This window comes from Sardina pilchardus, chromosome 5 (genome assembly GCF_963854185.1).
Source record: "Sardina pilchardus chromosome 5, fSarPil1.1, whole genome shotgun sequence".
NCBI classification, from domain to species: domain Eukaryota; kingdom Metazoa; phylum Chordata; class Actinopteri; order Clupeiformes; family Clupeidae; genus Sardina; species Sardina pilchardus.
Genome location: NC_084998.1, coordinates 28,856,074 through 28,927,679, shown reverse-complemented (window position 1 = coordinate 28,927,679; position 71,606 = coordinate 28,856,074). Strand labels below are relative to the sequence as shown.

The window sequence follows — 71,606 nt, the reverse complement described above, 5'->3', positions numbered from 1 at the left end:
TGGGTAGGCTAGTGCTAGCCTTTCCATCTACTGGCGCTACCTGGCATACTGTCCACCATCAACGGCTACGTGAGTAGGGCAACCTTTCGTTCGTTACGAGCTCTAACACGCGCGCTAACGAATGGGTACCCCAGACTGTCTGTGAATGTGTTTACACCCGGGTGTTTTTCTTTTTACCTTTATGTCATGTGTGGGATTACAGTGACAGTTATATAAGTGTTTAGTCAAATAAATGTCATCATTGGCATTTAATATAATATCTGTCTGTGGCTGTTCTCTTGACTGTGCTCATTTAGCTTTTAGGGCAGTATGCTAGCATTTACAGGTAAAACTATTAATGTGTTGTTTTGGAGTGAAACCATGATACAGTTTTTACATAAAGGTATAATCTACAATTCAGTTAATAAACTAATGGTAATTATGTAATGTTTGCCTTTCAGTATTCAGAGATAATTCTTTGAGGTTAACTCAAAGTGGGGGCTCACACTGTTTATAAATATTCAAGGGAGGTTTAATAATACAACATTTTATAATAGCCATTTCTGTAAGCTATCCCAGGCCTTTTTGACACCCTATGTGAGAAAAACCCTAGACATATCCTGCCTGGTGCATCCCATGTAATCCCATAAATGGGTTGCCACACATTAAATAGTATGCTTAGTGGGAGTGTTACACATGCAACAGATTTTATGTCATGGTTTGTTTGTGCAGTTATGAGGCCTATTAACATGATACTGTATATGGCAGTGGATTCCAAGCTTTCGTCCACGAGCTAGAGCCAAGATTCAAGATCCCCGGCTACAGGACCAGTGGACTACGAATAGTAAAATTGTACGACAGAACAAGGTGGCATAGGGGAAATGCTGCGTGGAGAAAAACTTGCACTGACCACTGATGGATGGAGTTCTTTGGCTACTGAGTCCTATGTTATGGTCAACATCAATTTCATCGACGAGGACCGGGAAATGCGCAATGTTGTTCTGGACACTTCTGAGCTTCAAACGGCTCACACAGCAGAAAATGTTTCCACGTGCGTCAGCAGTATTTTATGATAGTACCACGTAGAGCAAGAGTCAATGCTGTAAACAGGCACTTGGGGCATCACAGACATCCCTTGCATAGCTCACACAATTAACCTGGCAGTGTGAAAAAGGCTTGCAGAGCCCAGATAGTCGCCTGAAGACTGCCGCTCAGCATTTCAAGCACTCTCCTACAGCTTCCTCCTGGAGGACAAACAGAAGCTCCATGGTCTCAAATCAGTCCAGCTCATCAACAACTGCCCCATCCGCTGGAACAGTACCTACGACATGATCTGTCGGGCAGCTGATCAAGCCTGAAGTGGCATTTCCAAAAACGACTTGCCACGTGACGTTAATGGCACACAATCCAGAAGAAGCACACATGGAGAGTTGAAGTAAATCAAATGTTGTATATTTAGTCAAACAATCCGGTTGACTTTCTGGTAGGCTATGGACAAATTATGAAAATAAAGGGAAACTTAAGGGATTGCTTGTGGTTAGTTGCGGTAGTTTGTGATTGTTTGTGATCTTAAAACTACAGTATACCATTTTGCTATCTTATCCATTGAACACTTTGTGAATGGACTTATTACATTACATTTAGCAGATACCCAAAGTGACTTACATATTATACAAGGGACTGTATTGTCCCCAGAGCAACTTGGGGTTAAGTGCCTTCACAGCTAGTATGCACATGTTGTTTCAACGTTGACAGCATTGAAGGTTGAATTGCAACGTTGAAACAATTATTACAACGTAAACCCATGACTGTTTTTTTGCAACTAGAAGCGTTTTTCAATAACGGAACAATTGGGGTTTCATTAAAGGAGCCGTATGTAGGAAATTTATTTCAATCAATCATAAAATGGCCCCGATATGTCACTAGACATTTAGAAATCATGCTAATTTCAAATACTTATATCACTGACAACAGTAGTACGGCCAAGATATTGTCATTTAAAAGTGAAGTTGCAGCCCTCAACTGATGTTGATGTTGTTATGTTGTTTTTTGGTTTGATGCGCCACCCTACACTTATCTACGAATCACGAACTCAGTAGTATTTTGCCATCCGGGTTGCCAGCTATGCTAGTTACCACCATAGACAGTTGCAGCTACAAACGTGTTGGATAAAAAATGTCTAACGTTATGGAACCTAAAAGACCTTTGTTATGAATCCGAAATACGTCTAAATAAAACAAGGACTTAGGAGATTGAGACGGCTGAAAACGGAGAAGAATTTGAAGAGAGACGTCAGTGTTGTTAATTTGCTCCTGGACAGGTAAAGATTCATCAGTTTGGCTAACTTACTTGTAGGCTACTGTAAATGGACATTTTAAATAGCCTATTCATGACAGTTGAACAAATTATGCATGTTCGTGCAAACGTTATGTTGGCCATATGGAGGAGGTGGGTCATTGAATTGAAAAGGTAGGCTAAGGAATTGTTTGGGAAATAAAAGCAGCTAGTAGTCATTGCTAACATTAGCAATGCATTATCAGAGTTCGTTTCTCTGTCATTATGCTGAGGAAAACGGCACTTGCCATTGAAAGCTAGCAGCCTACGTTCCTGCTGCAGCTAGCTGGCAACCGTGACACAGAGGGGAGGGGGAGGCGATTCACCGCTCTACAGTATTTTGAAAGTAATTGCAGTACTCGTTTTGGCCAAAATCCTACATACGGTTCCTTTAAGTGTAACCCTACCCTACTGTACACCTGCATATTTTTTGTAAGACAAGGATTCCCCAAGAAGAATTTCAACGTTGAAACACCTTAGGTTAGAACAATGCTAGCCCACAACTGGTTGTTGTTTTTCAATAACATAACAATTGGGGTTCCATTAAGTGTAACCCTACTATACACCTGCATTTGTTCGTAAGACAAGGATTACCCCTTAAGACAAGAGGAATTTCAATATTGAAACACCTGTTGCAACAACGTTAGCCTACGACATGGCACAGTGTTCCTAGCCTGGCATGGTCTTGTATTTTGAAAAATGCCCAGGGGCCGGTTTCCCGATAACGTTCACTCTTAGCGAGCTACGAAGACTCCAAAGGTATAACTTACCAAAGTTGTTTACCTTTCTAGTCGTGGTTCCCGAATTATCACTTAGGAGTCTTCTTACGAAAAGCTCCTTACGTCCGACGTATAAGGCACTGTCCACCATGAAGGTGCTGAATTAGGTGACATCGATTGCTCAGAAATCGATTTTTTATTTCACGCGGAGGCTTGACAGACTTATGAAAGCGTTCTTTGCACCAAAACCATTGCTTATAATAGCCTATCGCCCCCACAACATTCACGCAACTTCAACGTGGATGAACTTATTAGCACACAATGATAAAAAACGTAGTCTAGAAATTAAATGATCTACGTAGGTAAGTAGGTTATGTTTTCATCTGGGTTTGTTTGTTGGTGTGTTAGTTTGTTTCCCGCATGGATAAAAAGATTCGAACGCTTCATATTTGAAAGCAGAGGTCCGCTCTCTGAGTGCTTTTCTAGTGTTTGTTTGTTTGTTTGTCCGTTTGTTTGCAAGATAGGCTAACTCTAAAAGTTAAAGATGGATTTCGATTAAATTTCCAGGGAAGATTTGAAATGACCCAAGGAAGAAACTATTTAATTTTGTGAGTGATTCGTATCACCGTCTGGATGCAGGAGGCGTAGGCTACATGTGTTTGCTTGGGGGAGGTTTGTGCTTTTCTAGTTGAAATAGGCTATGTAGACTTTTTTTTAATCACAGCTGATTGACCAACATCCTCATCCAGTATTGTGTGCCTTTGGTTAACATTAAACATGACAGCAAGCCCGCACATTAGGCCTAAACATTGTAGGACGGTGGGGGGGAAGCAAAGAAAAAAGCGCTTTTAACTATTTTCAAATGCGTGCACGTTTCATATTTGCATGAAAACATTTCCAGAAACTATTTTCTAAATTAGCATACTTACATAAAATCACTGGCGAACCAAAATAGTGATTTTGTATCATATGAGTTGCATGCGTAACGGAAATTGCTGTAGGGTACAGTGGCGGCGACTAGCGTCGCGAGTCGAAACATTGCTTAGTTGCAGCTAAGAGAGGTCTGAGAGTGCTCCAGACCACTCTTACCAACGAACGACGTGCGAAAGACATTCGTAGCAAAGAAGGTTTCGGGAAATGCGTGAGGTACTTAAGGTAGAGCTTAAGATAGAGGTTACGAACTACGTAGCGTTAAGAGGGCTTCGGGAAACCGGCCCCAGATCTGCTCATTGGGCGCCACAGATGTCTATCAAATGCATCTGTGCATAGCTCACCATCGTCTTGCTCCCCCTTCTGTTCTGTGGTTGGTCCCCTATCTGAGGCAAAAATTAGGGCGGTAGTTTCCAGACTGCCTTAGCAGCGTGAATGAAATTGCGTGCAAGGAAGCATGGGAAGACCCAGGCTACAGTGTTCCAACAACTGACAGTGAAACCTGTAGGCTACTCACCCATTACAAACTCACTCCTCTGGGTATTTAGCCTAGCTCAGCAAAGTTATTCAAGATAGAATTGAAATCCAGCTTCCCAGCAAACGATTAGATGAACCCAAGCACTACCCAAAGTAAACATACCTTTTCAGTGAGTCTAATCACGAATGACAGGAAATAGATTAACAGGCTACACTTCCCAACTCAAATACAAATAAACAACAATAATAATAAGTTGCAGTTTTTTTTAATCTCCCTATTACTTCTGTTTCACCATTTTTTCTTGGGAATGAAAGTACACTACAAAAAAACGATTAAGTCATCATGACCGATATGTACACATTCTTGTTAGAAACCTTCTTGTGTATAAGCCGCAGGAGAGTGTTAATGCAAGCTAAAAGAAACAAAACCATATTAACTGCCCCCCTGTATTAACCTCATAGCTGAAGAAATTTAGCAAAATCAATGAATGAGCCGCGGCTAATAGTCAGGAAATTACGGTATCCTTACCATGAAGTGTTGCCAAATAACTTCATCATTCGATATTAAGTTCACATTCTATCATTCCATACAAAACTCTACATAGACCTCCACTGGTATTTTGTCATGATTGAGTTTTTATTATTCATTTAGCTGACCCTCTCATCCACAGTAACTTAAATACATCAGTTATTACAGGGGTAGTCATAATAGGCAAGACATTCATAACATTTATCATAATATAAGTAAGTATGTTATTTATATAAGGTACAAGTGTCACCTCTATTTCGGCATTCTAAAGAACGTGTCAAAATAGTAAATCTAACCGGACAATGCTATAATTTATGATTTGAGCGTATGAAACAATATCAATTTTTAAACATTTAATATAGGTCATTACTATGGGGCGAATATAAATGCCAATAAGATAACGCTCACATACATTCATACACACGCCAGCTGAAGCAGTGCACGCAACCAACAGAGCTACAGACCTTGATGCAGAGAAATCAATGTAGTGAGTGAACTCTGGGCTTGGCTCTAGACCGGCCACATTTGAAGAAGTGCATAAAGAAGTGGCGAAGCGTCTCATCTCTGAGGCCGTAGATGAGGGGACTCAGACATCTGGGAAAGAGGACAAACAGAAGGAAGGTGCTGTAGCGCACGTCAACAAAAACGTCGTAGCTCAGAGCCTGTGCCAGGAAGCCAATGATGTTGCCAAAGAGCAGTGTGTTCAGGCTGAGCAGCAGCTGAATCAGGTGCAGCAGAAGAGTCCTGTGCGCCTTCCTAGCAGAATTCTCATCACTGGAGACAGACCGAGCCACAATCATGACACAAACATAGCTGTAGATGATGGCAAGTATTGCAGCCACATAGTACAGGCCATTGAGACACTGGTAGAGCAACTTCTGCCATGGTGCAGCAGTGAACATGAAATCAGCACCACATAACACCTGCCCAGTGAAGAATATAGGGTCAGTCACAGAAGTGTAAAGTGAGTCAATGACAGGGTTCAGCAGCCCAAAGACCCAAAGAGCAGCAATGGCCACGTAGGTTTTCTTAACGGTGGCAAATTCACCGTGACGCAGAGGAAAGCAAATGGCAACGTAGCGCTCCAGTGACATCACGGCCAGGTTAAGTGGTGCGATTCTAGAGGTAGAGTCGGTGACTAAGATTAAAACGGAGCAAACGGCTTTAACAGGCCTGCAACAGAATGAGATTAATACGATTATTGTTGAGAGGAGCAGCTGAATGGAGTCATTAAAGAGCATGTGAGCAAAGAGGATGTAGCGAGAGGTCTCTCTCAAAACAGGCTTGCTCAACAGCGTGACAAACATAACAGTGTTGATGTAGATAAAAACTAAAGACATCAGCACCGCCACAGTATATTTAGATAGTAATCGAGCGATCGACACTTGCTGAAACACCTCCTTTGTTGAGTTGTTTGTGAGAGCCATAACCTACAGTAGTCACACAGATAACAAAAACAAATATGCACAGGCACTGTTGTTCAGCATCTGAGTGAAAGCGATACGCTATCCAAATACGAAGAGCTTGATCCTCCACAGAGGTTTGTCTTCTCAACAGTGGTACTCTTTACAAATACAGAAAGCTTATTCTTCCACAGAGGATTTCACCTCAATGAACATCACAATAATACAACAACATCAAAACCTATGAAATGGAATACATGTGCAGTTATATCTCATATACTGTATGCCCCAAAACACCATGACATTGAAGTTCCATATATCTACAGGTTTCCCATGTGATCTAGAGAGGTGTGTGGAACTGTCTGCTGTGCAAAGATAGACAGACAATTCACAGCAGTGTTACCTCTGCCCTTTTTTATAGAGGATTCACACTGATTTCACCCTCAACACGCCCATTATCCCACCTCCCACCCACCAAGTTTAATTTTCAGATTTTATATAACACATTGTATTGCATGGATTTCACTTCACAAAAAAACGTCAGAAATTAATGACATAGCCATTATAGTTTTGTAATGTGCAAATAGTTTTCAATAGGAATTCCATCAAGATACTAAAAACAATAAAGCACATTTTTGAATCACAAAGTGCAAATCCAAAGCAATGCACAAGCAGACATCAAGACAAACAGACATAAATACAGTAATTGATTAACAAAATCCTAAATGCCATACGGAGCAGCATGATTCACCAGCGTAAGACAGGAAACAAACAGATGAACAAACGCTTCACATAGACAAACAAAAACACTCAATAAGTCCCAAAAGGGTATGTTATCGCTTTGCCTGACATGAACGCAACATTGCTATTTAACTATTTATCCTCTTATCTCATTCAGCCTGGGCCCAGTTTTCCTATTTAGTTTCACTCCAACTCTTTTTACAAAAGCAATTTTTTTGATTGGATGATCAACAGACTCCATGTTTAACATTTTTGATAACATTTACAACTATGTGTGGGGCAAACACAAGCAGGTCTCTTTGATTAGTATTGCTTGCCGTGTAGGATTACTGGAGTTGGCACCACTTTTAACATTCTAATGTGCCAATTCCACTCTCCAAACAATCTGGACACAAACAGATCTTTAAAAAAGTGTCCATGTTGAAGCACCATGGAGTTCTCTCTTTTTGTATTTTTAGGTCTTAACTTTCTTCATACTGTATATAAGTATTTGGTATCCAGCATGCCTGTGGTATACAGGTAGGCTACTGGTTATATAATTAGAATATCATCAAAAAGTTGATTTATGTAATTCTATTCAAAAAGTGAAACTTGTACATTACCGTAATTTCCCATGGATTAGCTGCGGCTTATGCATTGATTTTGCTAAATTTCTTCAGCTGTGAGCTTTATACACAGGGGCAGTTAATATGGTAGGCTACAGTAATAATGTGGTTTTGTTTCCTTTAACACTAGAAGCGCCGCGCCCCTCTGACCCACTTATACCTAGAAGCGCCGCGCCCCGGTCATTTGACCGCTTTGACGACCTACTAGAAGCGCCGTGCTGTTGTGAACTACTTAAAGCGCGGCGAGGCGGTCAAAAGACCGCTGAGTCCTTAGACTGGGAGGCTGTTACTTACACATAATGACAGCTAGATGGCGCTTCGTGCACGAATCAAATCGTTTGAATACATTTGTCAGACTGTGTTGTCTGTGGTTGTTTCATTATGACATAGGTCTACAGCACGTTTGAGTTATCTGTCCATTTATTTGTGTTGATTTGTGTTGTTTGAGGTAAAAACTCTGGAGGAGTTCTTGAACAAAGATTGAGCAAACTTGACTTTCAACTTTCATAGTATTTCATTTTTTATATTTCGTTTTTACATTTTGTATGCTAGCCTACTTAGAAATGTTGGCTATTTTAAAACGGAGGCATACGCGTTCTGTGATTAGGAGCCTGACCCGACGGGAGGGGAAGGATGAAAAATGTCGACCCAACACCGGTGTTGTTGGATCTCGAGATCCGTAACCCGCAGTTCGGGTTTGGGCAGATAATCTAAGCTCTAAAATGAATGGATGGCTAGTTCTAATTCACTCCCCAAATTCACTTCTATTCATTTAATAGGTCTATGTTCGCGCCGCGGAAAATGATCGGACCGAACAAAGAGCCTAACCTAGTCTGGTTTCAATTACACAGTAGCCAGGATTTCATGCCGCATTTTACAGGCTACCGCGGCTACTTTCTAAGACCATGTTCATTCATTTAGGGAGAAGCATCTAGGGTCTAGCTACCTCGGAGGGAGGGAGATAGAGAGAGCAGAAATGCTGAGCAGGCATATGCGCGAGAAGTAGGCCTAGGCTAATTAAAAATGATGAGTGAAAAAGATATTCTCCGTTTTGCGAATGTGTAGGCTATGTTTCGATGTCTGCTGAAAAACAGCTATATGCCTATTGTGAATTCGTGATTTTGAATTGAGACACACATCCACGATGCTAAGGGCCAGAGACGTAGCCCACTGGTTAGAGCTTCAGCCTCGGAGCCCAAGAGTTGCTGGTTCGATTCCCGACCTATGTAGGTTATGGCAGAAGTACTTTTGAGCAAGGCATCAATAAAGTATTCTATTCTTTTCTATTCACACAACTAGCCTACACGCATGCTGGCGAATTCGAACATTCTAAAACGCGCATATACGATGAAACATGATTGCGCATTCTTCCACCAGTTGCATGTAAACAACAAACAGCCAGCTTACAGCCATGCAGGAGGCAGAGTGGGGGTGGGGAGGCATTTGTCAATGCCACAGTGATGTCTGTAGCCTAAGATCTTATCCACACGTAGCGAAACGACCCCCACCCCCCCCAGTGAACTGGTTAGACGTGTATGGGGGAGGGGGAATGATCGGTTTCAAATAGGCTGTTTGCAATGGACACTGTGTTATGTAGCCTAGCCTAAAGACCCCGAAGCCATTTGCTTTGAGAATAACGGCTGGCTTCATGGCTGATAATGGCTTTAGTTGCCACTTCATGTCTACAGAACATGCAACTGAGTCCTGTGTAGCCTATCGTAGCAACGAGCACAATACTGATATGGTGTATCCAGTGGGAATCGTTTATAGGCTCGCGTTTATTTTTCGCGTGTGTCTCTGATATAATTATTTTTAGATGCAAAGTCTAACTGGCTTAGCCAAAGTTTGTCAGATGGCGACTTTGGCTTAGAAAATTATTGGCTGGCGAAATTATTTTTCGTTAATGGTAAACAAATTTCAGAGAGCTTGTTATTAAAAAACATTAACAAAAAATAATTGTACGTCGACGTTCAAAAACGGTCAATGAATTCAGTCACTGAGCTATAATATTAGACTATTGTCAGGAGGCGAACCCGGGCCTTCAGCGTCGTAGGCGGGGAAGATAACGCTGCGCCACTTGCTGATTCCTTGTACCTGCGACGAAACTCAGTCAGTCCAGCAAACAAGTAATGTCTCAGTCATGCTCTCAGCAAAATCTGGAGTATAAAAAAGGGCCGTGTTGGTGTTGCTCTTTACATCCACCAACGACAATGGGAGTGGTTGTGTGGCGATGTATTTTGACAGTTCAGTCACTTGTGCGAAGTCGTAGCCTACTCAGAAATGAAAGCCTACCTGTAAAGTTTGATTTCGTAGGCCTACTTGTAATTTTTGAATTCGTATTTTTTTCCCATCCGTATTCTGATGGATAAAATACACACAATATATTTTATGCACGACTGGACTCATTTGAGAACTCACACATATTTATTGTATGCACGACTACAGACAAATACGAACGTGCATCAAATCTATGACACGAATATATTGACAGCTATCTCACTCCATACAAATAGAAGATAAGATATACAACTATGAATGTACGTAGGCATACGCGCCCTACGTACATAAATAGGCTACGATGGACGAATTTCAGCTGAAAATATTGTTTACACATGTAGGCCTGCCTAATAGAACGTCGCAACGTTTTCAAAACAAACTCGCATTTTACCACTGTAAATCGCCTCCATAGACTATGCCATGTCAATGAAAAATAGTTATTAAAATAAATCACATGTATAATACATATCGCACATATATAAACTATATGTTTTATGGTAAAATATTATTCTCATGCCCGACTGTCAGGAAACCCTTGCGACATCTGCTGTGAGAAAAGAGAATAGCAGCCTGGACAAACATGGCCGAACGCGAGACAACATAGTGTTGTCACATAATGAGCGCAAAATAGCTCTAAACTAGCTTGTACCGGTGTGCTTTCGATCATGTAAAAATTCTGGGTGACTAAACAGGCGTATTTAGGAAAAGTCGTGAACGTAGGGTCCTGGAATTTAATCGAGTGAAAAGATTTTTTTTTTTTTGTAATCGCTGCGGTCAAATGACCGCAGCCCGGCAGTTCTAGGTATATCTAGGTCAAACCCACACGGCGCTTCTAGGAATACGCGTCAGCGGTCAAATGACCGGCGCTTGGCGCTTCTAGTGTTAACTTGCATAAAACGCTGTCCAGCGGCTTACACATTGTGGCTAATACACAGGAAATTATTCATTCATTACACTCAGACTGTTATATTTTTTTAGATTTCTTTTCATTTTGATGATTATCACTGACAACTGATGAAAATCCCTAATTCAGTATCTGCAACATTTTTTTGAATTAAATGAACCTCTGAGTGGAGCAGTTTGCCCTGAGGCCTAAGACGAGCTGGGTGACATAATGGACCTTCATTGATTACGTTTCCATTGATTCCACGTTTCCATATTCTGATAGCGCATGAGTCATGTAATCCCTTATTCCAGCTGCCATAACCCGATTAAACTCATATTCTGAATACTAAAAACCAAAACCCCTTAGCATATGCTACTTTTAACCGGAATATTGTGGCATGAACACACATTAGTAGGAAAATGCCCATTTTGGAATATTAAATTCCATCTGCACATGTTCATGCAAGGAATTTTGGTAGCTTGTTTTGACACTTGTTAAACATAGTGAAAAGTATGGCAGAAAATGAGCACTTCTAAAGTGAAAACGGGATCAATTTATGTAATAAACCTGAAAAATGAAATGTCAAGAAGGATTTTATCGATGGGTGAAAGCATCATCTGCTCAAAGACTGCAGGTTTTGCATGCACTGCTCACAAATGAAGAATTGATGAAAACCCCTCAAAGCGGCCCATTTTAAGGATGAAATGCAAAACAATAGCAGCTCCCACTATCTCCCATATACAGAGGTCTGATTGTCAGCCTTGAGCACTTTGAGCATCAGGTGTGTGGGGTCATGTTCGATGCATAGTTAGGCTAGGCATGTTAAACTCATGTTGCTGATACTGTATGTGTTTGTCTTCTCACTCAATATTGACCAGATATTTCATCATTCTCCAAATGCAAATCCCCAGGACACCAGACATTTGCCTGGACAAGTCAAACAGTGAACTACAGTATGTACATGTGTGTATGTGCCCAAAAGACCGAATCAGTTGACGAGACAGACAGTGATGATCATTAATGATTCATGAGCTGCAAGTACCAGGAGATCCTCTTGCTGCAAAACACTCCCTCACGCCAAAACCCAGTTGAGTGTGGTGTGTTTGTCCTGGGTCTATTCTGGTCACTGTTGTCAGATGGTTGGGCTCCTGTGAGGAGGAGAGGCCCAAAGGGCGGTGACTGCTGCGTGTAAATGAGACTCTAATGGTGACCTAAGGGAGCTGTAAGATGGTATGAGATATGCTACTTGAGTCTAGAGTCATTTGAGCTGTCCATCATGGCCTTACCCCATGCTAGAACCTGCTTTGAGTTTACAGCGCAGTCTATCATGGCCTTACCCCATGCTAGAACCTGCTTAGAACCTGCTTTGAGTGGACAACACAGTCCATCATGGTCTTAAGGAGCATTCACACCAAGAACGATAACGATAACTATAACCATAACGATAAAAGCGTCCACACTGGCCAACGATAAGAAAAGTCTCTCCTCATGTTAATGAATGTGATGGCTAGAATATTATGGGTTCTGATTGGCTGATAGCTTTTTATCGTTCTCAAAATCGCTCTGAAAGTGATCAGCAACGATATCGTTCTTCATGTCGTTATCGTTATAGTTTATGTCTGAACGTTGTCATTCATATTAACGTGAGCGATATTTGTTTATAGTTATCGTTATCGTTATCGTTCTTGGTGTGAACGGCCCTTTACCCCATGCTAGAACCTGCTTTGAGTGGACAGCACAGTCCATTCATGGCCTTACCCCATGCTAGAACCTGTTTTGAGTGGACAACACAGTTTGGAAGTGGCCTCAGAACCTCAGATGTGAGAAGTGGCCGTGCCAACAAGAAGGCTAAAACCCATGAGAGGTGCCCTCAAAGAGGTGCCACAAAGCCCTGTAATCATTATTGGATTAAAGGAGAATTTGGACCTTTCTTTGGAAGAATTCTGGCCCTATTAGTTTTAAACAAATTGTTCAACGTATCCAGATGTCAACATTTTATCTGGAAATGGCTCAGTTTGAATGTTTAAATCGGTATCCCTGAAAGGACTATGGGCGTATTCACACCAGGAAGGTCCGTTAGTTCACTTATTTGGTCCGGACCAATTTTTTTTTCTTTTTTTCTTTTTTAGTGCGGTTCGCTTTCACACCGTGATTAATTGCAACCGGACCAGAATTTATAAACAAAAGCACATGTGCTAAGGTCGTTCAACCATTGGCTGGTAAACGTGTAGGTGGGGTGAAGAATAGGAAGCCAAAGTCAAAGTTTGCCCACGTAAATACTATGTTTGCGTACTGTACTCGTTATTATCCTAGCAATATAGTTTATACAGTTACAGCTTTGCAGAAGTGCTTGAGCGTCAAGACCGTTTGATGCAAGTTTAACAATATCATGCTCGTAATTTTGCAACAACGAAGACGTGCAACAAAACAGCTGAGAAGAGCTCTCATGTGTGTCCAACATGCTAACAGCAGGCCTACGGAAGACGGAACGGGTAGGAGATGCAAAATCAAATTATTGTTGCCAAAAAAGCGTTAGCCCACTGCTGCTTACAGCTGTTGTGCGTCACGGAGCTGTCCTACATTTCCCATAATGCGCAAAAACTACGGGAGCTCGTCAAATCCAAAAAAGGTAGATTTCTGTAACTGGGTCGGATCGAGGTCGGTCTGCTTTCACACCATAAACGAACCGCACCAGGGTTCGATAGGAACCGCTCCGAGACCACCTCCTCAGCTGGGTCTCGGTCCGCTTGTTTGGTCCGCACTAGAGTTCGAGTTATTGTATTCACACCAGTCAAAAAGGTCCGAACCAAGCAAGAAACGAACTTGAATTCGTTTTAATCGAACTAAACAAGGCAGTTGTGAATACCCCCTAAGAATGCAATGCAATACATTAAGACATGTCATTTGCATGCAGTGTAAAACTTTGCTTCAAGTTTTATGTCGATGATGTGGCATTTTGTTGCCTATAGCGACAATGCAGAGTTTGCTGACCAGCCAGTCAGAATACAAATGCCGAGGGGATAGTGCTGCGTCCACACACTTTTTAAAAAATGTTTTTAGGGAGCCATGGTTGGTCCAGTATTTTCCTTTGCCCTTCCCTAGATCTGGGCCTTCACACAATCCTGTCTCTGAGCTCAGCAGACAGGTCTCTCAACTCTGATACCATGCATTCTGCTTGATATACAGTAGGCTAAGTCACTGTGCCATCACAATGGGTTTGAAGCCGTTCATATAAGTTAATGAATTATGTAGCATCATAAGTGATTAGGTATGAAACCTCTCTGAATATAGCACCAATGGCGTATTCCCTGCCTAGACTAATGCACAGCTTTTCATATGCTGGAAAAGGAAAGGCTAAAGACTACAGCTGTTTTGTAGATACTTGTATTCGCAGCAACTCACAGACTGCGTTTACATGCACTTTAGTAACCCGGTTACGAGGCTTATCCCGATCTTGATCATATTTTATGATATGGTTTTAATGAACACAGAGAAACCCAGTTATTAATATCCCTGTATACATGATGAATAATAGTATTCCAGTTACCAACAATAAAGTTTTATCAGCACTCCTTATCCCAGTTTCTAATGCATCACATAATTGCCTTAGAAACCGGGATAAGATGTGGAACAGTATCCCGGAGTACTCCACATAGCATTACTGGCATACTCATAAGCAGGATAAGGGCTTATCTGGGGTTCTGAAATCGGGATATGATCATATATGCAAATACAAAACTAGGAGACTTTAAAATCCTGAGCATAACCGGGATACAGAAGTGCATGTAAACGCAGTCATAGCAACTTTTCACTTGCAGTCACAACTTCTATTTGAAGGTCTTGACCTGTTTATCCTTTCTGACAGGGAAGACCAGGCACAATACTGGAGGGATATTTGCGAACATTAATCATCATCAATGACAAAAACACAACAACACCTAAAAATGACTGATGTTTTTCGGCATATTCTATAATTTTCTAGTTCTATGTGACTTAAACACATTTAATACAACATGTTTTAATCTTAAAACGTACATTATTTTACATAATATCCCTGTTCTTATATAGATACAAGTTTCTCCTGCAGAATGAGTCATATCTCTCTGCCCTACTACCGATAGCTTCCTCAGCTGATACAGTGCTCAGAACTCTGATGTGTAAATTATACAGGTCTCCTGGCCTTGACTTAAAACAGTGAAACTAATGCAGGGAGTGAATATGCATGGTCACCTTCGTTCTACGCAAACCACATTTTAAATGGTGAAGGAACAAGAAGCGAAGCGTCTCGTCTCTCAGGCCGTATATGAGGGGGCTCAGACACTTAGGCAGCAAGACCACCAGCAGGAAGACGGTGTAGCGCATGCCATGGTATAAGTCATAGCACAGGGTCAGAGTGAGGGAGCTAACTATGTTGCCAAAGAGCAGGGTGTTCAGGCACAGGCCCAGCTGAATCAGGTGCAGCAGAAGCGTCCTGTGCGCCTTCCTAGCAGAATTCTCATCACTGGAGACAGACCGAGCCACAATCATGACGCAAACATAGCTGTAGATGATGGTAAGTGTTGTAGCCACGTAATAGAGGCCATTGAGACACTGGTAGAGCAACTCCTGCCATGGTGCTGTGATGAACAAGCCATCAATACCACATAACACCTGCCCAGTGAAGAATATAGGGTCAGTCACACAGGTGTAAAGTGAATCAATCACAGGGTTCACCAGCCCAAAGACCCAAAGAGCAGCAATGGCCACGTAGGTTTTCTTAACGGTGGCAAATTCACCGTGACGCAGAGGAAAGCAAATGGCAACGTAGCGCTCCAGTGACATCACGGCCAGGTTAAGTGGCGCGATTCTGGAAGTAGAGTCAGTGACTAAGATTAAAACGGAGCAAACGGCTTTAACTAGCCTGTATGGGGTGATGATGGCAATTATTAAAGAGAAGAGCAGCTGGATGGAGTCATTACAGAGAATGTGAGCAAAGAGGATGTAGCGAGAGGTCTCTGTGAACACAGGCTTGCTCCACAGCGTGACAAACATAATGGTGTTAATGCAGATGAAGATGATCGACATGCTCATCAATATCGTGAATTTCATCCATGTTTGAGGGATTGGTGTTTGCTGAAGCATCTCTTTCGTACAGTTGTTTGTGTGAGCCATAATCCAGACACAACGATGACAAATACTCTTACACACACACAGGCACAGTAACGCTGAGCTGTGTGAGCTGATCACTCACAGACACAGAGACACAGAGACATCACAATAATACATCAGTGGAATCACATTCAGAAACAGATAAATAGAAGCATTTCTTGGCATTTCTTCTATCACTTTTACAGTATTCCACAAAATACCTTAATTATCAATTAAAATGCCAGAATCTTGTAGGTTTCTCCTTTCAGTAGGATCTCTCACTGTGCTCTATAGAGATGGGCGCACCATTAAAAGCAGGGTTGACTGCACTGCTGTCTTATAGAGATGATTTCACCCTCATCATGTCACGTCACAACCCAGCGTAGCCACCAGGCCTTATTCAGTTCAGGCCTTATTCAACTACATCACAGCGACCAATGAGGTGTGTGCTCACAACGTAACTGTAGGTCACATGAATAGATCAGACAGACAAAATTGTTTGCACAATGTAGTGAAATGAGACCACAATTCAGTAAAATGAGTGCACAATTTACTAAAATATAGCACACATTTTCTCGACATGCAAACATATCATGCAATGACACTTCCCAAGCTCTGTAACATGCACATTTTTGACATTGAAAATCCCACAGCACACAAGCAACAGCTTATCTCTAAAGTTACAAAATGAAATGAAATGAAATGAAAATCGAAGTGGTTTTTGCAATGTCTGCCAACATCCAAAAACTTTACAGCAAATAGTAGCCTAATGGTTAGTTTTTCATAGTCTTATGGTTGGACTGTTCAGTTTCTCCACTCGAGTGTAAGTTTGACAGTAATATTCTTCTCCTTGGGATAGGTTCTTGTGAGTCAGGGAAAAGACTTTCCCATTACATATTAGTTGATAATGATGTTAACAATGATAATCAAAGTAATTTAGAGTAAGAGCAGAATGTGCATTTGCAATGAAGAACATCTAAGGAAGTCCATTCAAATTGATTATCAAACTGTTCTCCTTTTGTGTTGACAGTAGCTTACAGTACATATTCGACAATCAACTTGTATTGGCGTCTCCTAGCATGAGTTCAGGTAATGCACAGATTGCACTCATTATCATGCAATTTACTCATCATCTAAAAATAAACGGTTGCTGTTCTTACACCAAAGTTCTCCTTGAAGAATCTATTGTTTTGGACCAATTTAATGACTCAACAAGACCAGTGATGTGGCACTTCCAGTATCTCCTTTTGCATATATGGAGGTCTGAATGCCAGCCATGAATAGAATAGAATAGAATAGAATAGAATAGAATATATACTTTTTTGATCCCGTGAGGGAAATTCAGTTCCCTGCATTTTACCCAATTTAACCAAATTAGTGAACACACAGCACACAGGGAACACACAGTGAGGTGAATCACACAACCCAGAGCAGTGAGCTGCCTGCCCAACCAACGGCGCTCGGGGAGCAGTGAGGGGTTAGGTGCCTTGCTCAAGGGCACTTCAGCTTTGGACTGGTCGGGGATCGAACCGGCAACCCTCAGGTTACAAGCCCGAAGCCCTAACCAGTAGGCCACGGCTGCCCCACACAGCACATTGAGTATCAGGTTTGGGGTCATGTTCAGGGCATGGCAAGTAGGCTTAAACCAGTATCAAACTCGTGTTGCTGATATGTTTATCTTGACACTCAATGTTTACCAGATATTTCATTAGTCCCCCATGGCAAATCTCCAGGACACGCGCGCCTGCCTGCATGCGTGCGTGCGTGTAAGAGACAGTGATGATCATTAATGATTCAGGAGCTGCAAATACCAGGAGATCCTCCTGCTGCAAAACACTCCTTCACTCCAGAGCAAGGTTGAGCGTACAGGTGTGTTTGTCCTGGCTCTATTCTGGTCACTGTTGTCAGATGGTTGGGCTGCTCTGCGCAGTAGAGGCCCAGAGGGGGGTGATTATGTGGTGGGGTGATGCATTATTAATGGAACACTAAAGGTGACTACAGGGACCAGCCAGGTGTGATGAACTATGCCACCTGACTCCTGGGGCGTTTCAGCTGTCAGTCACATAGCCTTTCTGGAAAGTACTGGAGTTACTAACACCTTTGATTTGTGAAAATGGGGCATTAAACCATATTTTGTTCTAGGCCTCTGCTACCGATAGCCAATTTGTTCTGAAGCAGAACATTCTTTAGACACAAACATGACACACCATTGTCTAATGCACGTATGATGTAAAATCAATTAGGCCTACTAATTCATGTTGTTGCAAATAACTACAAATCTTATTACAACCTTGCATTGCACATGTTATTTAAGGGATAATGTATGGAACGCCGGTTCCCATTACCAGGAAGTCCTGACAGGACAAACAGGACGATTAACTCTCCACAGGCACCTTAGGGACCATGGGTAGGCTCTGTCCTCAATGTTGGAGATTTAATCATTGCACACAGTGCTGTCTACAAGCTGGCAAACAGTAGGCCTATATGATGAAGTCTGAATAACACTGAATTGCCAATGAAATAACTGAGGTATTCACCAAAAGTAGCATTGACATAATCTCCAGATCATTATGAATTCAATCCAGTAATGTTGAAAACATACTTCATAATGACATTCATAGTGTTTGTTAATGCTTAACTAATACTTAACTAGTGCTAAAATGTGTACCCTTGTTGCCCTGTTTAACGAAGCAGATTGTAGCCTAGCGAGATATTCAAATTTGATAACTGTATCTTCTTCTTTCACTGAACCTCCTATCGACCTTTCCAAGGACGTTGTTAGGCCAATTATTATTATTATTATTTTAAAGTATATTCTTTGGGGCTTTTTGCCTTTATTTGTGTAGGACAGTGGAGAGAGACAAGAAGCAAGTGGGAGAGAAATATGGGGTGGGACGACCGCAGGTCGGACTCGAACCTGGGTCCCCATGGGCACTTGGACCAGTTGCGCCACAGCGCCGCCCTCATTAGGCCTATTTTGAGGGGGCTGAAACCACCTGCGCGTGATGTGCGGGGATGGGAGTAGTAGGCCCCTTGAGGAGGAAATCCTCTCTACTCCTCTATTAAAAGGTTAACCCTGGTCTGTCCACCCTCACAGACCACACAGCTAACAACCACCTCTCCGGTTCACACAGGAAACATGCACATACTGTAGTGTAAGCCTACGGTATTTACTTACTTATTGGTGTATTGATCTTTAGGGCATCTAAATGTTTCATCTTCTCTGAATGTAATGTCACAAGTATAATCTTTCGGTGTTTGTAAAGATCATCACTTTTGAGCTGAAAAACCTCTGTGAAAGATTATCCTGCATCTGTATTTTTACTTACACTCAGCTGAACGAGTAGCAGTGCTTTACCTCACTGTATTTATAGGTAATGGCTCTCACACATAACTCCACGAAGTTGGTGTTTCAGCAAGCATCGCTCGCCCGTTCACTAACCAAATTTACTGTGATGGCACTGATGTCTTTCGTTTTTATCTACATCAACACTGTTATGTTTGTCACGCTGTTGAGCAATCCTATTTTGAGAGAAACGTCTCGCTACATCCTCTTTGCTCACATGCTGTTTAATGACTCCATTCAGCTGCTCTTTTCTTCATTAATCGGCATAATCTCCCGATTCAGGCCTGTTAAAGCCGTTTGCTCCATTTTAATCTTAGTCACTGACTCTACTTCTAGAATCACACCTCTTAACCTGGCTGTGATGTCACTAGAGCGCTACGTTGCCATTTGCTTTCCTTTGCGTCACGGTGAATTTGCCACCATTAAGAAAACCTACGTGGCCATTGCTGCTCTTTGGGTCTTTGGGCTGGTGAATCCTGTGATTGATTCACTTTACACCTCCGTGACTGACCCTGTTTTTTTTACTGAGCAAGTGTTATGTGGCACTCACGGGTTGCTCATTAGTGCACCATGGCAGGAGTTGCTCTACCAGTGTCTCAACGGCCTCTACTACGTGGCTGCAACACTTACCATCATCTACAGCTATGTTTGTGTCATGATTGTGGCTCGGTCTGTCTCCAGTGATGAGAATTCTGCTAGGAAGGCGCACAGGACTCTTCTGCTGCACCTGATTCAGCTGCTGCTCAGCCTGAACGCACTGCTCTTTGGCAACATCATTGACTTCCTGGTCCAGACCCTGAGCTACGAGGTCCGCTATGACGTGCGCTACAGTATCTTCCTTCTGTTCATCCTGGTGCCCAGGTGTCTGAGTCCCCTCATCTATGGCTTCAGAGACAAGGCACTTCGCCACTTCTTTATGCGCTTTTTCAAATGTGGCCTGTCTAGAGCCAAGATGACCGTACATATTCACTCACTGTATTAGCTGCCGTGCTTTAAGTCAAGGCCTGTAGTCGTCTATCAAGTATTCTATCTAGAGAAATATTAAACTATTTAATGTTTAAGTGACATACTAATAAATTATAAAAATATGTCCAATACCTCAGTTGTATTTAAAGGTGTGGTTGTATTGTGTTGGCTATGATTAATGTTGGCAAATTTAACTCAACCATTGTACTTGGTCTACCCTGTCTGTAAGGGTAAACATGATCGGAAATTGGAAGTGGAACATTTAAGAAAAAGTAATTATTCTAAGCATTGTCTCATGTATTTACAGTATGTCATGCTGCAATTACAAACATCTAGAGGCAGAAAGTTGTAGTCCTTTTATTTGTAAACTTGAGAGGGTGCTCTCAATCGGCTTGACTTGCCAACTGTAGCTTCAAAGGATGCTATTTTTCACATAATGATAGGAAGCAAAGACACAGAAAAAAACAGTATACGGTTTAAACAGCATATATACACCGCATGCACTGATGCTGTCTTAAACTGGATTCGATCTTGCCATAAATACTCTACCAGTCCTATTTATTCAGCACATTATCTCCCTGAGCTACTCCAACTCTCCGTACCACATTGTCAAATCACCTATCAATTGAACACGTAAGCAACACCGTGGCAACATTTTGTCTTGCATTAGGTGACACAACGGTTACATTGCCCTTATAACTCCTTGTCCGAGCGACAAGTAGCCTATGCTACTTGGTTTTAAAAGTCAAATGCTCTCTAACACAGACATTCGAAAATAAAGAGCGTTTCTTGACTCGAAAAATCCAAACGTTTCACTGACTGCTGGTCAGGCTGGTCTATCGCATACATTGTGGAAGTATTGCTGGCCTCAAAATATATCAATTTAAAATTTGTTCGATTGGCAAGGATCGAATCCACGTGTAGACTAGTGTAAAATCATAACAAGAAGCATTAACGTGCTGCGCCACAGGGTAAATGCTAAATTGCGTGTTGAGAAATAAAGTATTTTTTTTAAAAATCGATCAAATCCATGTTTACCTGTCAGCAATATTGTAGTCAATGCCCTATACGCCTAGGCTACTTACTATGTTTTGACTCTTAATTGTGCGCAAAGCACGCCAGACCTACTGTACCTGTTGCAGTGCATTTCAATGCCTGTGTTTCATGAACTAAATTCTTAAAAGGATGGCCTAGGCTGTACAAAAGGATACAAAATTAGGCAACACATTTTTATGTCAGCCTATTTATTTGCTGGCGTTCATGGGCCTCTGCTACTAACCGAGGTGGCCACAGCCTAATCACAGCAGTTAGTGAAACTTTTGTAACATTCCAATGATTCCGAAGCTGATTAGTTTAAAAGGCAAACTAAGCTAAAGAATCTTGCATACCGGTAGTTCTGCTTTAATTGAGATTTGGGATGTTCAGAAACAAAATATGTTGGGTAGTGTGGTAATCATTATGTGCAATACAAACAAAACTTGAGGTATTTTGTCATAATTACATTTTTATTATTTATTCATTTAGCTGACCCTATCATCCAGAGTAACTTAAATACATCAGTTTAAACAGGGCCAGTCATAATATGCAAGACATTGATAATGTTTATCATAATATAAGCAAGTATCTGATTGATAGGAATAGAAAGTATTGGTACAAGTGTCACCTTTTTTTGACTATGTCTAAAGAATGAGTCATAATAACTCCAACCGAGCAATGCTGTAATTTATTATTTGAGTGTATAAAACAATCTGATGCCCTGGTTTAGTGAACGTCTAGTGAGTGAACCTTGGGCTTGGCTCTAGACAGGCCACATTTAAAGAAGTGCATAAAGAAGTGGCGAAGTGTCTCATCTCTCAGGCCGTAGATGAGGGGACTCAGACATCTGGGCACCAGGATGAACAGAAGGAAGGTGCTGTAGCGTAGGTCTCTATAAACCTCATAGGTCAGGATCTGTGCCAGGAAGCCAATGATGTTGCCAAAGAGCAGTGTGTTCAGGCTGAGCAGCAGCTGAATCAGGTGCAGCAGAAGAGTCCTGTGCGCCTTCCTAGCAGAATTCTCATCACTGGAGACAGACCGAGCCACAATCATGACGCAAACATAGCTGTAGATGATGGTAAGTGTTGTAGCCACGTAGTAGAGGCCGTTGAGACACTGGTAGAGCAACTCCCGCCATGGTGCAGTAACAAACATAAAATCAGTACCACATAACACCTGCCCAGTGAAGAACATAGGGTCAGTCACAGAAGTGTAAAGTGAATCAATCACAGGGTTCAGCAGCCCAAAGACCCAAAGAGCAGCAATGGCCACGTAGGTTTTCTTAACGGTGGCAAATTCACCGTGACGCAGAGGAAAGCAAATGGCAACGTAGCGCTCCAGTGACATCACGGCCAGGTTAAGTGGTGCGATTCTGGAAGTAGAGTCGGTGACTAAGATTAAAATGGAGCAAACGGCTTTAACAGGCCTGCAACAGAATGAGATTAATACGATTATTGACGAAAAGAGCAGCTGAATGGAATCATTACACAGCATGTGAGCAAAGAGGATGTAGCGAGAGGTCTCTCTCAAAGCAGGCTTGCTCAACAGCGTGACAAACATAACAGTGTTGATGTAGACAAAAACTAAAGACATCAGCACCGTCACAGTAAATTTGGACACTGACCGAGCAATCGACGCTTGCTGAAACACCTTTGTGGAGTTGTTTGTGAGAGCCATAACCTAGTTGCACATAGGCTATAAGAAATGCAATTATACACAGGCAAAGCACTGCTATTCAGCATCTGTGAAAGAGATGCATATGCAAATAGAGAAAGCTTAACCCTCCACAGAAGTTTGTCTTCTCAACAGTGATACTCTTTACATAAAGCTTACACTTCCACAGAGGATTTCACCTCAGCATACAATGGTGTTAAAACATATGAAACAGAAAACATATGCAAATAGATCACTAACAAGCCTAAAAAAAGCCCATCACATTAAAGTTCCATATAGGCATATTATGTCTCCCGAGATCTTGTGACCATGTGCGTAGTAGAGTAGAGATGGACAGACCATCCACAACAGGGTTAGCCTCTGCACTTTTTATAGAGGAGTCGAGCTGATTTCACCCTCAACATGACTTCTTGCAGACGCGGTGGGAGTTACCACCGTGACATCATGTCACATGTCCTTAAAATATCGTGGGCGTCCGCGTCGGCCTTTCCTTGGCGCGGTTGCTTTTTCAGCGACTGCACAAGCTGAAACCCACCCCAATGACGTCAGTTCATAGTCGTGATAGGGCCGTTTGGAAGGAATCTCCCCGTGACGAGTATGACAGGTGTCTCGTTCTGCCTCCTTACCAAAGACTCTAGAGCGGACCAAGATGGATCAGTCCATATATTAGGAACAGCACTGTAGCCAGCGTCTGGGGCGACGCTGGGGCTTATCCCTGTGATCCATCTTGCTCTGTTCTAGAATCTTTGCTCCTTACGTTAGAATGTGCTAAAATGAACAGAAATCGAAGGGATACCTTCTTATTTGTGATTTCTGGAACAGCGGTAGGCTAGCCTACTGAAAACGTGAGGATATTCTGCTATTTTTAGGCTGTTTGTTAAATAAATACACACAGAAAACACTTGATATTTAATTAATGTGCTACAATGCAGGCCTGTTAACTGTATGACAACAGTGGTTTATTTAAACCACATCAATTTATTTCGTCAGTCATCATGCTCATTTTAATGAATAAAAATGAAAGTTATACTATATTTAATACAAAATTAAATATAGTATAACTATTATTCAATTAAACGTTTATGTGTAATGCTGTTTGAGGTTATTTTACTCTCTTTTTTGTATCTGGTTGCCTTAAATGCCCCGACAGTATTCAATTGTATAACTGCTAATTTGATACTGTATGAGTCCACATTATTTTGGTTCCTACTGAAAGTTGACACTTAACTCAAACTCATAACATCTTCAAATAGGTTGAAAAAAAATGAATAACGTAGAAAAACTGAGGACTGTGTTAACAGAGGCCATGATCGTGACTGGGGCATATGAAATCTGGATTGCAACTCTTCACACTTTACATGTTCAAGCAATGGTTGCCATGTTTTAATAAAGCTGATAGCCACAAACGGACAACAAATGGTTTAATGGTCGCATCCCATGCATGTCCCCAAGTTTCACAAAGGTCAGGCTTTCCTAAAAGCACCACATCAAAAACACACGCAGGCCTTGTTGCTGTCTAGCAAGGCCTTAGTGTGTAATCCCAATGCTGTATTGTGTCACCCAGCTCTTCTGTTGTATGATGGACAGCTGAAACGCCCCAGGAGTCAGGTGGCATAGTTCATCACACCTGGCTGGTCCCTGTTGTCACCTTTAGTGTTCCATTAATAATGCATCACCCCACCACATAATCACCCCCCTCTGAGCCTCTACTGCACAGAGCAGCCCAACCATCTGACAACAGTGACCAGAATAGACCCAGGACAAACACACCTGTACGCTCAACCTTGCTCTGGAGTGAAGGAGTGTTTTGCAGCAGGAGGATCTCCTGGTATTTGCAGCTCCTGAATCATTAATGATCATCGCTGTCTGTCTCATTTGCTGACTCAGGCATTTGGGCTTGTGCGCGCGTGCATACACACACACACACACACACACACACACACACACACACACACACACACCAACACACACACACACACACACACACACACACACACACACACACACACACACCAACACACACACATCAATATGCTGTGTGATGTTAGTCTAGTTAAGGAGATTGCCACCAAGGGACTAATGAAATATCTGGCAAGACATCAGCAATATGGGCCTCCAGCATACTCTGAACGTGATATCAGAACTGATACGGTTGCATCTGCAATGGTGGTGGGCCTACTGTACCCAGCCAACTCTGGGCATGTCCTCAGGCCTGATGCAACTACGAGTGCATATGGCTGAATATCCGCAGTGAATGTCATATGACAGGGCATTGCTGCTGAGCTGAACATAGATTAGGGTGACCAGACGTCTTTTTGAAGATAAAACTGATACATATTTCAATCAGTCATACTGATTTTCATGATAGTCAAACTGAAAATGTCCCCATTTCCCCCACATGGTCATTCTTAGTTTCCCATCCAGGTTGTTCTGAGGTCAGGGGAGGTCCATTTGTCTATCCAACTCTTCCTAGGCCACAGGGTAAACAGCTACACTTACAGGTTAATCTAAAAAGACATTACCATACATGTTTATCAAATGTCATACATGATTATCAAATGTTTACAATTTCATTTTTATTTTCTCATAAATAAAAAAATAAAAGTGTAAATTAGACACCATCAGCAAGATGAACACACACAGAGCGAGACACACAGAGCGAGAGTGAGGGAGAGAGAGATACAGTACTCCATACACCATCAAATCCTACATACTGTAGGCTGGAGATCTGTATGCAAGCTGTAAGTTGGCCTAACATGTGTGTAAGTGGCCATGACTTGGCTAATATTGAAGTAGAATTACATTACATAAAACCAGTTGATGCTATGTAAAATCTTGCCATAACATAGACTATGACATGAGTTCAGATAGTGTATTTAGTGAAATCCGATTATTTAGAAGGAATACATATATTTGCACATTAAAAAATAGTGTCTGTCACTGAATATAACATTCATTCTGGTCACGTTCATACTCTAGAGCTTGCTAACTAAGGTCAACAAAGCCTGTGCTTGTTCATTCTCTGATATCTAGAGCTTGCCATTGCAGCCTGCTGGTGTGAACATTTGAAGCCCCAAACATGCTAGTGTACAGCAACATACTGAAGTCAGCCACCTCACACTGACCCAGATCTGTGAGGTTCACTATAACGTGTGCTACATCATCCTTCTGGCACTGTCCTGAGCTGTGAGGTTCACTATAACGTGTGCTACATCATCCTTCTGGCACTGTCCTGAGCTGTGAGGTTCACTAATAACGTGCTCTACACTATCTTTCTAGCCCTGAGTCTGAGTTACATCACTATATGCACTGCACCATCATCTTAGTGGCAATGTTTACTTTGACCTGCTTTGAGCTACGAGGTTTATGTTATGCTACAGAACCTTCCTTCTGGTTGTCCTGGTGCCCAGGTGTCTGAGTCCCCTCATCTACGGCCTGGAATTTATGTTTGCCCCATAGTAAACACTTTCCCTAAACCAGGGCCTTAGATTGTTTCATACACTCAAATCATAAGTATAACATTGCTCGGTTGGATTAATTATTTTTATTCATTCTTTAGACATGCCCAGGTGTCCCCTCATCTATGGCGATGGAGAGACAAGGCACTTTGCCACTTCTTTACGCACTTCTTCAAAATATGGCCTGTCTAGAACCAAGCTGCTTCACTGACTGACTACATTCATTGAAATGCTTTACAGTAGGATAAGGCCTATTGACAGAATTTCAGTGCTGAATCTTGGCTGAGTTTTGGAATTCTGATTTGACATTATTTAGAGAATGTTTTCTGCATTAGATAAAATAATATGGCTGCCACTTAATATGAATGTTAATTCTGGTTTGGCAATAAACAAGCAGCCTCGACGCACCACAGAAGTGTTATCTGGAAATTAGTGGTGAGGTGTACAAAGACAGTGGTGTGTGTGTGTGTGTGTGTGTGTGTGTGTGTGTGTGTGTGTTTGTGTTGATGTTCATGGGGGGAGGGGGGGTGACGTGATACTCATGAAATCATCTCTACTGCAGTTTATAAAATGGCACAAAGGTCAGCTTTGTTATTGATGGTGTGGCCATCTACCTACAGTACACAGTGCCAAACCCCACACGCAATCTCACAGCACACAGACATACAGTACATGACTTTAATGTGAAGATATCATGTCGTGGGATGTAAGTCAGAAACCTGTTGATCATGCTTGCTTATTTTTCTCTAAATGCAATGTACATGTATCATTGTGATGTCTGTTTGAGATGAGAAACCTCTGTGAATGTGCAAGCTTTATGTATCTCTGAACACTGTGGACTGTTATACCGACTGTCACTCAGCTCACAGAGTAGCGAGTAGCAGAGCTAAGTTATAGCCTGTGGCTGTATGTGTGTTTTTGTGTGTGTGTGTGTGTGTGTGTGTGTGTGTGTGTGTGTGTGTGCTCTCTTTCTAGCCTAAGTTGTGGCTGTCCAACTCCACAGAGGAGCTTCAGCGGGTGATGAACGCACAGACGGCTCGAATCCAGTTCGCCGTGATCGTGTCCTTCGTCTTCATCTACATCAACACGGTCATGTTCGTCACGCTGTACAGCAAGCCCCTGCTGAGGGACACCCCACGCTACGTGCTCTTTGCCAACATGATCTTCACCGACTCCATCCAGCTGGTCTCCTCTTCGGTTTTGAACATCATCATCTTCCTCTTCACCAGCCCCGGCCCGAAAGTCGCCTGCTCCTTCCTGATGTTGGTGGCGGCCTCCACCACCAGGAACGCGCCCCTCAACCTGGCCGTGATGTCGCTGGAGCGCTACGCCGCCATCTGCTTTCCGCTGCGCCACAAGGAGCTCGCCACCGTCAAGAGAACGTACGTGGCCATCGCTGCCATTTGGTTCTTAGGGTTTGTGAACTCTGTGATCGATTCGGTGTACACCTCCGTGACTGACCCTGTTTTTTTCACCGAGCAGATTATATGTGATCGTCAGAGTATCATCACGACCCCGTGGCAGAGGTCGTTCGACCAGGCTATAGACGCCGTCTACTACATATCTGTGACGCTTACCATCTTCTACAGTTACATTCGCATCATGGCTGTCGCTCGGTCTCTGTCGAGCAACGCCAAGTCTGCAGGAAAGGCGCGCAGGACGCTTCTGCTTCACCTGGTCCAGCTGCTCCCCTGCCTGAACACGCTGGCGTACGGCTACATAATCAGCTTCATCGCCGCAACCCTGAGCCTGAGCGCCTTCTTGGAGGCGCGCTATGTCATCTACCTGCTGTTCATCCTGATTCCCAGGTGTTTGAGTCCCCTCGTCTACGGCCTGAGGGATGACACTCTCCGCGGCTTGTACGTGTACTATTTCAAATGTGGCCTGTGTGGATCCAAGCCTAAAGTGAACATTCACTCATAGCATTTATTCCACAGACCTGTAATTAAGAAATCATGGTTCTCTGCAGTGCACCAGCTGCTGAAATCATCAGAGTTAATGAATAGGGCACTCACTCGCTGGGTTATGGAGGTGAGGCTTACGAGAAAACAGGCCATTTGCCCTTTGTTCAAATGCAAATATGCCTTGGACATTATCTAACACAATCCAAGTCCAAATCCTTCTTCATGTGACATCAGTCATGTTCCTCACCAGAGATGAAATGTGTTGTGTTTATCTGAGCACTGGGCCTTTAGCAAGACTTTCAGGCCCGCAGGGCAAAGGGAGATCTGTTATATTAATCTACCTGGACTCATCAAATACACCAGTGCTTCTCAATTAGGGAGAGACACGAGGCCTATATGCAGCTGCAGAAATATAATTGATTAGTCACAAACTGTATAACTGGTAAATGATAACATATGTCCAGACACATGCATTTCACTCCCAGAGACGTATAATGTAGACCACCATCAGTAGTTTGGAAATAGGCCTCTAGGTTGTAGAGGTGATGCCTATGGGAGAACATGCTACAGTACAGAATCTGCCTACGATGAAATGTAATAAATGCTTTGAAGGGTATCTAGAACAATGCAAGTCTTGAACATGTGAGAACAGTTATTTGACATTGTCTGAGCTAATGGAGACCTGTTATATCCGTCTGTCAAATGTAATCAATGCCTTAGAGGTTTGTCTGAGCACTGAATCTGTAGCAAAGCATTCAGCTCGGCCTGCCTCTATTATACTCTAGTGCTGCTCAATCAGGGAGGCCTATGTGCGGCTTCAGCAATATGCTTAGTAGGGCTGCTCGATTATGGTAAAATAATTATCATGTTTATTTTCTTCAATATTGAGATCACGATTATTCAACATATTCAAAATGTAATTTTTTATAAATGTGAAATTGAATTTGAAATATAATCCAACAGGAAAAAAATACATGTAAAAAGATAATGCACACGACAACTCAAGACAAAAGGAGAGCATTGTTATGAAACTGAATGTATCGAAGTAATCATCATAATGTCGATTATGTTATTTTCATAATTGTTTGAAGTCATAATCACGATTATTCAATTCATTTGATTAATTGCACAGCCCTAATGCTTAGTTAGTTTATTTCACTCAGTGCCTCATAATGGAACTTTGTAGGCCCTTGATAAGTTCCACACAGCCACATATTATAGCAGTCTTCTACACTGCACACAATGTTTACTAAGCTGATTAGAGTTCCAAGTCAAATAAAAGGCAGCAGAACAATGCTGAAAAAAACAGCTGTGTTTGTGTTTTGTTCATACTGTAGTTCATAGGATGATAACACCCATCTATTGGGCCATTCTGCCTGCTTAATGCTAGTACAGTCTTGCAGTGAAGGTGAATTTTTTTTATTGTTTATTTATTTAGTTATTTATTGTTCAGGGGCCATGCAGCTCAGCTCTAGGTTGGGTGAACCCTGCCGGACCTGCCGGCGAATTTGGATTTAACCCGGCAGCTCAGGCTGGACACCTGCACATCCATCTTCCTGTTCACAACCTTTGAGTTCAATCACAAACTAGCTTATCCAAAAGACGCACCCGGATTGTTGGTCTGATTGGTTAAAAGACTATCAAAGCGTACGGAGTCATTTGAACTATGCCCATTGATCACGCAGTTGAAATAAAACGCAGACTCCCCAGACTAATGTTCAATCTTAAAAGATTGAGCTTAGTATGATGATAGCCAGACTAGCTCAGGGCCCGTATTCACAAAGCATTTTATCTAACCACTAAGAGTACTCCTAAATCGCGAGAAAAAGAGATTGTACAGTAGCTAGTTTTCCCTTAAAAGTTGTTCACAAAGCCTCTCAGACCTACTTTTAGTAAGGAGAAAGGACAACTCCTAGGAATGATGGCAAAATTAAAACCTCCCCTATGCTGACGAGTTGAGTGACAGGTGTCAGGTCTTAGCATGTGCTACAGTATGTCGGACTGTGAAGTATGGAAGATGATGAATAAATATAGGCATAGCCTAAATTAATAAAGAGGAGGCTAGCAAACTCTTTATTCCTTTTTTTTAGCCTATGCAAACCTGGCCAATAGCGCCTTTCAGTTACCCAGGGTTGCCACTTGACAAACAAAGGGATGAGTGGGGATTGGGAGTCAGAGGCCAAAGGCCTCAGAGAGCAGGTGTGTGGTGAGGTGTTGTTTGAACTGGTCTGGGGAGGGGCAGTGCGTAAATGGAGGTGTAGCTTGTTCCAAAGACTCAAGCAAGCGGCAAAACAATCAAATATACACCAATTATGTAAGGAAATATATTTGTATTCATGTATTTTGACGAGTAGATAGACAAAATTCCAGGTCCATATTCCATGTCTTTGCCCCCAAAATGATCAAATTATTAATGATAAAAAAAATTCCCCAACTTTCCATGTCAGGAAGAACCCTGCAATAAAATAAAACACCAACACTTCTCACTGGGTACAATATAAAGGGAAGGTGGGATTTTGGAAGGTTATTTTTCTGCTTATAAATGGAAATTGGAAATATGATGAAGCCGTCTTTGTAACTGAAATATATAATTGAACAGTGGCAGAGTTTATGTTCAAATGGTTCAATCAAGCCCGTAGTGGGCAGCAATGGGGAAAACAGTGTCAAATCATGAATGACAAGAGAACAAGAAGTCCGCACACCAGATAATGCTCCTCAGTTTTTTTAATGGCAAATCACGGGCCCTAGCCCTTCATCAGACATGGGCACAGAAACATTACACGTGGTGATTGGCCATAAAAAAAAAAACTAAGGAGCATTTGGGCTAGGGCCAGAAACGTTACACGTGGTGATTTGCCATTAAAAAAAACTGAGGAGCATTTTCTGGTGTGCGGACTTCTGATTCTCTTAACATTTGCTTGTCTGTCCAGCACCCAGTTTTTTTGGATGTGCATGAGGTACGAATGAATGGTTAACGTACACAATATGAAAGAATCCATGATTCTTTCAACAGCTGAAAATAGCTAGACCCGCAGAGAAGGCCTAGCAGGCCCTAACAGCCTGCCAGAGTAAACACAACAATATATGGTATTAACATTTGATTTTTAATTTGTGTCAATAGAACAACTTACAGGGTCTGCTAGATCGTATGGCTGTTATACAGTGTATTTCCTTTGACTGATATTTAGACCCCTTTTTTCTTCTCTTACTATATTTTTATCATTATTTGGCATACTGTATCATATTTTACTCTTTAATGGTTGTTCTTTGTTATCATATTGTATGATTGTGAATTGCTATAAAAGTGCTTAAAGCTCAGTCAAAATTCTCTGAATAAACAATGGTTAGCAACGCCACAAACTATTGATAACTGGTCAGCTGCCATATCTTTTTTTTTATTGAAACACTTGATGTGTCTCTGAAGTCATGATATGTAGCCTATGTTTTTTTTTTTTTTTTTTTTTTAAACTTGTATCTCAGCCAGCATTGTTTTTGTTTTCAGCTACGTCTTACATTATGCATTGCTGTTTGCTGTTTGGTGTGTAATTTATTTTGTTTTGTTTATGCAAAAGCAATATATTCAAAAAAAAAAAAAAGCAATGGTTGATGATGAATTAAATACCACTGACATTATGGAACATGTACAGAAAACATGATTTGCTGTGTACATTCCCATTCAACATACATAATGTTTAATTGATTCATCTTCAAATGAATAGCAAAGCTGAACATATTCACACTTTGGACATAGATGCTGGCAGGCCTGCTGCACTGCACTTGAAAGTAGGTTGGCCCAAGCTCTCAAATTACATTACAAACATACAACAAATTACGTATGGGAGACGAGGGGAGGGGGGGGGGTGTTCATATGGCTTACTCAGCTCCAGTTCTCCTCATAAAGGAGAGCTCTTCAGGTCTGACCACTGAAGTGTAACCAAACACCCATGTCCTCAAACAGAAGACTGCTGTTTACGATTACGAATCCCATTGCTCTTCTTCTTTGTTACATGACTTGTTCTCATAGAGCTTTAATTGCACTGCATTGTTTTACATTGGACAATGTGTTTTCAAGCTTTGAAAAAGGGCTTATATGCTTAATTGTTGTTTTTTTGTAAATGTGTGTCTTGTAAACTGGTTTTACAGGTTATGTCTATTACAGGTAATGTGTAGAACAGTGAAAAGCATGATTGCTTATTGTGTTCCTTTGTCATTTGGCACCACACGCTCTGCATGTGAACTGTAATGTGATCTCACATCGGAAATCTCAGAGCGAGCTCCTGCATTTCACCGAAGAGTTAATTGGCGCGTGAGAGTGAGGGCCTCCCTTGCTCTGGGCTCTCTCTGTTCTCTAGCGTGAAGGTTTTTAGTTTCCAAACTCTTTTAGCTCTTTTGTGTTCCTGTGTTCTCCAGCACGTATATGTTTTTAGTCTCTAAGCTCTTTTAGCTCCGATGTGTTCCTGTATTCTCTAGCACGTATAGGTTTTTAGTCTCTGAACTCTGTTAGCTCTGTTGTGGTCCTGTGTTTTCTAACTCGTAGGTTTTTAGTCTCTGAACTCTGTTAGCTCTGTTGTGGTCCTGTCGTGTTTGGGTTTTGTTATGCCATGGCCCTGAATAACTCAGGGAAGGACGATCTGATCGCTCATCAGCAGATGTTCCAGGTGCAGGTGACTGCCGAGGGACCGCTGACCAAACTGTTGGTGGCCATCTTCATGTCCAGCCTCTTCATCTACATCAACACCGTCATGTTCATGACGCTGCGGAGCAAGAGCGTGTTCAGAGAGACCCCTCGCTACATCCTTTTTGCTCACATGCTCTGCAACGACTCCATCCAGCTGCTCTTCTCCTCTCTGATGTATGTCATTTCCCTGATGTATGTGCAACTGGCTAAAGCAGTGTGCTCCATTCTAATACTGGTCACGGCCTCGACCTCACGAAACGCTCCCATAAACCTGGCCGTGATGTCGCTCGAGCGCTATGTGGCTATTTGCTTTCCCCTGCGTCACAGCGAGATCGCCACCAAGACGAGAACCGGCCTGGCGATCTCGGTCATTTGGTTCTTCGGGGCAGTGAACCCGGTCATCGATGTTCTCTATACCTCAGCCACCGATCCCACTTTCTTCAGCGAGCGCATGTTCTGTACAAGGGAGAGAATATTCATAGCGCCATGGCAACGGGAACTGTTTGAGGGCCTCAACGCCTTCTATTTTGTTGCCGTGACGGCGACCATCGTCTTCACCTACATCAGCGTGATGCTTGCGGCTCGCTCTGCCTCCAGCGATAAAGAGTCGGCTAAGAAAGCGCACCGGACGCTCCTGCTGCACCTCATGCAGCTGGGCCTGTGCCTGAACACGCTGGTGTTCGGCAGCATAGAGAGGCTCCTGGCCATGACCAGCAGCAGCCGTCTGTTCATGGACCTGCGCTACGTGAACTTCCTCTTTGTTCTCATTCTGCCTCGGTGCCTGAGCCCCGTCATCTACGGCCTGAGAGACGACAGCGTCAGGCCCCTCTTCCTCTTCTATTTACAGTGTGGCACACGTAAAGTCAAGCCTAATGTCAATGTACACTGACGAGCCTACATATATACATACACACATACATACATATATGCATACAGTACATACATACATACATGGGTTTATTCTGGGAGTGTATAGTGTTGTCTAGTACCTACCATGAAACATACTTTTGAATCTATGTACAATTGACTGCTGGGGACATAATTAGATATGTGCTTGTGGTGGTGGCATAGATGAGGAACAGTGAACAGGTTATGTCAGAATTGTACTTTGCTCCCACAGTAGATACTTTTCAGCCACCACGTTTCTGCTTTTATTATTGTTCACGTTTTTATTTTATTGTTCATAAAGAATCATGTAATACTGTACATCTCATCAGTTAAAATGTGAATAATTCAACTGCAGGTCAATACCACCAGTACCCACTAGAAGGCAACACAAGGCAAAACATTTTCCTTAATTTACATTCTGTATAGCCAGCTATTAGTGCATCTAGTATATCAGCTTGTGGAGAGACTAAATGTTATACCATAAAAAAAAAAATAGAATTAAGTTAAGTGTTCAATTATCACAATAATCAGTTCCAGTGTTCCTCACAGAACAATTTTATTTTATTGGATGCAATGACACAATAGATCAGTTTTTGAAACTAAAATGTTATGTACTGTAGGAGTCAGCCCAGCTTTAAGCTCCAAAGCGAGGAGCTTATTTTGTGGTCCTCAACAGATAATTGTCATCTATCCATTTCCGCTCACAAAAGTCTTTGATTTTGAAGAGGGAAACAAAGAGAGAAATGTAATCAAATAAACTGTGTAGAGTCCCCACTTCCACAATAATCTTTTTGTACTTCTGGTACAAACACACTTTTTTTGAGCACATGCCAATGATGCAGCCGTGGCTTACTGGTTAAGGCTTCGAGCTTGTAACAGGGTTGTGGTTCAATCCCCGACCAGTCCACGGCTGAAGTGCCCTTGAGCAAGGCACCTAACCCCTCACTGCTCCCCGAGTGTCGCTGTTGGACAGGCGGCTCACTGCTCTGGTTTAGTGTGTGCTTCACCTCACTGTGTGATGTGTATGTGTTCACTAATTCACGAATTGGGGTAAATGCAGAGACCGAATTTCCGAAATGGGATCAAAAAAGTATACAGTATATACTTATACAAAGTTTCTGGTACAACATCACTATGTTGTACTACTACAAAGATATGTAATATTTCAGTGGAATAAGTTAAATAAAAAGAGAAAAATATGCATTTACAACTGAATAGCATATAGTATAGTGTTGGGGGACAACTTCACATGGCGTCAACAGACCAAATTTGCCGTGCTTCCTTCAATCTACCAGGCAACTAAAGCCTATACCTTACACTGACAAGATTTGGGAAAGATTCTTGAAAGATTGTAGTCTTTTGAGTAAAGCTAGAATGAGGGGCATTAGTTAAAAGACTACAATCTTTCAAGAATCTTTCCCAAGTCTTGTCAGTGTAAGGTAGGCTTTACTTGCAGGCTACTGCTACTGCTGTGTCAACTTTTCAGTGCCTCACTTCATGAATACAGACCCTATTTATCATTATGCTATTTGTCAGATGCCTTTGTCCAAAGCGACATACAAAAAAAAAAAAAAAAAACCTATACAATAATCAATTTAACAGTGAACACATTCAAAAAGAGTACTAATCAACTCATTCCCCTAACATGGAACCACTGATGAAATAAAATCTTGAATTTGACTTAGTGTTTATAGTGTTTTATAGACCGTAGTGGCAGTTGGGAATGTACTATTGTAGAAGTTTGGTTCCATTCCGGGCATTATTAGTGGGGTAATTTACATGTTGGTTCAATTACGACCAGCACTTAGCTAATTCGACCAATGTTTGACCAAGGGAAAAAACTTCTGGGGGTGGACTTATTTTAAGTAGCCTATATCATAGTAACAGCACCAACATCTTTTATTTTATTTGGACTTCAAAGAGACTTTGACTTTCATGGCAAATTGAACAAACCAGTGAGGAATATTTTGAAACCCAGAAATGTTCTAAAACTACGCCTCCTGCCAGGAAAACAACATTCTTGATGCTTGATTGAAATATGGCGGAACACAGGGGGTGGTTGATGTTCACTTTTGCAACAGAGGCAGACAAATTTTTCCTTGTGCCTTGTCATTATCATACATTTTAAGCACACTTTGACAGAATTTCCATCACTGTATATTGAGATGACAAAATTGTGTCAGCCTAGTGATGCAATTGCTGCTGCAATTGCCTCGTCTAATGCTAAATTTGATTTTACACTACTCCAAATGAGACCCACCTTTACTCCTTGGCCTTCCCTGCTTCCTAACTGTCCATCTCTCTCCTCTCTTCTTCACATTCAAGTGTCTTCTGTAGGCCTACTGTTGCTATTTATTTTGTTTAGGGCTGTCTATTTGTCTATTGTATTTCTGTACCTGTCTTGCTTATGCTCTCTGTGCCTGACTTTTATATTTAGCTTGTTCTGATTTGCTTTTATTCTCTATTTTAGCCATATCCTCTGTACAGCACTGGTCAGTGGAAACTGTTTTAAATGTGCTCTATTAATTAAATGTACTTACTTTACTTACTTACTTACTTACTTACACATTGTGTGCTTGACCTTGAGGCGCCTTTAAATAAAATGTATTATTATTATTATTATTACACCTCTGTGCACCACGTCTGTGACATCAGCTAGGAATCCTCAATAGGGAGGGACGGCAAGTGACGGCACACTAAGGCTGCGATTTTGCGCACCCTGACTTCATAACTGGTTATAAAAAGAGTTGCAAACAGCAACACAAACTCAGTGGGGGGGACGTCTCTTTCCTTTTCTTTTCACTGTTTGACTGTTATTGACTGATCTACTGAGTTTAATACTTTTGACTTCTGAACATATCTCTTCAACTTTGCATTTAATCGATCACTTCTGTATGCTGTCATCATATTGTATGTTGTGTATGCTCTATGTGTTTGTTTATAGATAATGGCAAACAATAATCAAACCAGTGAAGGCACTTTACTGTTTTTTCAGCAAAGTTTTGAAGGTATGAATGAGGAGCGACTTATTCAAATTGTAGTGGCTATTCTCATGTCCCTGCTTTTCATCTGCATCAACAGCATTATGTTTCACACTCTCTTGAGTAAGCCTGTGTTTAGAGAGCTGCCTCGCTACATCCTCTTTGCCCACATGCTCTGCAATGACACAGTTCAGTTGATTCTGTCTCCCATGTTTTTTATGTTAGTTTTATATTGGCAGAGGATCCCCAAGACTATTTGTTCAATTTTAATTTTCTTGGCAGCAACTACTTTAAATATTGCTCCTTTAAACCTTGGTGTGATGTCTCTTGAGCGCTATGTGGCTATTTGTTTCCCTTTGCATCATAGTGAGATGGCCACACAGAGAGCGACGAGTATTTCAATTCTCATTATCTGGCTCCTAGGTAGCATAAATGCTGTGATAGATATTTTATATGCACTGATCGTGGATCCATCATCTTTTAAAGGTGATATGTTCTGTGCTCGAGAAATGTTCATTTTTTCAAAGTGGCAAAACAATTTGTATCAAGGGCTTAGTGGATTTTTCTTTGTGGCGGCAACAGGCATTATATTGTTCACATACGTCAGTGTTATACTTGCAGCTCGATCTGCCTCAGCGGAAAAAGAATCTGCAAAGAAAGCTTGGAGGACAGTCCTACTGCACCTTGGTCAGTTAGTGCTTTGTATAAACAGCCTGTTGTTTGGAACCTTTGAGAGAGCCCTTGTGATGATGTCCAGCAGCCGTCGTATGTTCACAAATCTCCGTGTTGTGAATTTTTTATTTGTTCTCATTCTGCCTCGATGTCTGAGCCCCCTAATCTATGGCCTGAGAGACGATCTTGTCCGGCCGTTATTCCTCTACTATGTCCGGTGCGGAACGCAAAAGATCAAGCCTTCTGTAACTGCCCACTGAAAGACTGAGCGTTGGGCAGGATTAGGCATTCTTCAGTCAGCAACCGGAGCCATAACAGAAGAGGACATGATGAAGTCGACATGAAGTGATTGAATTTGAATGAAACTTGTAACATGTTTGTATCATATTTCAACAAAAAAAATATGTTGTTATTCTTCTGGCTTGCATTTGCAAAACAAAACAGAATGGGTTTTAAAAAATGAAAATTTGAATGGGTCTTTATTGACTATCAATTCCAGCCTGGCTATATCACCATCTTTTGAGATTGAACATTAGTCTGGGGACTCTGCACTGTATCTCTGCACAAGAGGCATAATCAATGGGTATTCAAATGACACTGTACACATTTGGATAATCCGTCAACTAATCAGACCAACGACCCAGGTGCACCTGTTGAATGCACCAGTTTGTGATTGGTTCCAGCAATCATGGACAGGAAGCAGGAGAGATAAATGTGCAGGTTTCCAGCCTGAGTAACAGGGCAAAATCCAATCGCCGGCAGATCCGATAGGGTTTACCCAGTCTATATAAATTCATGAAATCCTGATAATTTTTTGAAGTACTGTAGTTCTATGCCCGTTGCTGTGAAAGTGGAAATAAAAAGAACATTCATGTAAATTAATTAATTCTAGATGCCAACATGAATCTTCAATACTGTAATACACCATGTTGTGTTCCTTTATTAGTGAATTATTCAGAGAACATAATATCCAAACAAAGTTAGAATCTTGGCAAATACAATCTGTAACTGAAATATCCCCAAGGCAATCAACAGTGCATCAAATCAGTGATCAACGTAAATTGGAACCTCATGAATTGTAATTTAAAAAAGGCTGACAGAAGACATAGGTTTGTGGTTGTACACAATGTGGTTGACATCTGATCCTAACCTTCCGTTGACCCAGCCCAGAAACCATCTGTCTTGTTACAAATACCATGGTTACCAGCATACATCCCTGGCTCATGGGCCCTGGATTGCAGGCATTAAACTGTTTTATCCTCCTGTCTGATACTGGCTACGTAAGGGATAATGTACAGAATACTGGTCATTATCGGGAACACACACAAATAATGCAAAAGGAGAACATTTAAAAAGGTAACCAGGGGACATTATGCACAGGCAATTATAAACAATGCATCTCCAGATGCCCAGGTGGCACTCTGGCAGGTGTCCTATTCAGAATGGGCTTGTATAGGCCAGGTAAATCATTTCTACTAACAATAGCCTTAACCTTTCCTGAGACGCAAAGCAAGATCAGCTGGTCATTCAGATGTGAAAACCTCCTGTAAGGTTGATGAATATGGATCGGAATGCAACATTTGTTTGAAATGCCCAACTACACACAGGACTGAGAGAGCAGATAAGTCACCTCATACATTAAACTGAGGCCCATTTCTGACACAACACTTTAGCCTCCTAGATCAACTTCTAACAAGTCTAAGTGACCTCCTTTAGCAGTAAAAAAGCAGACTTATTACTGTAATGGAGATGGACTGTCATCTAGCAACACAACTCAGCTCACATGCAGAGAGCTCACCAATCCCGGAAAACCGTAAGTCAGAAAACTCCCACAAGAACACTGGAACCAACGACCTCACCAGCCCAGCCTTGGATGCACCGGACACTTGATAGGAGGCAAGTGAGAAACATGAGCATGGATCAAGAGGAGACGGTGGGACGGAACTGAATCCGGTCCCTCAATCTCTTAGACACCAGTGTGGCCACTTTTGCTATCATTACAGTATATTGGAATCGTGTGCCTGTTGAAGGATGGCTTCTTTTATTGCTTAGGAGAATCAATTGAGGCCCCATGTTCTAAGACTTATAGACCCTTATAAGACGATTTGATACATATCTATGCATGATTCAGTGTGATTCGATCTGATTCGATGTGATACGATACGATACGATACGATAATATAAGATGTAACAGGGCCCCAATACAGTTCTCAATTAATCTCATTTCATTTTACCCCCACTAGGAATGTGTGTGTACGCCAGACATGAAGTTGCCCTAGAGGACCGCACATTCTCACGTTCAAGTCAGTCTACGTACATCAGAACGTGAGCGTGAGAGGTGGGGGATGCAGCCTTTTTGTGCATATGCAAGCTTTGGACACAAATCCCGAGAAATCCCTCTTACAGGTCAGTGTTAAGGTCAAACCTACTAACTAACTAACTGATGACACCAGGGGGTCAGGATTTGCCGATTAGCAAGGCACTTCCTCGTCGCCATTTTCCAGAAATACATCATGTCCGGTACCATTCTCCTCATGCTGATTGGTGGCTGTTCCACTCTCAACTCATGCACGAGCTTATGTGGGCACGAGCTCTCCTTCTGTACCTTACGTCAGTCAGTAACATGGCTCTTAATTGGCTAAATAAAACGGCACCGGAAACAAGCCCCTTGAAACGCCATGTTGAGGCCTGAAAAAATCGGTCAATTTTGGCAATGTTCACTAGCCTAGCATTCCCATTGAAATGCATGGGGGCGGGACTTGTTCACTTTCTCCAGTTCTTATAATACCTCCATGGATGACAAAATTAAATGTAAACAGGAAGTGAAAAGAGGGAAACAGGAAGTGACAAGGAAGCACATGGAACACAAAAACTACACGTGGAATAATTACACAGGACTACTACAAAAAGTCAGAAAACAGTTAAACTAGGAACATAAAAAAAAAAAAACTGACACCACTACTAACTCACAACTCCAGTCTTTCTATGGAATGGTCCTCCCATCAAGATGATCAGGTGACTGTTAATGACGTTTCAGGAGTTACAGCAAGTGAGCTTCAATTTTACCTACACTGACATCATTACTGGGTTTAAAAAGAGCTGGAAACAGCAACACAAACTCAGTGGAGGGAGGTCTCTTTTCTTTCCACTGTTTGACTGCTATTGACTGAGTTACAGAGGCTGTATGTTTTATACGTTTTACTTTTGTACATGTTTCTTCAACTGTGCATTACATTGATTTCTGCTGTATGCTGCCAGCTTCTTTTATGTTGTGTATGCTGTATGTGTCATTTATAGGTAATGGCAAACAATAATCAAACCAGTGAAGGCACTTTACTCTTTTTTAATGCAATATTTGAAGGTATAAATCAAGAGAGACTTATTCAAATTGTTGTGTGCATTGTCATGTCCCTGCTGTTCACCGGCATCAATAGTATCATGTTTCACATTCTCTTGAGTAAGCCTGTGTTTAGAGAGCTGCCTCGCTATATCCTCTTTGCCCACATGCTCTGTAATGACACAGTTCAGTTGATTCTGTCTCCCATGTTTTTTATGTTAGTTTTATATTGGCAGAGGATCCCCAAGACTGTTTGTTCAATTTTAATTTTCTTGGCAGCAACCACGTTAAATATTGCTCCTTTAAACCTTGGTGTGATGTCTCTTGAGCGCTATGTGGCTATTTGTTTCCCTTTGCATCATAGTGAGATGGCCTCACAGAGAATGACGGGTATTTCAATTCTCATTATCTGGCTCCTAGGTAGCATAAATGCTGTGATAGATATTTTATATGCACTGATCGTGGATCCATCATCTTTTAAAAGTAATATGTTCTGTGCTCGAGAAATGTTTATTTTTTCACAGTGGCAAAACGATTTGTATCAAGGGCTTAGTGGATTTTTCTTTGTGGCGGCAACAGGCATTATATTGTTCACATACGTCAGTGTTATACGTGCAGCTCGATCTGCTTCAGCAGATAAAGAATCTGCTAAGAAAGCTTGGAGGACAGTCCTACTGCACCTTGGTCAGTTAGCTCTTTGTCTAAACAGCCTGTTGTATGGGACATTTGAAAGAGCCCTTATAATGGTAAGCAGCCGTAGTCTGTTCATAAATCTCCGTGTTGCGAACTTTCTCTTTGTTCTCATTCTGCCTCGGTGCCTGAGCCCCCTGATCTACGGCCTGAGAGACGATGCTGTTCGGCCCTTATTCCTCTACTATGTCAGATGTGGAACCCAAAAGGCCAAACCTTCTGTAACTGAACACTGAGAGACTGAGCTGAGTTGGGATTGCATAAAGTACATTCTATCATCAGATGGAGCCAAAACAATATTAAGAGGACTTGTTAAAATTGTCATGAAGTTATTGCAATTAAATGAAACCTGTAAATGATTTCTAACGAGTGACACATTTTGTTAAATTGTTTCTCTGAATTATCTGTGATGTAGTAAGGTACTAGCCTAGAAATCTAGACGCACCCTAGCGGGCAAAAATATTTTTGCCTAGCGGGATGGTCTAGGGTCGCACCGTTGAGGCCAAGCCTGCGCTAGGCCCCAGGCCAGCCTAGCCAATCAGAACACTCTATCTGTGTATGGAATCCTTGAGCCCGCCTTAGCTCACCTTCGGCTTCCAATATTGACACCAGGGGGCTGGACCATGCGTCCTCGTTCGACGAGTTGGTTGTAAGACCGCGTTGCACAACCATAGAGAAAAACAAAAGATGGATGAGGCTAACGAAGCGCGCTCGTTTGAATCGACTTTGGAAGAGTTAGACTTGGGCTTTTCTTTGAAGGTTGAGCAGAAAGAAGCACTCAAGTCATTCGTTTTAAAGAAGGATGTATTTGCCGTTTTGCAGACCGGCTACGATTGGTCACAAATGCTGGCCTATTACGTACAGAGGCAGTTTGAAAGACAGCTGTTCATCCCACCCACAGGCTTCAGCTCTGTGAATGGTCTGACCCCAGACTATACATTTCTTGCCAGGCTAGTAAAGTACTGTATCTACCTTAACCTGTCAAAGCAAATGTGATAATGCATTAACACAATCTAACTCCTAAAACGGCGACTAGGCTATGATATTATCCACAAGAAAGCGCTGTACTTACAGTTGAGATACTTCATTTCTATTCTCTATTGACATGGGACTTGTATTTTGACACTAAAGTGAGTTATAACATCAACGTTAAGGTACAGTGTTGCTCAACAAGCTGTTAACTGGTCTAATAACATTAGGTGATACGATTAGTTAGTGAAGCTACGATTTGTCAATGAATTCAGTGAATTTCCAGCAAACACTAACTTTACTTCACTTATTGGAACTGTCAAGAGCCTAGATCATTCTTTGCTCAATTCAAATTCGAGTGCCCTCAACCTTGGTTTAAACAAAATAACCCCCCAAATGCATCAGCAGCAGTGCAGTGTAAGTCTGCTGATGTGTAAAATAACCTTTTCACACTTACAATTTTTAACTGGTATACAATTTCAGAAGACTTAGAAAATAAAATTGTTTCTGCAATTAGCAACAATTCATTTTAATCACCACACACACACACAACATACATATGATAGCTCATACACGCGAACAGCTAGTATGTAAGTAAGTACCTAATGTGTACAGTAGGTATGCTCTTCTGGTTATGAATGTGATGCTTTGGCAATGTTGTTATGCACAGCTTGTGAGGCTGCCCTCCATCAGCCCAGTAGTAGACACACGGGAAACAGTGCACCTGGACAAGACTGGGCCACACAGACATGAGCTGACACTTGACAGGGTTGTTTGTTATAGTGGGTGTTACGAACCCATTAAACTAATTGTAATGGCATCACATCACAACATAAGAAAGGCCCAGTAGTGGGAGTTGCAATGATATAAAAAGAGCAACAATTTATCAACCTGACTAATTTACTTGGAATGAGAAAGCATTTATTTGTTTTCATGTGGAGACCAAGACAGCATCCCTGTCCACCGTGTGGGGCTATAATCCATTTGAACTGTTGAGTCTGTGAACAGTAGATCATTTAGAAGATGCTGTTTCAGTGTAGTGATTGGCTAAAAAACCTGAGTATATTTAGTGACTGCTAAATGTAGTGTAATGTAATTAAAGTAGACATTTGATGTTAAGAAGGTATGCAAGCTCCTGCGTAAGTTCTGCTGAGAAGACTCCCAATACATTAGGCCTACATCTCCAAACAATCACCGCTCTTCATCTGTCGTTTCATTTACAACGCTTGTCTTTCTTTTTCTGTAGTAGCTCACCATGTCGCTCAAAGAGTTAGCTGCCTAGCCTTTGAATCCGATGATGATTAAATCATTCCTCCGTTTCCTTCTCCCGATGTACTACTGTCTTGCAAAGGCAAAAGACCTGAAATCACCAGAGTGTAGAACTGAAAGTGACTTTAAAGTTTCTTTCAAATGAATTTTAGGTAGGGCAATTTGAATCTGGCCATCACCTGCTTTAATGAAGATACCGTAAGTCTGTACATGAAAAATCTTGGGCTCAAACTCGACCTTTGACCCTTTTTACTGAAGTTGCTGTACTGTGCCTTTGTATTATCTGCCAACAAATAAAAGAGCCATACCAAGGCAAAATGCAGTAACTTCCAAAATCAATGATTGCTGTACCTTTACTGCCTATGAGGATTTTATACACTCCTAACTCAAGTAAAATAATTTTGTCTTGTAAGTGATGTCAGAAATAAATGTTTAAGAACTTGAATGTGGTTTAAGAGTTGCTCATCTATCAATCAAACATTACTGTGTGAGTGAAAGTGAGATTTTCAAATCCAGATGACTGTGCTGTGTAGTGCTGTTTATGGGACGTTTAATTTAGCCTAATAGGCTATAATTTTTTCTCATCAAAAGTGAGGGGGACGATCACTGTCTCGCCACTACAATCATTAAATACTGTGATAATGTGGTTATATATTGATATATTTGATAATTGATATATTGTGAATTTAATTGAAATTAAATAGCAATAATAATACTGATTTCATGGTATCTGATTTGTTAGTACTGTAGTTGCAGTAGGGAACAAAAATGTGAGCACAAAGGCTGGGATTCTACCTACAGTATGCTGACATCACAGCTGCTTATAAAAATGAGTTGGACACAGCAACACACGCTCAGTAGGGGTGACTGCCCTCAGAGGACAAGTAGCTTAGGAAGTCATTAAGTTTCAACTTCACGTGATGCTATTTGCCTCTCACTTTGACTGCTGTTGACTGTTCTACATTTTTTTTGTTTTCGAACATACACTTCTCTACACTTTTCTTAACTGTTGTTTTTTTCTCCTTTATGAAGGCTGGATTCCAAATTTCTCAACCTATAATTTCTGTGAATTGACCAGTGAGCTTTTTGTATGTTGTATATTCTGTATGTATGTGTATAGATGATGGGAAGCATCAATCAATCTGGTGTAGGAACTATACTCGTATTTGAGCAAACATTTGAGGTTGTCATTAATGAGGAGCGACTTATTCAAACTGTTGTGACCTTGCTTGTGTCTCTGATTTTCATCTACATCAACAGCATCATGTTTCACACTCTTTTGAGTAAGCCTGTGTTCTCTATCGTATCGAGACTATCTCTCCACTCCGTTACATATTCCATATGTACGGGGAATCGACCTACCGGATCGAATAACGTGGATACTCTTTAAGACACACCGGTTGTACCGGCCACGCCCTTGATTAGTGTTGTTTAAAACACCTGTGCTGGCGTGGAACTAGTGCTTTTTTGATCTCCACACGAATACGTGCTAGACTCGAGAGAGAGAGAGAGAGAGAGAGAGAGAGAGAGAGAGACACACATACAGGACGTGGACAACAGACGCCGCTTACCAGGTAAGTATTGGGAGAATTGTCGCGAGGCTTTCTCCCTGGTTGTTGTACTCGTTTTTTCCCACAGGTAAAGTATTCCAATCTCCAAAAAGACGTAGCCCGCGGTGCCAGCGGTAGATCACGTCAGAGAACAGGGGCTCACGGGTTCAGGCGTTGGCCTGCCTGCCCTGCCAGGCAAACTACATACGGTTACTCGTGTGTGCTGCTGCTGCTCAGAGTGTATTGCACGCGGTTACACGCGAGGCTACCGCATTCTAAAGAGCTAATAGCCAAAGGGCTAGCTGTTACCCTGCCGGCTGCAACTCTCACATGTAAACAATCCCTCGTGGGACACAAAGTCACGCGAGATTGGCCGACATCTCGCGGGACCGCAGCCTGGTTTAAAGTTGCAGGGCAGCATTAACAGCGGAAATATATTAAAAAATAATAATAATAATTAAAAAAAAAAAAAAAAAAAAAAAAAAAAAAAAAGTATAATATTGTTTGTGATTATGGCCAGCACGCCCACTCATGTATGTGTGCTATGTGCAGTGGGGCTGCCAATAGAGGATGGGCATGATAAATGTGTCGCATGTTTGGGGTTCCAGCATGCTCAGACTGCCAGAGATAACCCTGCAGCTTGCATGGACTGTTTCATTCTGCCATTACGCACAAGAGAAGCCCGTTTCCAGTTTTTTATGGGAAAACGACCCTCTACCACAGCTGATAGTGGCGAGAGTGCAAAGCGGCAGAGAGGTGACTGTTCTTCTCCCCCCCTCATGAATGCAGAAGGGGAGCCACTCCCTCTGTTTTCCTCAGAAGAGGAGACAGAGGTTGATGTAGTCTCTCTTTTTCCCTCTGAAGACGAGGATGTGCTGGTGCCGGGGCAAGTAAGCCCGGAGGGCGAGGGCCGTGGGGCTCTCGAGCCGTCAGCAACCTCACAGCTCCGAGAAATCGTGAGCAGGGCAGCTGCAGCCTTAGATATCACACTGCCCGAGGACCCTCACACCCGCCCCTCCCGTTTTGAGGAGGAGGGCGAGGCGCGGCCAACCCCTGAGAGGGTGCCTCTTCTCCCGGACTTCGAGGCGGTGGTTCTGAGGCAGTTCCGCACGCCTACTGCTAACCGTCGTTGGTCTGGTTTCAGCAGGCGACTGGCAAATGTGAGCGGGGCTGAGCGTATCGGCTGTGGCCATCCCCCGCCGATGGATCAGTCTTTGATTGCTCTGGTGTCTCCATCTGGGGCAGCCCTGGGCCGAGCAAGCTGCCCTAGCAGAAATTGCAGAACTATGGACAGCCTACTGGTCAGAATGCATGGTTCTATGGCTGTACAAGCAAGGCTCGCAAATACGGGAGCTATCCTCTCCCTGTATCTGCGCCACCTCTCTCGTACCGGGGAGGATGTTACAGAGGAAGTCCAACTGGTCTCCTCTCTCCTCTCTACGGTAATGAAGGAGCAGGCGGAAGCAGCGGGTAGGGCCATGGCGTCATTTTGGATGGTCAGGCGCCACTTGTGGTTGTCGCAGTCCCGCCTCCAGCCAGCCGACCGGGGATGCCTTGTCGGCCTGCCGGTAGAGCCATCTGCTATGTTCGGAACAGGCGCATTGGCCATGCTCCAGCAGGCCCAGGAGGCTCGGCGTTATGCTAATGAGCTATCGGGCCAGTCAGCCTACCGCCGAGGGAACCGCCGCCCCTGGCCTACTCAGCCCCGGGACCCACCACCATGCCCCGGCTGGGGGCCAGGGGACCTGAGGCAGCGCCTTGAGCACCATCGGAGGCAGCACGTTCCTCAGCAGGGCAGGGCGAGGGGGAGGCGGGGAGCCCGACGCCAGGGGCCCCAACCGCCTCCACCCCGTCCCTGACGGTGTGTCATGCCCCGGCTACCCAGGCTCTCAACCAACATCAGTCAGAGCCTGGGCTGCAATAGGGGCTTCCCAATGGGTCGTGGCTACCATGACCCAGGGCTACAGATTACAGTTTCTCAATACCCCCCCACTGTCAGCACCCCGCCCTCCACCCACGGTTCAAGATTCACAGCACAGAGAAATACTGAAGGCAGAAGTGGTGACGCTTCTTGCCAAAGGTGCCATCAGGGAGGTAGAGCAGACCGACTGCCAGGCTGGGTTCTTCTCTCATTACTTCCTGGTCCCCAAAAAAGATGGAGGCCTTCGGCCAGTGCTGGACCTCAGAGGTCTAAACCAGCATTTGCGTCCCCTCAGATGCAGAATGCTTACCATTCCAAGGGTGCGCCAGGCCATACATCAAGGCGACTGGTTCGCTACGGTCGACCTGCAAGATGCCTACTTCCAAATTCCCATTTGGAGGGGGCATTGGCGTTTCCTCCGGTTCCAAGTGGGGGGCAGGACCTACGAGTTCATGGTCCTTCCTTTTGGAATTTCTCTAGCCCCTCGTACATTCACAAGGTGCATGGACGCAGTCCTTGCACCCCTCCGGCGGCAAGGTCTCAGGGTCCTGAACTATTTGGACGATTGGCTTCTGTGCACTCAAACAGAACAAATGTGCCATCATCACATCTATCTGCTGCTCGAACACATCCAAAGTTTAGGGCTGCGCCTGAACAGGAAAAAGAGCAGGCTGAGTCCGTCACAAGAGACACAGTTCCTGGGCATGACCCTGGATTCCAGGACTGCCACAGTGACCCTGACCAGAGAGCGGAAGGAGGCGATGAGAGCCTGCCTCTCTCTGTTTCGTCCCCGCACAGGCGTGAGCTGGTGGCTGTGCCTCCGCCTGATGGGACTGATGGCAGCAGCGGTTCAGGTGGTCCCGCTGGCCCTTCTGCACATGCGACCTGTGCAAAGATGCCTGCTGGGCTTAGGCCTGAGCCCCCTGTCCCCCAAGACGACCAGGGTTTGGGTGACACGGAGGCTCTGCCTTGCACTCCGATGGTGGAGGCATCCGGAGAGCTTGGAGAGGGGCAGCAGGTTGGGCCCAGTGGTGCATCGGCAACTTGTGATGACGGATGCCTCGCTGGACGGCTGGGGAGCTGTACATGCAGGCTTTGGCATCCGGGGCACCTGGACGGGCAAACAGGTGGGCCTGCATATCAACATGCTCGAGCTTATGGCGGTTCGCCTGGCCCTCCAACACTTTCTTCCACGCCTGCAGGGCCACCATGTCCTAGTCAGGACCGACAGCACAGTGGCAGCAGCCTATATCAACAGGCAGGGGGGAGTGGGCTCTCCCCGTCTATGTCGGTTAGCCCACGAACTATGGACATGGGCATACCCACGGTTCCTCTCCTTGAGGGCAACCTATATACCGGGCTACCTGAACGAGGCTGCAGACCAGCTATCCAGGGGAGGCCCACAGCCGGGGGAGTGGAGGCTCCACACGGAGGTGGTGGCACAGATCTGGCAGCGTTTTGGGACAGCGGTGGCCGATCTGTTTGCGTCCAAGGAGACAGCTCATTGTCCGCTGTTCTTTTCTCTGGGGAGGGACAACCCACCACTAGGGGTGGATGCCCTGGCTCATCAGTGGCCCCAGGGCCTGCTGTATGCATTCCCCCCCTTCAGCCTCCTCTATCCTCTTCTGGAGAGGATCCGGGTCGAGGGGGCATCTGTAATCTTGGTGGCCCCGAATTGGCCTCACACACTATGGTTTTCAGGAATTCCACCACTCCTGAATGGGACTCCTTGGGAGCTTCCCATACGGAGGGATCTGCTTTCACAGGCACGGGGAGCACTGTTTCACCCCTTTCCACAGGGCCTGAGACTCTGGGCATGGCCCCTGAAAGGGCCGAGTTCAGGGCCCTTGGCTTGACAGAGCCAGTCATCACAACGCTGGAATCTGCACGGGCGCCCTCTACCCGAGCTGCATATTCCTTTCGATGGGGCCGGTTTGAGTCCTGGTGTGAGGTGCACCAAGTGAACCCCCTCACATCTACAGCCCAGCAGATCCTGCAGTTTTTGCAGGAGCAGCTGGATCAAGGGAAATCTGCTTCCACCCTTAGGGGTATGGTGGCCGCTATTAAGGCAGCTCGTGTAGGGGACAATGTACTATCTGATCGCTGCTGTGCCTTGGTGTCACAGTTTCTCAAGGGTGCCCAGCGGTGTGCACGTCATACAGAGTCACCGAGGGTGCCACAGTGGGACTTGGAGCGGGTGCTGAGAGCAATGCAACATCCTCCCTTCGAGCCACTCGAAGTGATAGATCTGAAGTGGCTGTCACTGAAAACTGCCTTCCTGCTGGCAGTCACCTCAGCGAAAAGGGTAGGGGAATTGCAGGCATTATCCATCCATCCAGACTGCTGCAGGTTCCTCTCAGGGGGTGCCGGCGTTGTCCTTCGACCTAACCCGGCCTTCCTTCCGAAGGTGCCATCAGCCTCTAACCAGACCTTCGAGCTCCGCCCATTGCTTCCAGCTCAGGGCGAACATCAGCGTTCTGCCCTCTGCCCCGTCAGGGCACTCACAGCCTACCTACGGCGGACAGCACCATCACGGAGGACGGACCAGCTGTTTGTCTGTTTTAAGGCAGATCGCCTTGGCGAACCACTGTCGAAAGCAAGGCTTTCCCATTGGGTAGTGGAAGCCATTCAACAAGCTTACATAGCTACCGAAGGGCCACCCCTGTCAGGGCTTCGTGCCCACTCAACAAGGGGCGTGGCCACTTCATGGGCACTGTGGCGGGGCGCCTCCATCCATGAGATCTGTGCTGCTGCCACATGGTCTACTCCATCGACCTTTGCAAGGTACTATTCCCTCAACGTGGCAGCTGGCCCTTCCTTTGGGGAGCGGGTGCTAGGTGTCACTAGACCGTGACTTCATGCCCCCCTTTTCTTAGTTGTTTTCCCGAGGCCCGAGGGGCTCATCGGTCAAGATATTGTTTATTAATTTTCATTCATTAACACTCAAATGGCCCTGCGTCTGGCAGGCCAGTTGACTTCCATCCCTGTTACTCCTTTGCGTCTTGCGGGGTCAGTAAGCCCTGGTTAGCGTCTGGCGACCAGGCGAAAGGCAATGGCACTTGCGACTGGCGGTGCTGCCAAGCCTAGGGATGTGTATATAGTGTATATAGTTCTTTATCTATCTATCTATCTATCTATCTATTACCGGTGTGCTCGGTCCGCACGGTCTCCTCCCGGGGTGTCTTACAGGGGTTCCCCGTACATATGGAATATGTAACGGAGTGGAGAGATAGTCTCGATACGATAGAGAACGTTCGGTTACGTTGTAACCTTTGTTCTCTGAGTGAAGAGACTATCTCTCCACCAGAGGGCCGCTCGGAGGTGTGTGTCGATCAATATGGAGCACTAGTTCCACGCCAGCACAGGTGTTTTAAACAACACTAATCAAGGGCGTGGCCGGTACAACCGGTGTGTCTTAAAGAGTATCCACGTTATTCGATCCGGTAGGTCGATTCCCCGTACATATGGAATATGTAACGGAGTGGAGAGATAGTCTCTTCACTCAGAGAACAAAGGTTACAACGTAACCGAACGTTTAGAAAGCTGCCTCGCTACATCCTCTTTGCCCACATGCTCTGTAACGACACAGTTCAGTTGGTGCTGTCCCCTGTGTTCTACATGTTATTTCAATTTTGGCAGAAGATCCCCAAGTTTATTTGTTCATTTTTGATTTACTTGGCAGCAACCACAGCTAATATTTCTCCTTTAAGCCTAGGTGTGATGTCACTTGAGCGCTATGTGGCTATTTGTTTCCCTTTACATCATAACGAGATGGTCACACAGAGAATGACGGGCGTCTCAATTGCAGTAATCTGGTTCTTAGGCTGCATAAGTGTGGTGATAGATATTCTATACGCACTGATATTGGATCCGCTGTCTTATAACGAACCCATGTACTGTACTCGAGAGATGTTTACTTTTTCCCAATGGCAAAGAGATGTGTTTCAAGGACTCGCTGGGTTTTTCTTTGTTGCAGTAACAGTTATTATTGTTTTTACTTATGTCAGTGTTATTGTGGCAGCTCGATCTGCCTCAGCAGATAAAGAATCTGTTAAGAAAGCTTGGAGAACAGTCCTGCTACATTTTGGCCAGTTAATACTTTGTCTAAACAGTCTGTTGTATGGAACTTTTGAGAGAGCCCTTATTATGGTCAGCAGCCGACACCTGTTCATAAATCTCCGCATTGTGAACTTTCTTGTTGTTCTCATTTTACCTCGGTGCCTGAGCCCCCTGATCTACGGCCTGAGAGACGATGCTGTACGTCCCTTATTCCTCTACTATGTCAGGTGTGGAACCCAAAAGGTCAAGCCCTCTGTAACTACACACTGAGAGACAGGAGAGTGTATAACTGGGATAGATTGCATTCTTCTGTCACCTATGGGAACTTTAAAAATGTTACATTGGTATGACTTTAAATGAAAAGTGTATCATATTATCACATATTTCTATTGGGTAAAATATTTTGTTTAGTTATTTAACTGGCTTGCCTGTAGTGTAATATGATTAAAACCTTTCATTAAAAATATGTAAAACAAAGCTGTTATATGCCTGAATATATACACAAAACAATACATCACAAATGTGTGTCCCGATGTCCACAAGTCTGACGTCATGAGGCAGTTAGAGCCTTACCCCGCGTTCACACTGTCCACGTCCGTCGACGGATCTCGGAGGTTGTGTCTGCCGTATGTGTATTTGCATACACGCGATCTGATTGGCTGACGGATCCGTCGCTGCCTGAAAAGTTGAACATTTCTGAACTTTCTTGACGGAGGCAACGGAGCTGAAGGAACGGACGGACCCACAATGCATTTCGAGTCCGCCCCATGCAAAGTGAATGAGATCCGTTGACGGACGTAGACAGTGTGAACGCGGGGTTACACAGACACCACCCTCCCCACAGCTGGTCAAGACTATCAATGCAAATGTCTGTGTGGATAGAATAATGTTAGAAATAAAACTGACCTTGCATCACATTGCAATAGTCTGTACTTTGTTCCCTGTATGGCAGTAGCGGATTGATTTTATCCAGGCTACAGTGGATGCCGGTTTCGTGACAGTCACACAAGTTTATTTACCTGCCGCTCCAACTAATTCCACTCTGCCAGGCAACAACACACATAAGGTCACTGGTAGCACAGTCTCAATATAAAGTTATCAGAAGCAGCTAGGCTAACGTTATGAGAGGGGCTTGCTTTAGCAATTAGCAAGAGTACCCAACCAAAAGTAATTACCTGTTCATCAGTAGCTGTTGGTGCATCTGGAAAGATGGATGGAACGGCATTTGATTTCAGTAACTTGTGATCCTTCAGACTGCTGGGCTTTTCAAAGACATCTGGTCTAAAATGATCACTAGTCTACATATTTGCATGCACAATTTTTGCATGCACACTGAATCACCATGTTTATAAACAGTGTTGGGGAGTAACGAGATACATGTAATTGCTTTATTTAATTTAATTACAAAACTAGAAAAGCACTCAGAGAGTGCAGACCTCCGCCTGTATTGTTCTTCCTACGTTGTCATACATTTGAACCTAAACTATTTAGATTGCCACCACATGGCCATACCATGCCATTACACCACTTAACGAAAAACATAAACGGCTCCAGAATCCCGACGGTGTTACGAATCACTCCCAAAATCTAATCGTTTCTTCTTTGGATGATTTCTGACATTCCCTGAAAATGTCATCAAAATCTATCCATGACTTTTTGAGTTATCTTGCTAACAAACAGACAAACAAACGCCGATCCCTGATGAAAACATAACCTCCTTGGCGGAGGTAATAAATGTAACAGTAATACATTACAGTAATGGAGAAAAACGTGTAATTAGTACTTTTGAAATGTTTCAAAATTACAATTTGAATTAAAGTACATCTCAATAATGTCAGCAAAACCTTGCAAAGAATATTGTATGTAAAAAGAACAGTTTCCTTCCACAGCCATAGTTTGATACGTGACCTTCTGATAGGCTCTATCACGTCTACAGCGCCATCAGCCCACAAGTCTGCCTGTGCATGCAGCGATCTGAATTTCAGTTTGCCAGCAATGTAAACTTGTGTGTCTGTAGCAATGTCTCATAGAAATGCATTTCATAGCTGGAAATTTAGAAAACATTTTATATGTCACGGAAAAGGGCATTGAACTAGATTGATTTTACAGTAAAATTTGGCTTTAAGTCTGACCTTGTGGTGGTTATCATTATATTAGCCTCATAAAAAATGTGATGCTAATTCGTGTTTTAAAAGGGGCTCAATATAACCTGGGAATGCCCATGCTGCCTTGTGCGCTTGTACCGAACTGCTCGGCAGGCCGAAATCTTGGCATGGATTTGTGGACTATATCATTAAAAAAAATCTGAAAAGTAATTAAGAAGTAATTTGTTATGTTACTCAGATAAAGTATTTCAAATATTTACACTATTATTACATTTTAAACAGGGTAACTTGTAACTGTAACACATTACACTTCTAAAGTAACCTTCCCAACACTGTTTATAAGGTGGCTACTGCTAGATGTCCCGACTGGAGTTTGCTTCTTTTATACTTTTTGACGCAGTACTACTAATCTAGAAAGGAAAATTCCGCTGCTGCTGAGAAACTAGTCCCTCACAATGTAATAAATCATTGAGATGCAATGTTAGTTTTATTTCTAACATTATCCTATCAACACAGACATGTACTGTACTGTACATCGATAGTCTGACGTTTTAATTTATTTGTCTCGGGTGTGCTGTGGAGTGGGTAAAACTCATTTGGATGTTACTCAGCACCAGTTTAGCAAAGGCGAACACTGCAACTTAAGGACTGGATGAAATGCACTGAAAACTGTCTCCACCGACCTATATCACCCCAGCTAAGTTGGAAATGAGGTCTTACATCCAAAATTCCAATTTATGTTTAACTAGGCTATAACATCATTTTTAGCCTCATCACAGAGTAAGCTATCCAATCATGATTCCACTGGAGAATGAATACGATTCCGTGCTACTCATAATTGAATATGTATCGCCTATGTTTTGCGCTTGATGGTTTTTTAGGCCTAGTCTGCCATAAGCTCAGTCTTTTAAGATTGAACATCAGTATAGGGAGTCTGTGCTTTATTTCTACTGCAAAAGAGCATGATCAATGGGCATTGTTCAAATGACTCTATACATTTGGATAGTCCTTCAACCAATCAGAACAACGATCCGGTGCGTCTTTTGAGAACTGTGTTTTTATGATCTCCATAACTAGCGGAGAACTAGGCAGAAGCCTAATAGGATGTGTCTGTGTTTGAGGACAAGAACTGGTGCATCAAAGGGTCAAAATAGTAGCAGCAAAAGAGGATTGTTGATAACAGAACAAGTCATGTTGTGAAATAAAAATCCTTGGTGGCTTGCGATCAATAAAAAAAAAGGAGATTTTTCTTTTATATCAAAGTGTTATGCTTGGTCAGTAATCACATCACGATTAACGTTAACGCTGACAGACTTATTTGGCCTTTATAGGTGTAAAGAGGGCTATGAAAAAAGTGTTCATTGTAGGGTCCGATGTCTTTTTTTTTTTGTTTGCATCGTTTTTGCATTTGCATTTTGCATCCACACAATGCCATATTTAACACTGCATTCTCTGATGCACTCCACATTCAGCGCACACCTCTATTTTGCGAAACTTGACAAAGGCTTCAGGACCGAAACGCCATTCAATAAAAACTGCCATCGGAGAAGTGTGTGTGGTCTCCTCCTTCATTCCCACTTCATATTACACCTGCCAAATTGGTCGGATGTGAAGATGTGAAGAACAGACAGACATATGCATGGATGTTTCTTATTTTATGGATAGATTTAATTTAATTGAAGTTAATTGCACATACACAGTCAATGCTGCATTAGAGTTGTGGTGCTCGTTCAACATTGACTACATACATCATCTACATACATACCCAACCATGCACAAACACGAATAATTCAGCACAAATATTGCATAAATCTCACATACTCCCCTTAAGTCAGTATGGACCTGAAAGAGTTCTTCAAAATGTCAAGCTGCTGAACATTTTCTCTATTCTATTCAATTTCATATGATGATTTTCATTTAAGTAATAATCATATCATGAAATATGAGGATTTTTGTTCCATCATGAATGAATGTCAATTAAACATTTCACAACAAGAAATGTTTTTAGTACAATGTGAAAAAATACTTTCACATATTTCCATGATGATACATATTTCACGATGAGACATGATCATGTTGTAACAAGAGGATGTTCTCGAGCTCTTAAAAAATACAGTATAAGACACATTTTCCTTTTAAAATATGATACTAATCCTCTTTTATTTTCTGGGGCTATTTTCTGTGCAACTCTGCCCGGCTTTATCAGTGTTCAGTTACAGAGGGTTTGACCTTTTGGGTTCCACACCTGACATAGAAGAGGAATAAGGGCCGAACAGCATCGTCTCTCAGGCCGTAGATCAGGGGGCTCAGGCACCGAGGCAGAATGAGAACAAAGAGAAAGTTCAGATAGCGCAGATCCATAAACAGACGACTGCTGCTGGTCATAGCCAGGGCTCTCTCTATGCTTATATAGACAAACGTGTTAACACAAAGCACTAACTGAACAAGATGGAGTAGTATGGTCTTATGAGCCTTCTTGGCAGATTCTTTATCAGCTGAGGCAGATCGAGCTGCGACCACGACATTGACGTAAGTGAAAAACAAGATGCCTGTTACAACCACAAAGAAGAAGTAACTGAAGCCCTGGTATACATCGACCTGCCATGCTGATAGAAAAAACCTCTGTCGAGTACAGAACATAGGCTCTTTAAAAGATGCTGGATCGACTACCAGTGCATAAGTGATATCTATCAAAAGGTTTGTTGAACTGAAGAACCAAATGAACACAATAGAAATACCTGCTGTTTTGCGGGTCACCATCTCACTATGCCTTAGTGGAAAACATATAGCCACGTAGCGTTCAAGTGACATCACAGCCAAGTTCAATGCAGCATTGCGGAAAGTTGTCTCTGTTACCACTAACAACAGTGCACAAATGGCTTTTGGAACCAGTTGTAAATTCATAGACAAAACATAGAGTAGCATGGAGATCATTAACTGAACACTATCATTACAGAGCATGTGGGCAAAGAGGATATAGCGAGGCAGCTCTCTAAACACAGGCTTACTCAAGAGAGTGTGAAACATGATGCTGTTGATGCAGGTGAACAGCAGGGACATAAGAATGGCCACAAGAAGTTTAGACAGCGGCCCCTCATTCAGTTCCACCTTAAACATTTGCTGATGCACCAGGGGAGAGCCTTCATTTGATTGATTAGTCATGACCATAATGTGCTATATATTTTTCCGATTTTAGAGTTAAACAGACATCATTGACATACAGTATATGCAGTACAGGTTGTACAAAAAAACAAACAATCAGACTCTACTCAGAGACACAAACAAAATCACAAAAATCATTCAGAAAAGCAAAGTCATTTGGAAGACATATATGCCTCTGATGAGCTGTGTTGTTGATGAGAAGGACACATCATTCATTTTTTCAATGAAGTGAACCTCCAGATTAGGGCTGCTTTGTCCCAGTTGTTGTTATACTGTAAGCACATGTACTGTAAGTGCTATTATCATGATCCCAGCCTGTAAAGTCACATGTTCTCTACCCCACCTAGACTGGGTAAGCACAGCCTGATCTGCCGGTGATTGGATTTCATCCTGCAGCTCAATCTGCACATTTATCTCTCCTGCTTCTGTTGAAAATATGTGGGGGCCAATCACTAACTGGCTTATCCACCTGGCACACCAGGATCGTTGGTCTGATTGGTTCAATGACTATCCAAGCGCACAAAGTCATTTGAACTATACTTATTGATCATGCCTCTTCTGTAGAACTTTTCCGCTGGTTTTCCAGGCAAAATTATTTTGAATTTATGACTTAAATAAAAGTTTAAAGTTAAAAGTTTATTGACAAACGCAAATCTCGTGTTATTGACGGAAGGAGAACTGTGTGTGTGAGCATTCAAAAAGGGGGCGTGTCTCCAAAGGGAAAATAAGTTGGTTCCTTGTGCGCCAGTTCTACAGAAACTTTCAGCACACATACAATGTTGCCAATGCCTCATTTTAAATGTTAAAGGTGCCCTGCAATATTTCATCACTTTGTGGTAATGTCTGAAGTTCTACCATGGACTCCGTAACATTTATTGTCGAAAACCTAGTACCTTGTTTCAAGACATTCTAGCATGCTATAGAATTCCTGCAGGAAGGCTCGGTTTGCGCAAGTTCTCAGTAATATTCAATGATATGAGCTGCTAGGCTAACAGCTAGTTGGTTTCGTCCATAGCATGACAGTTTGGCGACAGCTGTTATCAACTCATTTTAGCTTCATGGCATAAACTAAGAAAGTGCTTGTATTGTCCAAATGGACATAAAACCTGACCCTTGTGAATCATGCATGGGTCAGAGGTTTCAGTAGCCTAACACAGACCATTGCTGTATAATAGGCCGCTGACGATGACGACGGGTTTGGTGCTTCTTTCATTTACTCTGCAAGCCTTGTCCGTTCTCTAGTGGATTTCATTGAAAGTGAAAGCAGATGGGTTGATGAATGTTTGATGCAAGTTCGATGTGTGTGGTGAACTATTTGTTTCTTAGCTGAAGCCATGAAAATGTCAAACTAGAGAAAGTAATTCCAGGGAATTAAGAGTGCATGACAATTTAAACATTTCTGCTCAGTAAAATATTGCTAGATAATGTTTCAAATGTCATTCAAGCACAAAGATAGAGGTGAAGTAAAGACAAAGGTGATGGGAGTCATAGTTGATTGTGTGAGGACTTTTATTTTGAAACAGTTGTGGGCAGAGGAAACTTTTGGTGGGATACATAGCTGATGACAACTGTAATTTGTAATGGCTAAAGAGTTAAATAGTTGCATAGTTTAAATAGTTAAATTATTAAATACAGAATTATGGCACTGATGACTTATATTTTGAAACAGTTGTGGGCAATAGGAAATAGGTGTTGGGAGTCATAGTTGATGGCAACTGGCAAGTAAAATGGCTGAACAGTTAATTACTTGTCAAAGATATTTATGCTTACCCGAGCAGCGTCAGGTGCACCATCGCGACCTAGAATTTTTTTCCAGTCGCACTCTTAAAAATCTTGGCTTGCGTCTGCCACTCTTAAACAATTTCTTAGTGTGTTTCTAGGACAGGCCAATGGGGAAAACACTGCCCCCTAAATGTGTGATGCATAGGCACAGGCTACTTTTTACTGTTTTGTTAGACAGAGATGTGCGTTATGTAATTTACAAGTGGTGCAGGCCACTTATAAGTATATATGAGGAGCCTATAGTGTGTAATGTTGTTTTGTCATACTCACAGGGAGTGACAAGCAAACAGAGAGGCTGATCCAGGTCTGGATGGACCTGGATCACCTCTTTACTGGGAGGCGGCATACCGCCACAAAGGCCTGGACGTGAGTGTTCTCATTTACTCAGCTTTATTCTTAATGTCACGACGCAAACACGATGCAGTTGGTATTCAGGCATTATCTAATGTATGTTACACTATTGTGTAGGTTACTGCCATGTATAGACTACACTAACAATGCCTAATTACATGCAAGCCTATAGGGGTGGCGATAGGCTACTATGGTTCGCAAGCCGCATGCAGCAATAATTGCTCTTGTGAGGCTCGTGCCGCTCAACTGTTCTCATTTCTGCTTGGACTTAGGTTTTTTCTAATTTGCCGAAATATTTCTAGTAAATAAAAGTGCATGTAATAATTTCACAGTACTGCCAACAATTGCAATAATTTCATCACTTGATGTATAGGAATCCAAAACAAGCAGACGCGTTTGTTTCTTTAGCCATGTTAAATACTGTTGCAATCAGCAAAACCCTTAACACAAGCGCAAAATAGGCCTACAAGGAGGAACACGGGGCATTCCAAGGGTGGATTTTCAGCATAACCCTTCTGACAACAAGTCAACGTTACCAAAATAACCTGGGGTGTAGTGGCAAATGAAGAGGTGGGTAAACGATTAATTCTGTGATCATGGTAAGGTGGACTGTGCCATGTGGTATCAGTTTTCGGATGAGTGTAGCCTAAATATAGTGAATCTGGATAATACAGTGTGTTTTCCTTTTCAATGTGAAAGGAACATTGAAAAGGTGGCTAAACAGCACACTGAAATGTCAGAGGTGGGTAAACTGGGTTACTTGCATTAAGCTTCCACTACTTCCCTGAAAATAACACTAAAAATTGTTACAACTGACTGATGTAGATCTATACAGACTTACTTAAGTGATGCCTAAAGCTTCCAACCTGAACATTTTTGTATGTTGTGCGGCTCTTTTGAGTGGTGTGGATTGGGTCTCTCTCTCTCTCTTCATGGACTGGTTAGGCACCACTAGGTCAGTAAATAAAACATTCTAAGCAAACCGTAGTGGTTGCATTGGATTTTTCTTTGCTTGACTAATCTGGAGTTTGTTTGATTGCAGTGAAATAATCAAAGTTCTGGAAATTGAACAACTCAGCCCCTCCCAGTGTGCCAAAAAGTGGGACAATCTAAAGAGGAAATACAATGTATGAACAGACTTGTTGAAGGACAGAAAATTAGCAGAGCCTTCATTTCAAAGTCTGACTTAAGCATTTGTAGCTAATCTCATTCCTTGTATTCCTACAGGAGCTCAGGTGTCCCCCAACTGGGACGGGGACAGACCGGGGAGAGGTCACGGCTGCCTCTTGGCCGTGGTTCTCCGCGATGCAGGAGGCCATAGGGGGGAGACCAGCAATGGACCCTCCCCTCCTCCTGGACTCATGTGACGCGGAGAGCCCGGCTGAGTGTGCTGTGGCCCCCTCGTCTGCCTCCCCACATCCCACGCTTGCAAGCCCTGACGAAGAGGAGGCCTCCACCTCTGGGGCTCCCTCAACGGAGGAGCCCCCCCCAAGAAACCGAGGGCCAATAGTGTCCTCACCTTCCTGAGAGGGGAGGCGGAGAAGGAGGAGAAGAGGTTCGCTGAACAGCAGCAAGTGCTACAGCGAACCTCTGATAGATTTTTGAATTTATTTCAAACCTTTGTTAATTGAGTCCATACAAAGACTCTTATCAAGCATGTATTTGAAGCATGTGCGTCAAGCGGTTCTAGAGATATAATGCGCAGAGCATGAGATATAGCTGTGACTTTTATTTTGACACACAGGAAACACTTCAACAGGATGTGTAGTTCATGGAGAGTCAGATTGTATGCTTAGAACCTGACACCATTGGATTCACAGGTGTTCTGATTAGCCCGGGAACTAGGCTACTCTGGGAGCTTAAAGCCCAACGCCCACCAGAAACGGCGTTCAGCGGTGTTCGGCGGTCTGGGCTTGTCGCGCAGGATTTTAGAATAGTTTTCTATCTCTGTGCGGCTGCTGCGCGGCAGACGTTTCCAGTGGGCGATGCTCCATTGAAAACAATGGAATTCTATTTTTTTTCGTGGCGCGCCGCGCCGCACCGCGTACGCATCTGGTGGGCGATGGTCTTAACGAGCACAGCTGGCCTAGGCCATTGTGACATCACAGCCGCCATTCAAGTGTATGGGGGAAAAATAACAGCCTTATAGCGCAATGTTGATAATTAATCCTTTAATTAAAAATAATCCTGCATCCAGATCACTCCCAAAAAGTAATGGTGTCTTCCGTGGTTCATTTCAGACTTTTCCTGAAAATTTCATGGAAATCCATCCATAAGTTTTTGAGTTATCTTGCTAACAAACAGACAAACAAACAAACAAACAAATAAACAGACAAACACCGGTCCCCGATGAAAACATAACCTCCTTGGCGGAGGTAATAAAATATTATACTGATTCATTTTCTTCTGGGGCAGCACAATGCGCCGCTGTACACTTTTGTCCAGTTTTGTCAGTGTGCGGTTACAGAGGGTTTGACCTTTTGGGTTCCACACCTGACATAGTAGAGGAATAAGGGGCGTACAGCATCGTCTCTCAGGCCATAGATCAGGGGGCTCAGGCACCGAGGTAGAATAAGAACAAAGAGAAAGTTCAGGTACCGCAAGTCTTTGTACAGGCGACTGCTGCTGGTCCTAGCCAGGGCTGTTTCAATGCTTACATAGACAAATGTGTTAACACAGAACACTAGCTGAACAAGGTGAAGTAGTATGGTCTTATGAGCCTTTTTGGCAGATTCTCTATCAGCTGAGGCAGATCGAGCTGCGACCACGACATTAATGTAAGTGAAAAACAAGATTCCTGTTACAGTCACAAAAAAGAAGTAACTAGAGCCCTGATACACATCGACTTGCCATGCTGACAGAAAAAACCTCTGTCGAGTACAAATCATGAGATCTTTATAAGACGCTGGATCGACTACCAGTGCATAAATGATATCTATCAAAATGTTTATCGAACTGAAGAACCAGATGAGCGCAATACAAATACCAGCTGTTTTTCGAGTCACCATCTCACCATGGCGTAGTGGAAAACATATGGCTACGTAACGTTCAAGTGACATCACAGCCAGGTTCAATGCAGCATTGCGGAAAGTTGTCTCCGTTACCACTAACAACAGTGCACAAATGGCCTTTGGAAATGGTGGTAATTTCATAGACAATATATAGAGCAACATGGAGATCATTAACTGAACACTATCATTACAGAGCATGTGGGCAAAGAGGATATAGCGAGGCAGCTCTCTAAACACAGGTTTACTCAAGAGAGTGTGAAACATGATGCTGTTGATGCAGGTGAACAGCATGGACATAAGAATGGCCACAATACGTTTAGTCACCGGCCCCTCAATCAGTTCCACCTTAAACATCTGCTGATTAATCTGAGAGCCTTCACTGGACTGGTTAGTCATAGCCATCATGTTCATCATTTACAATCTATACATAGTTCAACATGTCTCATAGACATACACTATATGTCGTACAAGAAAATAAACAATCAGACACTACACAGAGACGTCAACAAAAATACTAAAAACATTTGTTCAGAAAAGTAAAGTCCTTTGGAAGATGAATGCACCTGATGAGCTAGGCTGGACAAGACAGAGTGTTCCTACACATTTTCCATTAATAAATGGCATACTTATTCCTTATTCAAATTTCCACACTTCTCAGAAAATTTTCCTGATCATATTCAACATTGTGGTCACTTCTGGTTTGTGGTAAATGTCCACTTTCCAAATCCAATGAACAATTAACACTAAACAATATACCAACTAGCACTCTGGAACAAGGCTCCGAAGGAGACAATGCAGAACGGAGATCTCTGAAGACTGTTGATCTTTTTTCGCATATTGCAATGATAGTACAGCCCAAACAATGTTCAGACCAACCATCAGGCAAAAGGCAGAGGTGAGGTGTCATCTGCTGGGACCCCCGATGAGATCGTACCTGTGGATGGCTGCTACCTACTGTATCTTTTCTACCCCTTGGCCCTGAGAAGTGCTCCTTTTGCGCCATCCCTAAAAATACCTTTTAGCCAATCAATGTCGAGCAGGGGCAAGTATTCTGGTGGAAACCATCCTCCCATCATGCATAATAATATATGCAAACTGTGTAACCTTGTTTTTCTGAGTCTGTCCAATTGGGTTCTTCTTATCTTGTTTACTTCATAACCGCCAGTGTCCACCTGGCGTTTACCCTTGCTGTCTCCACCAGCTGATGTAATCACCTCTCCCTTGACCATCAAACAGGAGATATCTTCTGTTGGTAGACATGGTGCTCTCCCCCACCACACTCCTCTGACAGTTGGTCCATTCTGCAAAAGTTGTAATGTGATAGCCTTGAAACGCTCACAGCAAATGCAGTAAACCCAAACACTGGTTGCAACCCAACCCAACAATGCACACAGTAAATGCAGTAGGCCCAATATTACAGCCAATGCCTGAATTCTTCGGAAAGAGCCCAGTCTAAGCTTTCCTGATTTGTACAATTTTGGAATAAAATCATATAAGAAAAAAAAAAACACAATCTACAATCACAGTCTAACAATTTACTTTACTGTAAGCTTTTTACTCACACTTTACAAATAAACCAAACAAAATCAAGCTCACACTATACTATAAAAATATACTTTACTAACATAGACGGACATATCATAAACAATGAAAGTAATAACATAAAATTATAAACAAAAAAATAAACTGTACAGGCTCCTTTTTTTTCTCTCACTCAAAAATAATTGTGTCGTCATCAAAAAACTCCTCTTCATACAGTATATGAGTGGAAGAGTTCAGGGGTGTGATTGGCAAAGGACAAAAAAAAAGGAAAATATATCCGACCCCTATATACCCCCCCCCCCCCCCCCCCCCCCCCCCCCCTCCCTTTTTAATGTGTCAACGGAACGGTGGGGTACGCGAGCCAAGTCAGTGGTCCTTGGGGGCTAAAGTTTGTGAACTGCTGCTCTAGTGTATAGCTAAGGTACTATAGTATCGCTACTGTGCAATTCAATGTAATTTACTAGGGGGGTCCGGGGGCATGCACCCCCGGGAGAAAATTTTGAAAAATAACCCCTTAAATGATGACATCTGATGACTTTTATGAGAACTATTGATAGACTGAGATACATATATTTCAAACATTATAACATATTACAAAATGGTCTATAAGGCCTAAAGAAAACTCATTTATAGCAAAGTAGCCAAGGGACTACTTAAGACTAAAGCAGATATGGCTGAAATATAGGCTATCATGATCATTTTGCCAACAATGATGTAGAATAGGGGTGCAACGGATCATCATTGATCCGTGATCCGTTCGGATCAGTATCTTCGGTTCGGCACACACATGATCCGCGGATTGATTTATAATAATTATTAATAATAATGTCCGTGTGTTCTTTTGAAGTTACATGTGTGTCCACAAGGCATGCTTCTAGTCCCTCCCTGCTCTGCTCCCCTAGCCTGCCTGCGCGTCTTTTCTGCTCTCACACACGTTATTAGCGGTCTTGCCATAACCAGCAATACATGGCTACTAGTTTAAGTGCTGATGTGGCTGCATAGCAGCAACACAATAATAGCCTAATATCAAGTTCGTTTGTGCACACTTTCATCTCAAGTTTGTTGCGCACCTACCTATGCTATGATATTTAGGTAATTTAGGCTTAGCCTACTGTTGGGTTCAATGTCAGCAATAAGCTACGCAACCTTGGCTAACTTGTACATCTGGAGATAGCTTATGCTCACCAAAATCATAAAGGAGAGCATTGCAAGACACTCATCTGTTTTATGATACCAGAAAGATTTTCTTCGACTTGTTAGTTTTATTAACATGTATTTTATCTAATGAAATATCCTTGTCATCATGCACTATATCCAACTTATTTTCTCAAGAATAAAACCGTGAGACTGAAGCCTATACCCTCACGTTATTTCTTAAAGCGACAGGGACTCAATTACACATACCTCCTATGCGCACTCCTACACACCACATTAAAGAGTCACTTCACCCCATAACTCCACCCACTTTACATTTCTGAAAACGGCTTTCAAAATGGGCGAGACGTTCTGAAATTTTGGAGAGAGAGTGCAGCACTGCTGCAACCAATCAACCATGGTGATTTCGTGTCAATCTGGGAATGAGAGCTGCAGACATGGCTTATCACAGGTAGGCTAATCAGGGCAGCAGGTGTTGGGGCGTTTCAGTCCTAATTTGTAATGACCCGGTGACGTAGTGTCGGACTAGAAGTACAGGACAACGTCAGCATTCCAATAGTATTTTGGACCAACATGCCATGGCATGTTTTCAAACGGTAGTATGCGCGAGAGAGCAATATCTCCAATACAAAATCAGACGAAATGTTACTTTTGTCGAGAAACACGATTTTTGTCAATATTAACCCTGGTAATAGTACAGTTCACCACTTATGAGTATTTTCAATCAATCAACAGCTCAAAAAACCTATTTTAGGGTGCAGTGACTCTTTAAAGATAGCTAAATCAGTACACAAATGAAATGACTAAACATTTGTAGCTACTAGTAATTATGCAGATTGTGTGTGGAGGATCTAGCAGAATCTTGGATGGCCACTGGTGTGAATGATCACACAATATTCAATATAAGGTGATTAAACACCAAATCAACTAAAATTGTAAAAAAGCATCGAAAAAGTCATTCTTGACTTAGTATCGGTATCGAAACAATAATTTTGGTATCGTGACAACACTAGCCTACTTTAAACACATGCTGAAAGTGCTTGAGCCACGTTACAACATCCCGTCAAAGACAAAACTATGTTTATTTGTCTTGTCTTGTCTTTTTTTTTTTTTTTTTTGCTGATCCGAAAAATGATCCGATCCGTGACTCTTGATCCGAGGAACGATCCGAACCGTGACTTTTTCGATCCGTTGCACCCCTAATGTAGAATTATGGATTTTCTCAGTTCATGTTTTGTTTCAACTTAAACCAACATAAAGTTATAATATTGACTACATTATTATGACCGCCGCTAGCGTAGCTAGCGAAGCGGTCATATAGTTGTTGTCAAAGTTTTTTTTATTTTTTTTCCGTCATCGGTTCTGACTTTTTGGTCAACGATTCCCGGGACACCGTAACACCGGGGCACATGAAACTTGGTGGGCATGTAGCCCCAGTAGACTTGTACGGAAAAATTTCGTTTCGTCCCCGGGGGTCACTCCCCCCCCCGCGCTGCCCCCGCCCGAAGCCCAAAAATTGCAGTTTTTCCTACATAACTACCTGAACCGTGGCACCGAGGATGACAACATTTTTATGGTATGTTGGTCTCAAAAGCTCGGATCAACTTAGCTTATAACCAGTCATTTGTGATTTGCACCCCCATGGTAAAAATTGAAAATGTAATGTAATATTGCTTTAATTGCCCGTATCTTCAGATGAGATGATATGAACTGCACCAAATTTCATGTGTATGATTAACCTGACACCCTCTGGGAGTAAGCTAAGTTTTGTGGAATTTCATCCATGGGGGGCTATAATAAATGTATTTATGTGTGCATTTAGTGAATGGTCCCTCAACGTGGCTGTTCTACACTGAAGGCTAGGATGTCCCGTGCCCCATGTAGCTGTGTCACTGGCCACCCCCGTGGCTACCCTGTGCTTACCAAATAAATCAATTATGTATTTATTACGATTTTATATTATGAGAATGTCAAAAGCAGAACTAATGCAACAACGTTCAAACACTGCAGCCTGCTGCCACTGGTGTGTGGCGCTGGCGCTGCTCAGTGAGTGATAGATCAGATCAGAGAGAAGAAGACCAACGAAGAAGATGGAGTTCTGATTTCTCACAGAGCCCCTTTAGGGAGAGCCGGTCCACTTCCTATTAACTCCATTGTACCGGATTGTTCCTGCAATCTGTTGAAATTCCGCTAGGGGCGTTGCCGAGCAAGTGATAAATGAATTGTGGTCTATGGGGCTAAGCGGCTAGAACTCGTTTTTTTTCACAGTTGACAACTTCATTTCTTAATGTACATTGTCGTAGTAGCTACCTGAGTATGGGTTTTCCACTGGAAATGAAATAAAAAGTCACTCATGTCCTTTCTGCTTTTCATAGGATGGGCCGTTTTCCCTGTAACATGCTAGCATTTAGCTCATCGATGCTCGCGACAATCGCGACCGATTACGACCGTCGTGAAGCTGAACCTTCTTTTAGGTCTATGGCCGTAAAGTGGTTCGCTTGTGTCACGTGACATGAAAACTTTGAAAGGGTTTTTAGGAATAACAACACATATAGAAAATTGCATTGGTCAGCTAATTGTCAAGTCAAGTTATCCTGCATCGCATGCATTAATGCAATTTCAGGAGAAAAAATTATATAAAGACAAATGTGGTACTGGGGGGTTCAGCTCCATTGCCACCCATTCATTCATCACTTGCTCGCGATCGCCCTCTAGTTGCAGTACCATGCGGAAGTATTTCGCTAGTGGTCCTTCTCCCCTTATTAGACATTCTCTGTTTCTCAGTTCCGAATGGCGGCCATATTGGAATTTTCTTTACTGTCGCTAGTTTCACACTTCCTGATTTCTCATGTTGCAGTAAGCTAAACGATTTCATCTCTTACGTGACTTGTTGTTCTTGCACTTAACTGTGTAACCGTCAGACTGATAAAGAAGTTGGTAAATGTCTTTACGTTTAGAAACGTAATCAAGCAAACTCATCCAAGCAGATGCGAATAGCCTACAATGTCAGTACTCAAACCACCAGTAGCAGACTTAGGACTAGGTAAGTAAAACATCTCTTCTCTAATATCTCTACTATTTTCATTTTAAAAACTGTATTTAAAGCGTAATTCTAGCCAACACCTGTTTCCAAAATGTATTTATAGAGTCTGTACATGTGGTCCCTAGCTTGGTTTGCCCGAAAATTAAGTGGACATATAGAAGTGTTTACTTTAGGCGCTAGTTAGCATGTAACAGCATCTGAATTAATGAACTGGCATGGTGCATTTATACCTGACGATCTCTTTCAAGTAATTTAAATAAAAAACGGACCTCATGGTTAGTATTTATAGAGTCTGTACATGTGGTCCCTAGCTTGGTTTGTCTGAAAATTAAGTGGAAATATCCTTTAGTAGTGTTTGTACTCTAGGAGCCAGTTAGCATGTAACAGCATGTGAATGAATGAACTGGCCCCCAGCATGGTGCATTTATACCTGACGATCTCTTTCAAGTTATTTGAATAAAAAACTGACATCATGGTTAGTATTTATAGAGTCTGTACATGTGGTCCCTAGCCTGGTTTGTCTGAGAATTAAGTAGAAATATTCTTTAGAAGTGTTTGTACTCTAGGCCAGGGGTTTTCAAAGTGGGTGCCGCGGCACCCTGGGGTGCCGTGACGCATGCTCAGGGGTGCCGCGGAATTGTTTAGGCTTGATAATTTAATGAAATTTTAAAAAGCATTATATCCATTTCAAAATTCATTTTATTGCAAAAACGTATTTGCAGCACAAACAATAGGCTACAGTTTACTGTATCGTACTGTGCTGCATGTAGGTACAGTGGCTACTTATTGTTTATTCGGTGACTTCGTTCGTTATTCCGTATGGCGGAGTGCAGTTATAGGCGCAATGGATACGTTTTTTAAAAAAAACGCCATGCACCTCCACAGGGACAGACCTCGGAATCTGACCAGACGAAATCAACAAAGAGAAAAGTGAGGCAACATAACGACTCCTACCTCCATTATGGGTTCACTTGGGCTAGCGAGGTAACGTGTCCCACACCAGACCAGTATGCCTGGTCTACAGGGAGACGTGGGCTAACGATTGCTACGGCTATTGGGGAAGTTTGCGCTTCAAATACGAGTCCACTTATGCTAGTGGCCTTTGCCAGCTGCTCGCTAACGAGATGTCGATGAGGACACATTTACAGATAACTTTTTATTTTGCAAAGAACTGACCAACCATGCTGCCGGAGATGAGATATTCAGGGTGACAGATGAATACTTGAGGAACAATAATCTTAGCTGGGATATGTGCGTAAGTGTGTGCACTGCCACTGACGGGGCGGCCTCAATGACAGGTCGGGTCAAAGGCTTTGTAACGAAAGCTATGCAACAGAATCCTTCCATGGTAGCGACGCATTGCATGTTGCATCGGGAGGCTCTTACTGCAAAAACGATGCCTCCAGACCTGACGGATGTATTGAAATAGATCGTAAAAATAGTTAATTACGTTAAATCACGTCCCCTTCAAACACGGTTCACTGCCCTCTGCAGTGAAATGGGTGAAGACTGCACACCGAGGTCAGGTGGTTATCAAGTTGGTTATCCTGTTCACCATTTATTCAAAAGTTCAATTAACTGAGTTGAATGAAAGTAGTTCATTTGAATAAAACAAAAAAAAAGATATTAACTTCACCTTATCTTAGTAATGCCTCACAAGGTTAAAGAAAATGGCATGAAGTACAAATATGGCACAAAGGAGGTTGAGTGAAAAGTAAAAAAAAAAAAAATGGGGGTGCCGTGGATCGAGAGAGATATGTTTAGGGGTGCCGTAAGCCAGAAAAGTTTGGGAACCACTGCTCTAGGCGCTAGTTAGCATGTAACAGCATCTGAATGAATGAACTGGCCACTACTGTATGGTGCATTTATACCTGACGATCTCTTTCAAGTCATTTAAATAAAAAATGGATATCATGGTTAGTATTTGTAGAGTCTGTACATGTGGTCCCTTGCTTGGTTTGTCTGAAAATTAAGTGGAAATATCCTTTAGAAGTGTTTGTACTTTAGGCGCTAGTTAGCATGTGTCAGGTGTCATACCATTGCAGTAATCATCTCACTATACGTCTTTTCATATCCAATCTGTTCAACAGAGTTTGCCAGTCAGACCACTACACCTTTTCCAGCACCACCACCCAGCAAGCTTCATCAACTCCAGCCATGCCGGTAAATACAGTGCCTATTGACAGCCTACACACCCCTGTTCAAATGCCAGTAGCTTTTCATTGTTAAATCCTGTTGTTCTTAAATGTGTTATAGAGATTGAGAACGTGACGTAAAACGCAACGCATTTTGGGAATAGGTGGCCCAAAATTAAGTTGTTTTACTGACGTGCGGGAACAACGAAGTGCAGTTGTCGAAATGCCGTTTACCTGCTGTGTTATAAAATTCAATAGAGTAACATGAAGCTTATCTTTTATAGTTTTCCAGCGTGGAAAAATAATAGTATACGTCATGTTTCAGAGGTGACAAAAAGGCGAGGAATGGCTTGGATAGCAGCACTAAGGAAGCGCGAGATTATAACTGATTTTCACACAATTTTTTCACGCTTAGTTTTCATTATTATCATGCCAGATCATAGACCCAGACCCACTAGTTTACATGGGCTGCCATCAGGCGAGCCAAACCTACCCATAATTCTTTGTGTTTTGATGACTTTGGTCACATGTCTTAGCGATCTCTATTGTGTTTTGGAAAGGTATTGCATTACATTACTCCTGACCTTTTGCTTTTGTAGTAGAAAACATGTTGATGGTAGTGAAAAGGTAGTAAATTCAGCTCAATTGCTATTTTATTACATCATTTTCATTATTATGGCCATAAATAAGGCCAATTAGAAGCTGGTAGTAAGCGGCAAAAGGGTGGCCCTTTATCTGGAGCCGCTTCTGAGCCGCCGGTGGAACCCAGTTCGGCGCCGAAAGCGTCAAAGCCATGACATGAAACATTCGGACAAACCACAAGCAGCAATCCTGCGAGTTTGACATTCTGATTAGTTGACGCCGAACCGTGTCATAGCTCATTACCATAAAGTTAACTGAGGCTCAACCTTTTTTTGACGCCTGTGAAGCTCATGAAGCCACGCTCACGCCCAGAACGCTTTTGACGCCGGTAACGCCGACTCTCCATAGAAAATGAATGATTTCCAGCGCTCTTGACGCTTTTGACAGTCTTGGTCTGAATGCACAGTTACTGTTAAAATGGCGTAACTGTTAAATTCCAATATAGTGAGTAGGCTATTGGCAAAACCGATGAGGCAGGGGGCTCAGTTTAAAAAGTAACTAAGTTCGCACACACACATCAACAGATTCACACGCACAGATAAACACACTTCCACGGATTCCACACACACACACACACACACACACACACACATGTGCACACATGCACATTCACACACACAGACAGACACACACACATCTTTATACAAGCAAACTCACACATGCACACACTCATACACATGAGCTGCAAGAGTAGGAGATATATACATACAGTATATTGCACAAATCGGAGATACAGGAAAGTTGACAAGCGTAATTCGTTTTGGAGAGAATGTGCAGAACTGAGCGGCGGTCATATTGTGTACCGCTATGCGGTGCATCTAGTTTAGTAGGCTATAGGCCTATGATAACATTTAGCCTGCCCCCTTACAGTCGTTCTGTACGATATAGGCCTATTGATGCTGATTGAAGAGGTTGCTTGAAGGTTATTGATATTTAAGTTGGAAAGAAAATCAAATTGCATCACTCCCTCTCCTTCCAAGGTCACATGTCCTCCTCTCCTCCTAAAATAAATGGCAGGCCCTACTGGTATAGGCTACACAGTTGTTCAAGTGCACACACTCAATGGAGAGCTAGGATTAAAATTCAGACTGTGCCTTTAAATAGGCAACTTTTTTCCATGTATCAGCACATTGCTATAAGCCATTTCCACTAAAAAAAATCAGCTCAATATTACGTGCAAGAGTCAAGACTGATGTTTACCAAGAATGCCAAAGTGTCAATCTCTTAGCACTCATAATACGTTTTCTCATAGTGAGATGCCTATCCCGAAATAT

General features: G+C 42.7%; 10 protein-coding genes across 10 annotated transcripts; 5 read left to right on the top strand and 5 right to left on the bottom strand.

The window, feature by feature from the left end:
* Positions 1-5,447: 5,447 nt before the first annotated feature.
* LOC134080887 (odorant receptor 131-2-like) lies at positions 5,448-6,308 on the bottom strand. Its single transcript, XM_062537500.1, has one exon. The coding sequence runs from the start codon at positions 6,306-6,308 to the stop codon at positions 5,448-5,450; it is 861 nt and encodes a 286-aa protein (XP_062393484.1).
* An 8,772-nt stretch (positions 6,309-15,080) lies between these two features.
* On the bottom strand, positions 15,081-15,944 carry LOC134080886 (odorant receptor 131-2-like). Its single transcript, XM_062537499.1, has one exon. It carries the CDS (start codon positions 15,942-15,944, stop codon positions 15,081-15,083), a length of 864 nt encoding a protein of 287 aa, XP_062393483.1.
* A 6,136-nt stretch (positions 15,945-22,080) lies between these two features.
* On the bottom strand, positions 22,081-23,031 carry LOC134080885 (odorant receptor 131-2-like). Its single transcript, XM_062537497.1, has 2 exons — positions 22,979-23,031; positions 22,081-22,780 (listed from the first exon to the last, which is right to left on the bottom strand). Exons 1-2 carry the CDS (start codon positions 23,029-23,031, stop codon positions 22,081-22,083), a joined length of 753 nt encoding a protein of 250 aa, XP_062393481.1.
* A 4,475-nt stretch (positions 23,032-27,506) lies between these two features.
* LOC134080884 (odorant receptor 131-2-like) lies at positions 27,507-28,409 on the top strand. Its single transcript, XM_062537496.1, has one exon. It carries the CDS (start codon positions 27,507-27,509, stop codon positions 28,407-28,409), a length of 903 nt encoding a protein of 300 aa, XP_062393480.1.
* A 4,582-nt stretch (positions 28,410-32,991) lies between these two features.
* On the top strand, positions 32,992-33,957 carry LOC134080883 (odorant receptor 131-2-like). Its single transcript, XM_062537495.1, has one exon. It carries the CDS (start codon positions 32,992-32,994, stop codon positions 33,955-33,957), a length of 966 nt encoding a protein of 321 aa, XP_062393479.1.
* A 3,009-nt stretch (positions 33,958-36,966) lies between these two features.
* LOC134080882 (odorant receptor 131-2-like) lies at positions 36,967-37,869 on the top strand. The gene has a single exon (XM_062537494.1). It carries the CDS (start codon positions 36,967-36,969, stop codon positions 37,867-37,869), a length of 903 nt encoding a protein of 300 aa, XP_062393478.1.
* A 3,040-nt stretch (positions 37,870-40,909) lies between these two features.
* LOC134080881 (odorant receptor 131-2-like) lies at positions 40,910-41,872 on the top strand. Its single transcript, XM_062537493.1, has one exon. The coding sequence runs from the start codon at positions 40,910-40,912 to the stop codon at positions 41,870-41,872; it is 963 nt and encodes a 320-aa protein (XP_062393477.1).
* Positions 41,873-50,292: 8,420 nt separating this feature from the next.
* On the top strand, positions 50,293-51,674 carry LOC134080880 (odorant receptor 131-2-like). Its single transcript, XM_062537492.1, has 2 exons — positions 50,293-50,354; positions 50,885-51,674. Exons 1-2 carry the CDS (start codon positions 50,293-50,295, stop codon positions 51,672-51,674), a joined length of 852 nt encoding a protein of 283 aa, XP_062393476.1.
* A 4,037-nt stretch (positions 51,675-55,711) lies between these two features.
* On the bottom strand, positions 55,712-56,671 carry LOC134079640 (odorant receptor 131-2-like). Its single transcript, XM_062535732.1, has one exon. The coding sequence runs from the start codon at positions 56,669-56,671 to the stop codon at positions 55,712-55,714; it is 960 nt and encodes a 319-aa protein (XP_062391716.1).
* A 4,583-nt stretch (positions 56,672-61,254) lies between these two features.
* On the bottom strand, positions 61,255-62,217 carry LOC134079639 (odorant receptor 131-2-like). The gene has a single exon (XM_062535731.1). It carries the CDS (start codon positions 62,215-62,217, stop codon positions 61,255-61,257), a length of 963 nt encoding a protein of 320 aa, XP_062391715.1.
* Positions 62,218-71,606: the final 9,389 nt, after the last annotated feature.

Coding starts and splice junctions, on each gene's coding strand:
- LOC134080887 (XM_062537500.1), bottom strand. CDS start 6,308: ATGTCTTTAGTTTTTATCTACATCAACACTGTTATGTTTGTCACGCTG.
- LOC134080886 (XM_062537499.1), bottom strand. CDS start 15,944: ATGTCGATCATCTTCATCTGCATTAACACCATTATGTTTGTCACGCTG.
- LOC134080885 (XM_062537497.1), bottom strand. CDS start 23,031: ATGGCTCTCACAAACAACTCCACAAAGGTGTTTCAGCAAGCGTCGATT. Junction 22,781..22,978: donor CAGCAAGCGTCGATTGCTCG/GTCAGTGTCCAA, acceptor ATTCTGTTGCAG/GCCTGTTAAAGCCGTTTGCT.
- LOC134080884 (XM_062537496.1), top strand. CDS start 27,507: ATGAACGCACAGACGGCTCGAATCCAGTTCGCCGTGATCGTGTCCTTC.
- LOC134080883 (XM_062537495.1), top strand. CDS start 32,992: ATGGCCCTGAATAACTCAGGGAAGGACGATCTGATCGCTCATCAGCAG.
- LOC134080882 (XM_062537494.1), top strand. CDS start 36,967: ATGAATGAGGAGCGACTTATTCAAATTGTAGTGGCTATTCTCATGTCC.
- LOC134080881 (XM_062537493.1), top strand. CDS start 40,910: ATGGCAAACAATAATCAAACCAGTGAAGGCACTTTACTCTTTTTTAAT.
- LOC134080880 (XM_062537492.1), top strand. CDS start 50,293: ATGGCCCTGCGTCTGGCAGGCCAGTTGACTTCCATCCCTGTTACTCCT. Junction 50,355..50,884: donor ACTCCTTTGCGTCTTGCGGG/GTCAGTAAGCCC, acceptor CCGAACGTTTAG/AAAGCTGCCTCGCTACATCC.
- LOC134079640 (XM_062535732.1), bottom strand. CDS start 56,671: ATGACTAATCAATCAAATGAAGGCTCTCCCCTGGTGCATCAGCAAATG.
- LOC134079639 (XM_062535731.1), bottom strand. CDS start 62,217: ATGGCTATGACTAACCAGTCCAGTGAAGGCTCTCAGATTAATCAGCAG.